This window comes from Miscanthus floridulus, chromosome 2, assembly GCF_019320115.1.
Source record: "Miscanthus floridulus cultivar M001 chromosome 2, ASM1932011v1, whole genome shotgun sequence".
NCBI lineage: Eukaryota > Viridiplantae > Streptophyta > Magnoliopsida > Poales > Poaceae > Miscanthus > Miscanthus floridulus.
Window position 1 is genome coordinate 173,447,147 of NC_089581.1, and position 71,272 is coordinate 173,518,418.

At 47.3% G+C, this 71,272-nt stretch overlaps 4 protein-coding genes and 3 pseudogenes across 6 annotated transcripts in view; 4 read left to right on the top strand and 3 right to left on the bottom strand.

The window, feature by feature from the left end:
* Window positions 1-15,977: 15,977 nt before the first annotated feature.
* On the top strand, window positions 15,978-18,123 carry LOC136540720 (DNA topoisomerase 2-like; annotated as a pseudogene).
* Window positions 18,124-18,176: 53 nt separating this feature from the next.
* On the top strand, window positions 18,177-18,816 carry LOC136537468 (DNA topoisomerase 2-like). The gene is made up of 3 exons (XM_066529431.1): window positions 18,177-18,379; window positions 18,475-18,541; window positions 18,649-18,816. The coding sequence occupies exons 1-3, from the start codon at window positions 18,177-18,179 to the stop codon at window positions 18,814-18,816; spliced, it is 438 nt and encodes a 145-aa protein (XP_066385528.1).
* A 3,058-nt stretch (window positions 18,817-21,874) lies between these two features.
* LOC136535741 (pentatricopeptide repeat-containing protein At3g62890-like) lies at window positions 21,875-23,781 on the bottom strand (annotated as a pseudogene).
* Window positions 23,782-23,880: 99 nt separating this feature from the next.
* Window positions 23,881-29,860, top strand: LOC136535743 (uncharacterized). 3 transcript variants are annotated; one of them, XM_066528120.1, is made up of 5 exons: window positions 23,881-24,283; window positions 25,472-26,142; window positions 26,231-26,431; window positions 26,534-26,604; window positions 29,697-29,860. In XM_066528120.1, exons 1-4 carry the CDS (start codon window positions 23,881-23,883, stop codon window positions 26,576-26,578), a joined length of 1,320 nt encoding a protein of 439 aa, XP_066384217.1. In that variant the 3' UTR covers window positions 26,579-26,604; window positions 29,697-29,860. The 3 variants fall into 3 exon arrangements, with proteins under 3 accessions (XP_066384217.1, XP_066384215.1, XP_066384218.1); XM_066528118.1 differs by lacking the exon at window positions 29,697-29,860 and having other exon boundaries at window positions 26,534-26,739; XM_066528121.1 differs by lacking the exon at window positions 29,697-29,860 and having other exon boundaries at window positions 25,493-26,142; window positions 26,534-26,739.
* On the bottom strand, window positions 27,593-32,409 carry LOC136535742 (calcium-dependent protein kinase 7). The gene is made up of 8 exons (XM_066528117.1): window positions 31,755-32,409; window positions 30,770-31,643; window positions 30,174-30,317; window positions 29,936-30,088; window positions 29,662-29,777; window positions 28,984-29,151; window positions 28,524-28,748; window positions 27,593-27,985 (listed from the first exon to the last, which is right to left on the bottom strand). The coding sequence occupies exons 2-8, from the start codon at window positions 31,467-31,469 to the stop codon at window positions 27,857-27,859; spliced, it is 1,635 nt and encodes a 544-aa protein (XP_066384214.1). The 5' UTR covers window positions 31,470-31,643; window positions 31,755-32,409; the 3' UTR covers window positions 27,593-27,856.
* A 1,391-nt stretch (window positions 32,410-33,800) lies between these two features.
* Window positions 33,801-35,371, top strand: LOC136537470 (zinc-finger homeodomain protein 9-like; annotated as a pseudogene).
* Window positions 35,372-70,180: 34,809 nt separating this feature from the next.
* LOC136537471 (uncharacterized) overlaps window positions 70,181-71,272 on the bottom strand; it is a 6,465-nt gene continuing 5,373 nt past the window's right edge. Inside the window, exons 8-9 of the mRNA XM_066529432.1 lie at window positions 71,047-71,272; window positions 70,181-70,961 (exon numbers count right to left, since the gene is read on the bottom strand). The exon at window positions 71,047-71,272 is cut by the window's right edge and continues 6 nt beyond it. Coding sequence (XP_066385529.1) covers window positions 71,235-71,272 — 38 coding nt within the window. The 3' untranslated portion in view covers window positions 70,181-70,961; window positions 71,047-71,234. The remainder of the gene's footprint in view (window positions 70,962-71,046) is intronic.

The following is a 71,272-nucleotide window of genomic DNA, read 5'->3' on the forward strand; positions in this document are numbered from 1 at the left end:
CCCCCTCTTCGGCATCTTGATCCTTTCAATTGGTATCAAAGCCTCGTGCTCACGTTTTTAAGTTTAATCGCTTAGAGCAAGATGTCTCACGGGGATGGTCCTCCTCCTATCTTTGAGGGAGATGATTTTTCATATTGGAAAATCCGCATGGAGGCTTACTTAGAAGCTCTAGATGTTGGAATTCTTAGAGCCGCCTCTCAAGGGTTCCCAGCACCTAGGAATGCCACACAACTTCAAGGCAATGAAGTGAATTATGAAAAATGGAATGCAAAGGCTCGCAACACCATCTTTAGAGGCCTTTGCAAAGATATGTTTAATCGTGTAAGAAACCACAAAGACGCCCATGCACTATGGTCGGACATTTGTGCACTCCATGAGGGAACCAAGAGTGAGCGTGAGGAACGCTATCATCTTGTGATTAAAAAGCTAAATTCCTTTGAGATGTTTCCCAAAGAAAGTGCTAATGAGATGTATTCTCGATTAAATGTTCTTGTAGAGGAAGTCAATGGGCTTGGACTCACTCAAATGTCACCATCCGACGTTGTGAGAAAAATCTTGAGTGTCCTCCCCATTGACAAATATGGGCACATTGTGACCGTGCTACATCAAGGTGATCTTTCCGCCGCTACACCGACACAAATCTTGGGAAAGATCAATGCTCATGAGATGTACATGCACATCACACCACAAGATGGCTCATCCTCTACAAAGAAGAAAGAGAAATACTTAGCATTCAAAGCTAGCCAAGACAAGGGCAAAGCAAGACTTGAGTATGAGAGCTCAAGTGATGAAGAAAGCCTTGCCCTCATGGTGAAAAAGACCACCAAGATGCTAAAAAGGCTAAACAAGAGTGGCATCAAATTTGATGGCAAAAAGAAGAAGTTCTTCACTAGCTCAAGAAGAAAGCCAATCTCCGAGATGGATTGCTACAATTGTGGCGAACTTGGTCATCTAGCTCATCAATGCACAAAGCCCAAGAAAGACAAGTTCAAGAACAAGGGCAAGAAGATGATTCAAGTGATGAAGATGAAAAGAAGAAGAACAAGCCATACAAGAAGAGAGATGGCAAAAAGAGGGAGTTCTACAAGAAGAAGAAGAGTGGCAATGCCTATATTGTCGGTGATTGGCTCACGGACATTGATTCATCAAGTGGATCATCCGATGATGATAGTGACGATGAAAAGGTGGCCGCCATTGCTATTGATCTTGCATCTTCACCACCACCATCGCCATCATCCTCTACACACCTATGCCTTATGGCCAAAGGTGAACGCAAGGTAACTAAGAGTGATGATAGTAGTGATGATGAACATGCTAGTGATGATAGTGATAGCGATGATGATGACTCACCTACTTATGATGATCTTGTCAAAATACTTAGAAAATATACTAAGATCATTAGAAAGAGTAGAGCTACAAATGAAAAGCTTGATGCTAAAAATGATTCACTCTTAGCTAAGTGTGATACATTAGAAAAGGCTAATGATGAGCTCAAGGAAACAAATGATTCTATATCATCCAAACTCAAGGAGCTCAAATCTTTTAAGAAAGAGCTTAAAGATAAAAATGATAAACTTGAGTGGGTACACAATGAGCTTATCACTAGTCACAATAAGCTAAAAGATGAATATGCAACTCTAAAGATCAATTATGATACCCTTATTATTGCACAAGAATTCTTACCAAATGAGCCACATGATGCTACTAACCATGTTGTTAAGATTGATATAGCTATCTCATGTGATGATTTAATTGATGAAAGCATTGAGCATGGATCTAGTAGCAAGGGCAAGCAAGTGGTTGAATGCAATGACTATAATGAGTATGTCAAGCTCAAGAGTAACAATGAGAAGCTCATGAAAGATCTTGAAAAGATGAAAAGTCACAACACCATTGTGCTAGAAACTCTTGATCATGACAAAGAGGTGATCCTTGAGAATGAGAAGTTAAAAGAAGAAATCAAGAAACTCAAGGAGGAGAAGAACAATGATATTCTCAAGGAAGAGAACAAGAAGCTCAAGATAGAGAAAGAGCATCTCAAGGTGGGATTGAGCAAGTTTGCTAGAGGCAAGCATCTCCAAAGTGAGCTACTCATGAATACCATCATGAAGATGGATAGAAGTGGCATTGGATATATGGCAAGTGTAGAGAAGAAGAAGGCTCAAGCTCAACACCAACAATCAAAGCCAAAGCCAAAGCCAAAGAGATATTTTAAATATGGACAAGAAGGCCATTTTGCTCATGAGTGTCAAACTCCACCACCACAACCCTTGCCCAAGCATGCTAGACCCTTTGCTTTCAATGCTCACTACATGCTTAGAAAAGATTCGAGTGGAAAGATGAAAGTCATGTTCTTAGGTCCCCCCAACAAGAGTAGGCCTAAGAAAATTTGGGTGGCTAAGTCACTTGTTGAGAAGGTGAAGGACCCTCAACAAGCTTGGATCCCTAAAGCTTGAATCTCTTGTGTGTAGGTGAACTACAAGACCGGTGGAAGTCATTGGGTTATTGATAGTGGTTGCACTCAACATATGACCGGTGATCCTCGTATGTTCACCTCACTAGATGAAGAGGTAGATGGACAAGAGAAAATAACATTTGGAGATAATTCAAAGAGCAAGGTCAAAGGATTGGGCAAAGTGGCAATATCAAATGATCATTCAATCTCAAATGTGCTCTATGTTGCTTCATTGAGTTTCAACTTGCTATCCGTTGGTCAATTATGTGATCTTGGCTTCCAATGCTTGTTTACCGAGAAGGAGGTGGTTGTATCTAAGGTAGATGACAATCAAGTGATATTCAATGGATTTAGATACAACAACTTATATCTAGTTGACTTCACCTCCGAAGATGCAAACTTGAAGACTTGCCTATTCACCAAAACAACACTTGGGTGGCTATGGCATAGAAGGCTTGCTCATGTTGGCATGAGCTCACTCAAGAAGCTTATGAAGAATGATTTGGTGAGAGGGTTGAAGGATGTGAAGTTTGAGAAGGACAAGCTTTGTAGTGCATGTCAAGCCGGCAAGCAAGTTGCAAACACTCATCCAACCAAAGCTTTCATGTCAACCACAAGAGTGCTAGAACTCCTACACATGGATTTATTTGGACCAACAACATACAAGAGTTTGGGAGGAAATCTCTACTGTCTTGTGATTGTGGATGACTATTTAAGATATACATGGGTGTTCTTCCTTCATGACAAATCCGAAGTTGCATCTTGTTTCAAGAAGTTTGCCAAGAGAGCACAAAATGAATTTGAAGTGAAGCTCAAGAAGATAAGAAGTGACAATGGCAAAGAGTTTGACAACACAAACATAGAAGCTTATTGTGATGAAGTTGGAATCAAACATGAAGTCTCCGCAACCTATACTCCTCAACAAAATGGTGTAGTTAAGAGGAAGAACCAGACTTTGATCACTCTTGCAAGGACAATGCTAGATGAGTACAACACCCCCGAAGCTCTATGGGCGGAAGCAATCAACACCGCATGTTATGCATCCAACCGCCTATTTCTTCAAAAGTTCCTTGTCAAGACACCATATGAGTTGCTCAATGGGAAGAAGCCGGACGTCTCCTTCTTTAGAGTGTTTGGTTGCAAGTGCTACATCTACAAGAAGCGGCAACACCTAGGGAAGTTTCAAAGGCGTTGTGATATAGGTTTTCTTGTTGGTTACTCATTGAAGTCCAAAGCATATAGAGTATTTAATCATGCCACCGGCTTGGTTGAAGAAACATATGATGTGGAATTTGATGAATCTAACGGCTCCCAAGGAGCACATGAGAATCTTGATGATGTAGGAGATGAACCATTGAGGGAGGCTATGAAGAATATTCCGGTGGGAGACATCAAGCCAAAAGATGATGAAGATGATGTACAAGTCATTAACCAACCCTCTTCATCAAATGTACCACAAGATGGTGATAAAGTTGGGAGAGTAGAAAATGAAGATACTCATATCTCCCATGAGCAAATGGTGGTACAAGCACAAGATGTTAATGCTCCACAACCTCCTCCTCAAGTGGTCAATAGAAGAAATACACCTCTCCTACAAGATCATCCACAAGATCTCATCATAGGGAGTCCAACAAAGGGGGTGATGACTAGATCTCAAAAACTTACCTCATTTATTGCTCATCACTCTTTTATCTTTGCTATGAGCCTACCAAGGTAGAAGAAGCTCTAAAAGATCCGGATTGGATCAATGCCATGCATGAAGAGTTGAACAACTTCACTCGCAATGAAGTATGGAATCTTGAAGAGCGACCAAAAGGTGCAAGAGTGATTGGAACAAAGTGGGTGTTCCGCAACAAGCAAGATGATCAAGGTGTTGTTGTGAGGAACAAGGCAAGACTAGTGGCAAAGGGGTTCTCTCAAGTTGAAGGTTTAGATTTTGGAGAAACCTTTGCACCGGTTGCAAGATTAGAAGCCATCCGTATCCTTCTTGCATATGCATCACATCATGAAATGAAACTATATCAAATGGATGTGAAAAGTGCATTCTTAAATGGTTTTATTAATGAACTAGTCTATGTTGATCAACCTCCCGGGTTTGAAGACCCTAGATATCCTAATCATGTTTATAGGTTGTCCAAGGCACTATATGGGCTTAAGCAAGCCCCAAGAGCTTGGTATGAGCGCCTTCGGGATTTCTTTATTGAGAAGGGCTTCACCATTGGGAAGGTTGACACCACACTATTCACCAAGAAGCTTGATGGGCATATCTTCATTTGTTAAGTATATGTTGATGATATTATCTTTGGATCATCAAATAAAGACTCATGCAAAAAATTTGGTGAATTGATGTCTAAGGAGTTCGAGATGTTAATGATTGGTGAGCTTACATTCTTTCTTGGTTTTTAAGTCAAGCAAATGAAAGAAGGCATCTTCATCTCTCAAGAGAAATACACAAAAGACCTTCTCAAGAGATTCAAGATGGATGAATGTAAGCCAATCAAGACCCCAATGCCTACCAATGGACATCTCGACCTAGATGAGGGAGGTAACTCGGTTGATCAAACTCTCTACCGTTCTATGATTGGTAGCTTGTTATATTTAACCGCATCTAGGCCCGACATCATGTTTAGTGTGTGTATGTGTGCTAGGTTTCAAGCTAGTCCTAAGGAAACACATTTAATTGCCGTAAAAAGAATCCTTAGGTATCTTAAGCACACTCCAAGCATTGGCCTTTGGTATCCCAAAGGAGCTTTATTTGAATTAATTGGCTATTCCGATTCGGATTACGCCGGATGCAAAGTTGATAGAAAGAGCACATCCGGAGGGTGCCATTTGCTTGGTAGATCACTTGTGTCTTGGTCCTCCAAGAAACAAAATAGTGTGGCTTTGTCCACCGCCGAAGCGGAATATATTACCGCGGGTGCTTGTTGTGCACAAATATTATATATGAAACAAACTTTACTAGACTATGGAGTAGTTCTAGAGAAAGTACCTCTTTTGTGTGACAATGAAAGTGCGGTAAAACTTGCAAATAATCCTGTTCAACACTCTCGCACCAAGCATATAGATATCCGCCATCACTTTCTAAGAGATCATGTAGCTAAAAATGATATATCACTAGAAGGTGTAAGATCCAAAGATCAATTAGCGGATATCTTCACTAAACCGCTAGATGAAGCTACATTTTGTAGATTGCGGAACGAGCTCAATGTACTTGATTTTAGTAACTTCACAAAAAATTGAGCTTGTGTTGTCCCTTGCATTCATTGTAATATACAACATGTTTAATTTGTGGAAATGCATATAGGGCTTGTCTAACATGGTTAAGATAACCGCCGAAAAGCGTGTGAAGAAGCTTAACCTTGGATCAAACTTGACAAGCAACTAGATTTACTTACAAGCATTACATATGCATGAATGTTGTTTTGTCGTTTTGTTCCATTTGCCCTCTTGTTGCCTATTTTCTTAAAAAGAATTATAGCCTAAGGCAAAATACTTTGAAAAATATGAGGGTTTGAGAGAGGTCACTCACATCAGTCCCAATTGGTGTTTATTTGGATCTTATTTAAGTTGGGACTTGATTGGGAACAGGCAGCGCGAAGGAAGGTTGAAGGTTTGCTTGAAAAGGTGCACCGGACGCTGCACCGGACGCTGCTGTTCAGCGTCCGGTCAGTTCACAGGAGGTGAACTGCTGTTGAAGGAGTGACCGGACGCTGCGTCTGTGCGTCCGGTCAGAAAGAGTTCAGCGTCCGGTCGATTGGAGGAAGATCAAATTGTACTGACCGGACCCTGCCTGCGTCTGGTCATGGACCACCAGACGCATCCGGTCCTGATTCCAGAGGATTTGGACCTCTCTGGAATCGACCGGACGCTGGGTGGTAGCGTCCGGTCGCTACCACCGGAGCGTCCGGTCAGTAGATCTCGCACGTCTTAAGGACTCTTTTCCCGTTTCTTTTTCTGTCGTGTTTTGGGGGTTATTTATCCGAATCTTTTCTTCTTCCTTGACCTAAGCCCGAGCCGCCGCCGTGCCCTAGCCCAAGCCACCAAGCCGCGCCGCCGCTGCCTCGCCGAGTCGCCGCCGTCCTTTGCGCCACCGCGCTCGGCCCCCTTGCCAGCCATGCGCCGCCGCAGCCTAGCCGCGCGCCACCTGCTCTGGTCAGCTTGCGCCCATGCCTCCGTGCGCCTGCCTAGCCGTGCCGTCGTGCCTTCACCTCGCCGTGCCTCCGCGCTCGGCCCCCGCTCGCCAGTTGCGCTCCAGCCGAGCCTGCAGCCGAGCCACCGCGCCAGCTCGCCTCTGCAGCACCGCGCCGGCCACCTCGCGCCGAAGCTCGCCGCTCCACCATTGCCAGGCTGTCCGTCTTCACGTCAAGTGCTCTTGCCCTACCCTCCCATTGATTGGTAAGGCAAGTCTTGTGTTTCACTCTTGATCTCCACAGTTGTGACCTAGATCAAATTCTAAATGCATTGATTCCCCATTGCATTCAGGGCGTTTGACCTAACCCTAGCCCGGTTCCGAGGATCCCCCGCGTGACATCTTATCTCTTCTCGGTTCGCTGATTGTCAGGTAGAAAGCCATTCGATTCAATTTCGCATCTACATTGCTTTCTCTGCTAGGGTTTCGTATCTATTAGACATATGGTATTTATTTGTATATCCATCTATTCTTTTGTGCAGCGAGTCGGTTCCGTTGTGTTTCGTCCGGCAGTTGGCAGTTAACTCGGAGCCAAGCTCGCGAGTAAGGATCGAGGCCAAGCCTCATAAGTGGCAGTTTGACAGTTGATCTTCATCAGCGGCAGTTCACCATCTTGTCAGATGGCTCGCATCAAGAATGTTGGTGGTGGCCCAGGTGATGATGATAGGAGGCCCCCGCCTCGCCAGCCAGCCGGATCTAAAGGTAAGTCAACCAAGCAGGTAACATCCAAGAAGCGAAAGTACCCCGATGCAGAGACAGCTAGAGCAGCAGCTGTTGCAGAGGCCGCAGAGCGTGCCGAGAGAGGTGGCACCCGCAGCGGAGTTGTCATTGCAGATCAGCCAGTTTCACCTACAGTCAGAGCTGCGATTGAGGAGGTTGAGCATCGTCATGGTAGTCCAGCTGGGACTGCCACGCTTGCAGGACGACGAGTTGCCATTGAGGAGGGTCCGTCAGCACAGCAGCAGCCTCCACCAGCAGAGCCTCAGCCAGCCCAGGAGACTCAGGAGAGTTAGGAGACCGAGCCGGCACCTCAGCTACGCCGCTCGAGTCATACCAGTGTTGCAGTTCCACCAAGGCCAGCTACACAGCGCAGGGGTTCACGCCCTCCGCCCAGACCACAGGGTCTGCCTCCAGTGGTTCACCTCGACTTGAGGGCCGCTACAGCCAGGCAGGTTCAGTAGCTGCGGTTTGTTGAGTTTGAGGTTTGGTTTCCTCCGAGGAGGGATGAGAGAGTAGCTGAGGGGTTCTACACGCCACTGCAGGAGGATTTCTACAATGCATATCTCAACAGTGGGGTAGTGTTCAGATCACAGAGGGTCTGTCAGATAGAGTCCATTGTGGCAGCAGCCGGAGAGGGGATTCGGTAATATTTGTCATATTTGCCAGGACTGTCAGATCTAATTGGACGGACAGGGATATATGTACCTTCTTGGGTTCGTCAGTTTTATGCCTCGCTCTACATCGATCCTCATCATAGATTCATTCACTTTGCCTTCAACAGCAAAGACTATAGAGTGACGAGTAGCAGGGCCAGAGAGATACTAAGACTACAGGAGCAGCCTGTAAGGATGCATGAGGTTTGCTATGGACATCAGGAGCCTCCCAGGTGTCCTCATGGAGGGCAGGTGCCCCCTACAGATTTAGTGCGGCATTGCTTCAAGGAGCCTTTTGGTGAGGGGTCGAGCAGGAACCCCAGTGACTTGACTCCTACAGCGAGGATACTAGAGGCCATCATCAGGAGGACACTGCTTCCTAGGTTGGGATACAGGGAGGGCCTGACTCGCTTACAGCTCTGGCTTCTCAATGCCATCATGCAGATGACAGTGTTTGACATCTGGGACCTCCTTCTTTCAGAGATGGAGGATACTATAGCTGAGGGATTCAAGGGTCGCAGGCAGCTTCCCTATGCTCACTGGATCACATTCCTCATCCGTAGAGTTGTGATTGATAAGCCCCCTAGCATGATGGATGAGTATATAGGTGCCACTATAGAGTTTCCAGCTTACAACCTGTCACAGAGGATCAGACACGCCACTCCTCTGGCACCCAGACAGCCTAGCCATTGTCTCAACGTGCCAGAGTCCGCAGCTCAGCAGGACGAGATCATTAGAGGGATTGCAGCCACTGAGGAGGAGGAGCTAGAGGCACAGCAGGAGGTGAGTGAGTACAGTGACAGCTCCGACGACGACTACCAGCCTATACCTCAGATGCCTCCACGCAGACACGATGCAGAGGTAGGTAGCTCCAGTTCTACTCCACCTGCTCCACAGACAGACCCCGCTCTCATTGCTATTCTTGAGCGGATGCAGCAGGATCAGACACGACAGGCACAGGAGACAGCTACAAACTTCGCACAGTTTTAGGCTCGTCAGGACGAGTTTCAGCGGCAGCAGCAGCTCCTTCAGCACCAGCAGTTACTCATGCAGCAGCAGCTCATGGGATTCATGCAGCATGTAGTGACAGCCATTGGGATCCCACTGCCATAGACTTCGCCCCAGCTTGCACAGCCTCCTATCACTTCGATGACTCCAGCAGTACAGCCTATCGGGTTTCAGAGTCAGGGACAGCCTCCAGCTCAGTTTCCGTCACCTCCTGTATAGGTGTCCCAGTGGTTAGCTTCACCTGGTGTAGCCCCGCAGTTCACTCCTTATCACACGGGTTTCTCACCAGAGCAGACGTCCTCACTATTCGTGCCTGAGTCGTTAGTCTCCAGGAGTCTTGGAGCATCATTCAGTGAGTTGACCGGCATGCCTACTCTGCCTCATATGCATATTGCCGGTCCGTCTACAGCAGCTCTAGCTATCATGACTACTCAGAGGCTCCCCTCGTCTGTCACCTTGTCAGATCCTATGACAGACATACTTGCAGCTTCACAGGCAGCACCAGCTCAGACCCAGACTGCTTCAGCGACACTTCCTGCTTTAGAGGGTTAGTCAGTTCAGAGCTCAGGGTCAGATGATGATGGCACCCAGTTCCACCTTGCTCCACGTACTTCAGCGCCCGACTCGTCCGCTGCAGCCCCACCGTCTGACCCCTAGGTTTTGGTGTTTGACGCCAAAGGGGGAGAGGGTTTGAGTATGTAGACTTAGGGGGAGCGAGTTTCAGGGGGAGCTAGTTATCTAGTATTAGTTTATTATATACTTTTGGAGTTTTATTTGTGTGATACACTATTACTTATGCATTCGTGTGTTTACTTTCATGCATACTCTTATTTATATGTGATAGTGCTATCTACGTGGTTGTGATATTTGACATGTGTGACTTCTACTTTGCTTTATCTATATGTCATATCACCTGTGTAATGCTCATTTGTTTTTGCTTCCGCATTTACACTTCGAAGCAAATGAGCTTTGTTATTTGTACTCATGCTTAATTCATATTCTTTGAGTATATTGTGTTGGCTTGGGTCATATAAGCGTGACTAACTCTTTTGTTCTTATTGACAAAAGCTTATATAAACCAAGCCCGTCAAAAACCTCACTCCATAACATACTCGAGGTGGTATTGTCATCAATCACCAAAAAGGGGGAGATTGAAAGCATCTAGGCCCCTAGTTGGATTTCAGTGATTAATGTCAATACAAGATTACTATGACTAACGTGTGTTTTGCAGAGACAATTAAGTTAGGTCATGGTAATAGAGATCGATTGGGCAATCGAGGTTGTCATGCCCCTACGATGGAAATCGTTTCGGTTTTCAAAGGTTGGACGACAAGGTTAAGGATAACTAGTTCTAAGTGTCAACTGGAGTTGGAGAGACACTTAGAGTAGTTTAGGACTTTGTCTTTTCCTTTGGCCGTACTATGAAGGGGGGTATGAACGGGTAGCTTGACCTAGTTAAGTCTAGTGAGTTAGGTGTGGTGCACACTTGTTAAAACTAGCTCTAGGTAGCTCTTATGAATGCCTAAGATCTTTTGGAGCAAACTTCATTCACATATGTTCGGAAGTTAGAAGTGAATGGAGGGTCAAACACTGACCGGACGCTGGCTCCGGTGCGACCGGACGCTGGCCGCAGGGTCCGGTCAGTTCATTTGACCGTGAAGATCAAGTCTGGTGTAACCGGACGCTGGAAGGTCATGTGACTGGACGCTGAGGGCCAGCATCCGGTCGACTCCAGTAAGGGTCCAGACTTGGAAAAGAGTGACCGGACGCGTCCGGTCAGTGTGACCGGACCCTGTGTATCCAGCGTCCGGTCGTTTACAGTAAGCATCCAAGAGCGACCGGACGCGTCCGGTCGGTACTGACCGGACCCTAACAGCGTCCGGTCATCACTTGAAAACTGGTTCGCGGGTTGAACTGACCGGAGCGTCCGATCATCACGACCGGAGCGTCCGGTCATCCCACAGAAGCTCATAATGGTTCGTTTTTCAGGCTGGCTTATAAATAGAAGCTCCACTCATGAGTGGAGCATCTTTTGCTCATTCCAACAGCTGAGAAACACGTTTGTGAGTGCCAAGAAGAGCAAGGTCCTAGTGAGGTGTTTGTGATTTAAGAATCCAAGAGAGTAGCCTCACTAGCAAATCAAGAGTAGCAAAGTGTGCATCCATCTTCTCATTAGGCTTCGCATGGTCAAGTGAGAGTTTGTGCTTGTTACTCTTGGTGATCGCCATCACCTAGACGGTTTGGTGGTGATTGGGAGTTTGGTGTTCACCCGGCGGAGCTTGTGGGTGACCCAACTCAAGTTGTGAGCGGTTTTGGGTGATTCGCCGCGACGGAGTGTCGAAGAATCAACTCGTAGAGAGCACTTGATCCTTGCACGGATCAAGGGGGAGCTACACCCTTGCGCGGGTGCTCCAACGAGGACTAGTGGGGAGTGGCGACTCTCCGATACCTCGGCAAAATATCGCCACGTTCCTTTCTCTCTCTATTTACTTTGAGCACTTACTTTGAGCATTTACTTTGAGCAATTCAATACTTGTTTTTATTTCCATAAGAATTGCTTGCTAGAGTAAGTTTGGAACTTAGGTTGAGTGGTTGTTGTGCATTAGTTTGATATAAACACTTTTCTAGGCACAAGGGGTTAATTGGGCTATCCGTAGGATTCGATTATTGCAAGAAAATTTAGAATTAGCCCAATTCACCCCCCCTCTTGGGCATCTTGATCCTTTCAGTTCAGAAGTAAGTGAATAAACAACAACTGGTCTCAAATAAAGTAGCCAACAGAGGCTACAAATAGTGGCTTACAACAACATGTTCTGCCCAACAGTTCAGGGCTCAAATGCCTACCATGGTGCCCTCTAGCACATATAGTTAGCCACCCTCCTAGTAAATAAATTAAAAGGATAGGTGTGAGTCAGCCAAGTAAGTTGCACAAAATACCTACAGCAAAGTGTGCTCAACTGTAGTTAAAAAAGAGAGTGGGTGAGGGTGGTGGAGGAACTATACATCTCAACAGTCAACCCCCTCATTTGCCATGCAGCCCAACAGGTAGTGGAACTACATGTAGTAGTTCTTGGCTAGGTAGTTCCTAAGCCAAATGTTCCTATGGCTGTCACTCATGCCAACAAAGCCCCTGCCTTGGGCCTTGTTGTCTAGCAGGTAGGTGTAGACCACTATGAGGGCCTCTTTAGAAAAAACAAGTCTCCATAACAACAAGGTAGAGATTAGTATCAACATGGGTTGGACCAGTTTCCCTAAGAGTATTAGCAACATTGTTCACTACATCTGACATGTTGGTGAGCAAGAGCATTTCATCCTTAATGAATGTGCCTCTCTTCCTCTTCCCACCCACCCTAGAAGTGGCCAACACCTCTATGGCCTTGCTGCCCTCACCAACTTCAGTGTTGGTTTTCTCCTCATAGCAATTGTCGAAGGCAGTCCCCTCAACCTTAGTAGCTACACTATCAGCCTGGTTGACCCCAAGGGCCTCACTAGAATGTAGTGCAAACATACCAGTGGCCATTGCATGACCAAAGATGGCCTCCATCTCTAGATAGAACCTAATAGGACAGCTAAGGAACTCAGCATCCTTAGGATGGTCCTGTAGGAGGGGATACAGTTTAGGTAACTAACAGAAAGATAAAGAAAAGGCAAAGATGAGGAAAGCATATTAGTTAATCTACCTTGCAGTCCCCAAGGTAGTGCTCCCTCTCTAGCATGATTGCATTCACATCACTGTCCCACAAGGCCCCACTAAGATCTTTCAGCTTACATATCCTAGCCCACTTTTGCCTCCACTTCCTTAAGTGGTTGTGCACCTGAGTTGGGCTAAGAGCCTCCCTGGTGTACTCCTTAAGGTACTTGGACACTAAGTTCACATCCTTGTCCTTGAAAACCTTGTCAGGCCTACTACCACCACTCACTAGCTAGGCTATCCTCCTAAGCACAAACCAGAGGTGTTCTTGTTCCACCTCATGGGCCCTGGAGCTGCTGGTGGTGCAGCAGCACCAGCAATAGCAGCATCAACATCTGCTGTAGCCCCACCAACCTCATTTAAGAGGCCAGCAGTAGGCACAAACCCTCCCTCAGCACCAACCAGATCTACAAGAGCTGAAGCCATGCTATTTTATTAACCAATGAAAGAATAACAGAATTACATGACCATGAATGTATAAGGTAACAGATGACCATGGGACACACCCATAAAGTGGCAGCAGCATGTCAGTAGCATGCAACTAACACATTATGGATGTGTCTCATGGTCATGTAGCATGAAATAGAGCATAGCCATGAATACAGTAAGCATAAAACATGATAGGAAGAACAACATTAAGATTTGGTGTGTAGTTGGTCTTAGCCTTGTCCAATAGTTATTACATAAGTAGTACACATCCAAATGTTCTATACCACTATACCAGGGTGAACAAATTGAGTTACACAAGAAAAAACATGCATGAATTAGGTTCTAGAGGCACCCCTACCCTCCTACATTGCAGTACAGATGGCATCCCTCCTATTGGACATGCCATGGGAATCTTGAGACAACAGCTCATGTACTGGTTGAGTATCATGGTGGCTAGGTGGCAACTAGTCCTCTGTGGGCACTACTTCATCAATGCCAAAGCCTAGAATCTAGTTGTGAAGAATGCAATAGGCTAACACAAGCTTGACCTGTGTCTTGTAAGGGTGGAATGGCTTGTTGTCTAAGATGCTAAATATATTCTTCAATGCCCCAAAGGCCCTTTCAACTGTGACCCTAAGTGAGGAGTGCCTTAGGTTGAATAATTCCTTTACATTGGTTGGGAGGTTTCTGCTGCCATACTAAGATGGTACCTGACCCCCCTATAGGGAGGGAGGAATCCACTGCGCCATGCATATCCTGCATCTACAAGGTAGAATTTACCTAAAAGTGCACCAAAGAGTGTCTAATGTGAATGTCTATGCCATGGTTAGGACATAAGTGTAGTGGATAGGCTAGTGAGTTACCTTGAGGCACAATGAACCCATCATTTCTCTCAATGGCATCAGCAAGAATGAGGGCATCATGTGCTGAGCCCTCCCAGCTAGCTAGTACATATGTGAACTTGAGGTCAAACTCCACATCAACCATCACATTTTGTGTGGGGTTGTGTTTCCTACCCCTGAAAGCCTGTTGTATGTATCTAGGCACCCTTGCAAACACATGGGTGCCATCAATGGCACCAACACAGTCCAAGAAAAAACTGTATAAGTGGGATAAAAATAGTGGTTGACATCTAAATTGAGTTATGGCTTAACAGTTTAATTGATAGTTACTTGCATGTAAGGGTTCCATCTATGGCTTCCAAGGATCTTTGGATGTATGCCAGGTGTAGGTGGTTTAATCATTTCACTTCTAAGCTCACCAACAGCATACAGAACCTGGTGAAAGTGCCTATGAATAGTCTCAATTGATCTCCTAAAAGACTGGTGAACTACCCTAAACCTTTGGTTGTGTCCAACTATATGGAGGAACATTGCAACCCGCTCCTCAACTGTGCACCCAGTAGTTTCAGGTACAAGGGCCTAGTTCTAAATAGGTTACACAAAGAAAAGAAATGAGTTCTTCTCATCCTTAACATGGAAATGCATTAAGCATCTGTGGAGTTGTAGATGTCCTGCAAGGTTTACTGCCTATGTTGTTCAGCATCAGTCTCTAGTTCATACAACAGTGGGTCAGGTTCAAGCCTTAACCTTTTAATCCTAGACACAACAACATACACCATGACAACTACCATGCCAGCTGCTTGTCTGGCCATCATCTCACGGTTTTCAGATGGATCCATCTACATGCATGTACATTCAAAGATATACTCAGTTTACACACTGGCTGGCCTCAACATGGTTGTGCAAGCATACAAAAAAATATTGTGGCACGGCTGCATGTATGAACATGCCTCCTAGTGCACTGGACATCATCATTGACCATCGTAACAAATAAAGAAAGAACATTGAACTACTAGCACATGAACAGCAGAAGCCAAACCCTAAATCCAACATCATTTAACCAAAACAAATCAAAGGAATAACCACAAAAGGCAGAAATAAAGCAGCATGTACGAGTAAACTAAAACCCTAGCATCATTGAAATCAAAAGCATACTGGCATTTGGGGGTCGATTTCACCTTAGGGTGGTCATCGGAGGAAAAGACAACCGCAAAATGGAGAAGAAGAAGAGGCAACGAAGAAGCAGCAGATCTAGATGGAGAGGAAGCAGATCCAGTCCGCACCACCATCTAGCACACCACCGGAACCGAGGAAGACGAAGGAAGAAGACGGCCTCCTCCCAGAGTCCTAGCGAAGAAGAAGGTGCAGCGCCGTGTCGCAACAGATCCGCGGCAGGGAAACTGAGAGGAAGCCCGTCGGGGAAGAACGCCGCCTCACCGGGCACCACCACACCACCTACGCCGGTATCTCACAGGTTTGCAGCAGTGGAGAGGGAATGGAGGAGAAGAAGGCCACGTCACGAGGAGGGGTGGCTTTATAGGCAAAGGATTCGGCGGACGAGGGAGTGCGCGTGGAGCTTTCACCGTTCCCGCGTGAGCCACCTGCCGCATCCCCATATCGCCCGCCATGAGCCACGCTCAGCCAAGCCCTAGAAAAACAGCGGATTCGAGCGTACCCAAGGAGCCAGGCAGAGGGGGTGGATTTGGTTGCGGGGAGACGGGCTGCGGGATGGGCCAAGATCACCAAACACGTGAACTGCACCTCGAGAGCGCAGCCAGGCCCACGGGCCACCCTTGCAAACACGCCATCTCAAAATATTTGTATCAATATCTATTCGGTAGATTTTTTTTCTGTCAGGAACCAGATTTGAACCGGTGACATGAGGATTTTCGGTCCTCTACTCGCTATCCTGACCTAAATGCCCACTCGGCCACTTGGCGGGCGTCCCATACCAACCAAACCCTAGCACCCGCCGTGCCGCGCCGCCATGAAGACCGAGCCTCAATCGAGGCCCTCCGGCGACAGTTCAACCTCAAGTGGAGGCGACATGCTCAGCCCATTGTTGAGCGGAGGCGGCAAGGCTCCGTGGGAGGAGATCCCCTTATGCAACCGGAAGTCTACATTGGCTCCGTTGAGAAGCGTACGCAGAAGCTCTGGGTCTACGAGGGCGCCTGGATGAAGCACCGCGAGGTCACTTACGTACCAGGCCTCTACAAGATCTTCGATGAGGTCCTCGTCTACGCTGCCGACAACAAGCAGCACGACCCCACCATGGAGCACCTCATCGTTGAGATCGACGCCGCTCAGTGCCGCATCTCCGTCTTCTACAACGGAGACGGGGACGGGATCCCGATTGAGGTCCACAGCCAGGAGGGCGTCTACGTGCCGGAGACGGTCTGCGACCCCAACGTGCAAGAGGCCTCCAGCTCCGGCGGGAGGAGCAGCTACGGCATCAAGCCTGCCAACATATTCTCGACGGAGTTCGTCGTCGAGATCGCTGACAGACGCCGTGAGAGGAAGTACAAGCAGGTGAGATGATTCAGCAGTAGTCTCCTCGTATGTTTTCGCCCTTTCGTAAAAAGCTAACTGACATCCGGGTATTCAGAGGAGCTCCAATACTCTCTCTTTTGCCATCCGACGAACGCATACTTATGCTGCAGGGACCTAGGAATGTGGGCGGGATCGGGGAATCATGTTGTGCTTGAGCTAGCTAGCTGACACTGCGAAGTGCTTGAGCCTCACACAGCAGCAATGGAGGAAGTTAGAGGATGGAACTACTAGTTGTATTCAAGGAAAAAATAGCGGGCTATAGCGGCGCTATTGCGGCCGGAGAGACTCAACGCTAAGGTATTTCTATTTATGCCGCTATGCTAATTTTAACCGCTATTGTGTGCTATAGCCCCGCTAATTGCATAGCTTTAGCTTTCAAATAGTAGCGCTATTTCAGATTTTTTTTCCAACACTAATAGATTTTGACAATTTAATTAGTTATTTCCTACTTATCATTTGCTTCTAATTTGGTATTTTAGATAATTAAACACTGAACTTTAATGAACCATGTTGTAATGTCATATTGGTAATGTTACCTAGACTTGTGGAACCTTAGAAACATATTTATGTTCATCGAAATTTATATTTGCCATGTTTTTTTCATCAATTATTGGTGTTTTTCATGTTTTCTTTATAAAAATGCTATATGTGGCCTCATAGCATTCGGAAAAAAGTTGCCGTTATTTTTAATAGCCCGCTATTTAAAACTATGGTTGTATTTCAATCCTTCTGTTTAAAAATTGAGAACTCAAGGTGGATGAAACACCTGATTGCACGTGGAAAGCTACATTGCCTTTGAGTTGGTGTTTCTGAGGAGTATAGGATGGATATATCACTGGTCCAGCATTCGTCATATAGGTATATATTAGCATCAAGGGGATGGGGCGATGAGCTAGTGAGATCTATCATCTGGAGTATGTATTGGAAAAGATCTGTTTACCCACGGCTGCACTGCACCCACCAGCACATGTATTTTACAGGCCGGGCTACTTTGGAAATGGAGAATTCTCATCTGCCGACTGCCAGGTAGCCCAGTGGCCACAAAACCAGGCTCTTGGCAAGCTGACCTCGCTCGAGATGAGTTTTTTTTGTGCACTAACAGGGGACCTAGCTGAGACCAAGACACGAAGTCAGACACTCAGACGCATCAGTGTGAGCACTAAGCACGTGCACTGCATAAGGGACATTGCTGATGCCAACATCCCTGATTCATCAGCACATCAACTCCTCCCCGCCCTCCCCTGAAGTGCACCAAATCTAGCTCGATGCACGGCATTGCTTGTGGAGAGCAATGGCATAGCAGCTATAGTTTAGGTGTCAAACTTATGTTATAGTTTGGGGTGTAGTAATTGATTCTGCCAAAGTAGCTTCCGCCCAAAGTTAAGGGTGCTGTATATAGATTTTTCCCATCTGAAAGTATGGTATGATATTATCTTGTAGTATGAATTAAGAAAAATTTTATGTACCTGTTAAGATTCGCTTATTGTTCAGATACAGAGCATGATGTTTGAACCCAATATTATTGCATGTTTTCTCTGAAAATATGGGGATGAAGTCCGAGCCCCAGGCTGCAATTTCCTTGAAGGGGGCGAATTGGACCAAGGTCACCTTCAAGCCCGACATTGCCAAGTTCAACATGACTCATCTTGATGATGATGTCATTGCCCTCATGAGGAGAAGAGTTGTTGATATTGTGGGTATTCTAGCACCAACGACCCTGCAGGTTTCGTTTAATGGCAAGAGGTTGCCAAAGTTCCTGGGCTTCCCAACCTATGTCAATATGTATCTTGATGCTGCGTTGTTGTCCCCTACCTGGAAGTCAACAGAACTAATCCCAAGGTTTTATGATAGTTTTAGACAAACCATCAATTCGAGTGTGTTGTCTAGCAATTTCGAGTTGTGTTTCTATCAATTCAAGCTTGCCTTTCTTATAGGATCATTGAGAAGTTCGATGATCAGGTGGAGGTGGTTGTGAGTCTAACAGAAGGGGAGTTTGACCAGGTAAGCGGACGTTTCTGTGCAACTAACTTCTTAGCTACGCTATGTGTTTTTTGAAGGAAAGCTACGCTACGTTTTCTGTGGCATCTTACACGTTTTTCGTGTTGCAGGTTAGCTTTGTGAACAAAGCTGCGACTTTTGCTGGTGGACCCCATGTTGATTATGTGTCAAACCAGATTACTGAATATGTTGCTAGTTTCCTGAACAAGAAAGGATGGAGGGCTAACACGGAAGAGCATGAAGTCAAGAAGCACCTACTCCCTCCATATAGGAAATAAAAGTCGTTTAGGACATGATTGTGCTTACCAAGGTGTCATTAATTAAGTGGTATTTTTCCATGTTTACCCTTATTAAATACGTCTGTGGGTGACTCCTAGACGAGAACGATTCGTAGCTGGACTGGTCAGGTGGGTGGGACTTGAGGCTTGCGGGCAGGGTTCGACTCCCTTGGTCGGCGTTTTTTTTGTTTTAACAAGATTTTGCATGGGTCTGTGGAAAAATTGCATGGCACTGTGAACGTGCGGGTGGGATGGTTTGGCGCGTCGGTAGGCTGGTTTGGGCGCGTTATCTTCGATTTTGGCCGCTGTCGCTCTCGTTTTCTTTGTTTGCTGCTATTTTTTTCGCGTTTGCTTCGTTGGCGCTCACGGCATTTCAATTCTGGCGCGCACGAGTACAACGCTTGGAGTCCTGCTTATTCTATTTAAGACGCTTCGACGCTTGGAGTCCGACGCTTGCATCTACTACTTGCACGCCTAGCTTCTTCCTTGCACGCCTAGCTAGCTTGCCTGCTTCTTAGCTTGTTGCTATCCTATACGACATGGCTTAGCTCTTGTTCATCTACTTCTTCCACTCTACAGCACAATGGCTAATTTCCTTCCTGCGTTTGATCTCAACGTTCGATTAGAAGATGATGACGACGGCGACGTTGCATTTGATCTCAACGACCCTCCGTTGGAACATGACAACGGTATTACTTGTTCGTCTCTTGTCCATTTTCTACCGTGCTATCTCTTCCTCTCAATCGTTTCTCATATCAAAAGGACTATTGTTACAGGATTTGATTTAAACTTGCCGCTAGATGAATTTGGTGCAGTCGATTTCAATTATCTACAAAATCTCGATGGTACATTATTTTTTCCATATTATTTACAATATGCACATGCCGTGGCTATTACTATTATGCACATGCCGTGACAAATAGATGAATGTGCTTGTTTTTCTCACTATAAATAGAACATGTTGCCGAACAATAGTGCTTGTTTTTTCACTATAAATAGAACATGCCGTGACTAGTAGAAGAATGTGTTTGTTTTTTTCACTATAAATAGAACATGTTGCCGACCAAGAGTTCTTGTTTTTTTTCACTATAAACAGAACATGTTGCCGACAACTAATGCTTGTTTTCTTTTAACAGAACCTGCTGGGGACAACCCCATCGTGCAAGAACAAGAGCAAGAACCCAACCGGAGGAAAGATATGACTGAAAAGCTCCGACAACAAGTTTACCAAGCTTTGTTGACTAGAAGCAATAATGCTCGATGAAAAGGTCGCAGTCCACCTCGACGCGGCCGGCAATGGCGTCACTCATGTAGTCCGCGTGGACGAGACCGCAGCGACGGCATGGCCTGAACCGCGAGTGTGCACGATTCCATGCTTCGCGGTCCTCATGGACAAGACCGCAGCGACCGCAAAGAAAAGCGCCCGGCGGCAAGGAATCCGGCACGATGGAGTCCGTCGCGATGGAGTCGGGCGCCATCTGCAAGTTCGGCATGGAGTCCGTCGTGATGGACTCGGCCTCCTTGGCCTCCGCCACCGTCGCGATGGAGTTCAGCGTGATGGAGTCGGGCGCCATCTGCAACTCCGGCGTGATGGAGTCCGGCACCGCCTCCATCTGCGAGTCCGGCGTGACGACCTCCTCCGGTTCCTGCGACTCCGGCGGGATGACCTCCAGCGACTCCGGCGTGATGACCTCCGCAGCGACTCTAGCGCGATCTCCTGCGACTCCTCCGCACCCGTGCCGCCAGACTCCACGACGAGCACCACCTGCGCCGCTGAACTCCATGGCAAACCTAAACACTAAGCCGCGGACGAGCGTGAGAAAGCGAGGGCGAAGGCGAGCAGCACCTGCGCGAGGGCGGCGCGTGTTTACTGCCTTGACGCGAGCGACGAAGCGGGCGGCGAGCGTGCTGGGAGTACTCCGTATTAACGAAGCGGGCGGCGAGCGTGCTGGGCATCGAACGAGAACCAGCGGGCGCGCGGAACAAAGCGTCGCCAGGGGCAAACGCGTCCAAAACCAGCCCCTCAAGCCAGAACCACTTCCTTTTGCATGGATGTAGTGTCGCCCAGAACGACTTTAAATTTGTATACGGAGGGAGTATGGATTTTCATTAATACGCTCGTGGAGAACCCAACCTTCAGTTCGCCAACCAAGGAGGCTTGGGTTGGACCTCTTGGAAGTTTGGAGTCGTTCAAGCTTTCTGATCTCTTTATGGATCAGGGTATGTGATGTTTTTAGCGTGGTAGCCTTAATCTTATTCAATTTGGCAGTAGTTGTACCAGCTGGTGTTCACTTCTTACTATTGCAGTTCTCTAATGTCTCTTATTAAGGCTAATACCCCCATGGAGGGCGCCAGAGAGACAGGACAAGCCGAAGCCGAAGCGTGGCTTAAAGAAAGATGAGCAGAAGCGTGGCTTAAAGAGAGCAGCTTAAAGAGAGATAAGCAAGCGTGGCTTAAAGGAGTTCCTCATGTCATGTGACCCAATGAATTGGGGAAAATGCTAAGAACTTGCTTTCCGTGTTTAAGATGAATGCTGTTCATATCTGTAGTCTATAACATCACGTGGATTATGGAATTAAGTGTCTGGGAACTATTTCAGTGCAAGGGTGATGACTTTTTAATATGCACTAATCTGACCTCAATCGTGTCGGCATTGCATTCGTCCTTTACTCCCTTCTGTCTGAATCTCTGAAACCTAACGCACGACTGCACGAGCCAATTGAGAGCTTGTTTGATACCCGTGGATTCACCTTAATCCATGTGTGTTGAAGTGGTTTAAATTTCACACCAAACCACTCTAAACATACATGGATTAGGGTGGATATATTGGTATCCTAATGAGGCGTAGTCCTTCGGAGGTGCTCATAGGGATAGGTTTGCGTACGTGTGTTCATATGGATGAATGTACGTGCGTGTTGTGGGCGTCTACGTTGTACTCTGTAATCCTCAAAAAAAAACATGACGAATCGGCTGATAGAGGCTTTTCGCTGTCTGATTATGCATGATTCCTTTTGTTAGTTTCGTATAAATCTTGTTACCATTCGCCCATGGTCACGTACCTAAAATTTTTATTTCCTAGTATTTTTCGGAACTAATGGATTTGAGTATAACGTTATAATGATTAATGGATTTTACCAATAATCTTTACACGAGCACAGCCCATCCTTGAAATGGTGGAACCGGTTCCTGTCCCTGACCACAATCTCGCGATCAAAGACGCGACACACGAACTTCGTTGCCTCATGGCAATCTCTACAGACTCTCAAATTCTTGGTGATCCGTATCGTGTCGCCGGACCTGGTGTGCAGGAGCCCAAAGGCGATGGCCAGCTTCTCACTGTGGTAGAGCAATGGCGTCTCCTTCTCCTCCTCTGCAATGGCGTGCAGCACGTCCCGGGTATCGGGCACATAGCCCTCTGCCCTGATCTTCCTCATCATGTCCCTGGCCATAGCGTACACCTCCTCCGCCTGGGGGTGGCAGAGGCCACCGCACTGGAACTCGCAGACCTCACCTTGGACCTCGATCACTGACCGTCCGGCTTCCTTACTCACATTCCGCTCATCCATCAGCCGCCGGACCCTAGCCACGTCCTCCCACCGGCCGGCCGTGGCGAGGAGGTTCGCCAGCAGCACATAGCGCCCGCTATTGTTGGGATCCAGCTCAATGACGCGCCACCCAATCGCCTCGCCCAGATCGACGTCGCCGTGTAACTTTGACGCGCCGAAGAGCGCACCGAGGACGCCGACGTCTGGCTCCATCGGCATGTCTTGGATAACCTTCTTGGCTTCCTCCAGCTGCCCTGCTCTTCCGTACAGGTCAACCATGCAGCCGTAGTGCTCCATCTTGGGCTCAATGCCGTATCTCTGAGAAATGTGGTTGAAGTAGTGGCGACCCTCGCTGACCATCCCGGCGTGCGCGCAGGCAGTAAGCACGTTCACCAGCGTGACGTCGTCCGGCGCCACGCCCTCCCTCTCCATCCGTCCGAACAGCTTCAGAGCGTCCTCGCCCCGCCCGTGCACCGCGAACCCACCGATCATGCAGTTCCACGACGTGAGCCCCCTGGCCGGGAGGGCCTCGAACACACGCCACGCCTCCTCGACGCAGCCGCACTTGCAGTACATGTCGACCACCGCGGTGGCCAGCTTGTCGTCCATCTGGATCCCGCTCCGCTCCACCCACCGGTGCACCTCCCTCCCGCGCGCCAGCGCACCGGCGCCCGTGCACGCCACCACCGCAGTAGCCGCGACGAAGGCGTTCCCGTCCACCCCGCTCGCCCGCATCTCGTCGAACACCTCCAGCGCGTCCAGGAACCTCCCGGCCTTGACGTACCCGGATATCATCGCGTTCCACGACACGAGGTTCCGCTCCGGCATCCCGTCGAACAGCTCCCTCGCGTCGTCGACCAGCCCCAGCTTGACGAGCCCGCCGACCATGGTGGTCCACGACACGACGTCGAGAGCGCCGGCGCCGCCGCGGAAGATGCGGGAGGCGAGGTCGGGTCTCTTGTTGGCATGGTAGGCGGCGAGCAGCGCGTTGAGCGACTGCGTGTGGGCGTGGAAGCCGAGCTTGAGGAGCAGCGCGTGGAGCTGGGCGACCAGGTGGAGCGGCTGGGCGCCCGGGAGGATGCGCGGGAAGGTGAAGTGGTCCGGGTGCAGGGGCAGCGAGAGCATGAGGGCCAGCAGCCGCGCGGCGTGGCGCGTCGGGAGCGCGGAGAAGAGCGGGTTGAAGAGCGCCGGGTGCGGGGCCGGGTGGCGCGCCAGGAGGCGGCTCGCGTACGGGAAGTGGGAGTCGGGGGTCGCGGGCGAGGAAGGAGAGGAGGCGGCGCGCGTGGGCGGGGTGGGAGGCGACGCCGAGACGGATGAGCTGCGAGTGGTGTTGCCGCAGCACGGCGATGGAGGTCAGCGGGATGGGGGTCGGGGCCGGAGCGGACATGGACATGGACATGAGCAGAGCACCTTGGGGCATCTGGAGCGATCAGCGGCGATAAGCTCAGTGGCCTCCGAGCGCATCAAAGCGAGTCCCAATTCGCGGTGACCACTAGCTCGGTGCCAACCACGCCCACACATGTTTTATCTCTATCCGCCTTCACATACAGCGACACAGCTACCTGAGTTTGGATTGTGTAATTCGTACGCGCCACGCCGCCACCAGAAGAGGAACAGAAAGGAATCGAAGCCAAGAGACCCCAAGACCGTAGAAAAGCCAAAGGCCATCGATCGATCCCGCTCTCCAATAATGCCGCTTCTCTCTGCGCAACCCCGTCTCCTCCCGCTGCCCCTCCCCGACGCCCACCACCACCACCGCGCCGTCCTCCCGCCGTCGGCCGCAGCGTCCTTATTGCCATCGCCGTCTTGCTCCGGGATTCGATCACGGAGGCGGCCGGCGAGAATGCGACTGCGAGTCGTCTCTCCCGAGACCTCCAGCACCGTTGCCACCGACGCTGCGCAGACCGCCGGCGCGCCGCCAGGTTACACGCTCTTTCCTGTTATGAACTACTGGCTCTTTGCTAATAGAAGTGTGGATTGTGGGACGCACAAGCTGGGAGCATGTTCGTCGAATGTTCTGTCCGCATGCTTTTTTTCTTCGAATTATTCGTAGATGATGCTAGTCCACACGCAAGAACACATTGCACCTAAAGAAAAGCAGAGTAAGACTGTCTCCAACAGAGACGACCCAAAGTTCACCGTTTGGGTCACGGCACAGTAAATGAGTGAGCTACCCAGATTCTTCCGTTTCCAACAGCGAACGCAAAATATCTTCGCTCCTCTCTCTCCCACGCGGCCGTGCAGGACATGGCGACGGCGACGACGTGGGGCGACGGCGCGCTCTGGCGCTGGCGCGGCGCCCGGATCCGGCCCCCCCTCCCTCTCCTTCTTCTTCCCCGACCCTCCCTCTCCCGGACCCGCGCCCCCGGCGGAGCTCGCGTCCCCGGCGGATCCTGCGCCCCCCGGCGGATCCCGCGCCCGCGCCCCCGGCGGATCTCGCGCCCGCTTCCCCGGCGGAGCTCGCGTCCCCGGCGGATCCCGCGCCCCCGGCGGAGCTCGCGTCCCCGGCGGATCCGCGCCCCCGACGGATCTCGCGTCCCCGGCGGATCCCGCGCCCGCGCCCCCGGCGGAGCTCGCGTCCCCGGCGGATCCCGCGCCCACGCCCCCGGCGGAGCTCGCGTCCCCGGCGGACCCGCGCCCCCGACGGATCTCGCGCCCGCGCCCCCGGCGGATCTCGCGTCCCCGGCGGATCCCGCGCCCCCGGCGGATCTCGTGTCCGGCGGAGCTCGCGTCCGTCGGCGGGGGAGCAAGCACGGACGCCAGACGAGCGCGGAGGAGCGGGGCCGGCGGCGCGCCCGGTGCGGGAGCGGGCCACCTCGGACGCGAGCGAGCGCCGACGATTTGCGTAGCGAGGAGAGAGGATATGCTTTTTTGCGTATCGTATGCTTCGGTAGGCAAAATGGGTCACTGGTTTGGGTCAGCGAGGTAGTTTTCGGATAGGCAAAGTACTGTTGGGGACGTATTTTAGGTATGCGTCTCGGTGTTGGAGAGAGTCTAAGCATCACTCCCATAACCCATAACGGCACACCCTCCAATGCAAAAGATAGATTCTGCCGGATATACATACACATTATATACTCCTACGTAACGAACTTGATGCATGGATGAAGAACCCACGCGCGGGCGCGCAGATAACAGCAAGTGGGCAGAGTTCGCGGCGCGGGTGTCCGGCGAGTGGGACGGCTTCGGCGCGGACTTCACGGCGTCCGGCGACCCCGTGGAGCTGCCGGAGAACGTGGTCCCGGAGGCGTACCGGGAGTGGGGCGTGCAGGTGGTGGACTGGCAGACGCAGTGCCCCACGCTGGCGGACCCGGCCGCGCCGTGCGCGCTGCACTACCGCCTGGTCCGCCTGCTCCCCACGGTGGGGTGCGAGGCCGACGCCGCCACCGTGCACACCTCCCACCAGCGCCACGCCGCCTCCGCCGCCGCCTTCGCCTACGCCACCGCGGGGTCCTACGTCGCCGCGTGGCTCAGGGGCCCCGCGCCCGTGCTCGAGGTGGAGCACTGCGTCGTGCGCCCGGACGCGCCCGCCGAGGAGGCCGGCAGGGTCCGAGTGGTGCAGACCGTGGCGCTGGGCAGGGAGGCGCGGCTCCTAGGGGTCAAGGTCTTCGCCGAGCAGTGGTACGGCCCGTTCCGCGACGGCGGGCAGCTCGGCGGCTGCGCCGTCGGGGAGACCGCGTTCGCGGCGGGGGAGAAGCTCGACGTCGCCGAGGTGATCGGGCAGTGGGAGACCACGGATGCCGCCGCCACGAGGTTCTCCGGCGAGCTGGACCCCGAGACGGTGAGCAGAGTAGAGCTCTCGCCGATGATTGATCAGCGCGTTGGTGAGCTAGAATTTCACTGACGAGTGGATCATGAGTGGTGCGCAGGGAAAGTTCGCGGAGCTGTCGCCTGACGAGCCGAGGAAGCTGCTGAGGGACGCGGAGGGCGTCGTGACGCTGCCGAAGCAGCTGTGGAGCGCCTTCAGAGAGCTCGGCGACGGCGAGTTCCTGTGCGAGGTCGGCTGGGCTCTGGGCGGCGGCACCGCCGTCACGTCACGGTGTGTTCTGTGCACGGACGGAGACGTCAAGGCAAGGATTCCAGCGATCGATCGATCGACACACAGAGTGGTTCAGTTCAGCTCCAGAGTGAGTTCAGAGACTAACCCTGCACAGCTTGCTCTCGTCTCGCAGGAGATCGCTGCCGCCCACGAGCGCCGGGTGTCGGAGACCACTTGACTTCGGGGCCAATTGACTTCACCCAGGTTCTGCCAGATTCTATGTAGAGTACGTAGATAAATAGAAAGGGCCACTTGGCCATAACCCATACACTGTCATCATACAACAAGAACAAAACGCGCTGCTTGACGAGCCAAATGAAATTGGTATCTTCGAAGGCACACTGCCTGCTTGGCTGTCTAATCTCAACACTCTTCGTCTTAACAATCATTTAGACGATTACACCAGTTTATTTGGCCGTTTATTCTGTTTAAATGGACATTTTGTCTGTCTTAACAATCGTTTAAATGCTTACACCATTTCTATTTATTTGGCTGTTTATTATCCCGTTTAAATGGAGGTTTAGTTCAAACAGTGATTAAACAGTAAATTGTTTAGCGTTTAGCAAAACATTGACTCTGAATTTCCAGAACCGCACAGTAAATTGTTCAGGCTTCAGACTAAAACGTGCCTTTGGAGCAGCGGGGGCGCCTGCGCAGCCTAGCAGCGTCCGCTGTTTACCACCTCACCCACGGTTTCGTTCAAAATTTGGCTTACGCCGGTGTTTATGCTGAAATGTTGTGAGAGAAAAATACTATTTCATAGCTGAAAACATTGTTCTATGGCTGAAAAGTAGTTCTAAAAAGCAACCATAGAACAGTGTTTTTATCTCACAACATTTCAGCATAAGCACCAGCATAAGCCAAATTTCAGCATCAGCGAACGGGGTTTCATCCGCTGGTAGGCCGAAGTATCTCGTGCATCCGGCTCTGCCGACTGCCCTTCGCTATTCTGGCTGCTTAGCAACTGGTTACCCGCAGCGTGCCTAGCAACTGCCAAGCGAACAGGGCAAGAAGTTGGCAGAACATGCGCCTGCAGGCGTAGCGCGTAAGCACAAAATGATCACTTATACGGCATTGACCGGTAAAACAGAATGATAAATCTGTCGCAGAGTTGCGTTAGCACATTTCGAAGCAGCATAACATCAGAAAACAGAATTTCCTTAATCTTCATGCAACCTGTAACAAAACGAACAAACTGAATGCACTTCTTTTAGTATTTTGATTAAATCGCTTGACAGGATCACCAGCTACATAAACCAATATATACCACTACTATATATCTACTAGTGTCTCTCATGACAAACTATATTCTTGCCAGCCCACACTTATTTGAGATAAATACTACTAAATGAACTGATTGATTTGCTCCCTTCTCGTACATATCACTACAACCCGAATTCGGGTCATGGAGAAACGATGAATAAGAGAAGAGAACAAAATCTGTACATGGAGTGCATCAGTGACAGTGTACTTGAGGTGCATCTCTCAAGGTTACATTCAAAGTGGTTTCCATTGGTTGCCACCCAAGTCCAACTTTGTTGCCTTGCATCATGGCTACGAATTCGGCGTAGTCAATCTGACCGTCCTGAAAAGCAGATACAAGGAACATCAGTACATGCATTAGTTAAACAGTACAATAAAACTCAGCAGAGGTATTGTTGGTATTTGGTAGTCCTAACACTGTAGCGTGGTTTTCACCATATATTATCCAGCCATCCAGGTCTTATAATTCTGTAATATACTGCCTATTTCTCAGGTCAATTGCTAAAAAATAGCCAACCATAGGAAACTTATCGGGTAGTAGAATTCAAGATCAAAAGGTGAATGCTGTCACTGGATTGGCAATGACTGCTGTCACCAAGTATATTTACTTTTTTTTTCTATCCTTTATGGTGGCTGAAATCGACAGCTGTGAGTTAGGTGTGACGTTTGATGCCCAACCACCAAAGGTGTTTATATATTCTATAAGTAAAATATTATTCAGGATAAGGAACCATTGCAATGTTTTCCTACAACGCGACCCCACATGACTCAAAGGTCTAGAATGAGGTCGACATGTTTAGGTACCCCCAAGTGATGGACATTAGTGCTAAAAATCTTTTGGCATTAGACAACCAGCTTACATTGTTTTGGTCAACTTCTAAAATTATCTCTTCAAGGAATGTGTCCTCCATGTTATGTTCTCCACAAGCTCGTTGAAGCTTGTCAACTGTGATATAACCACTTCCATCTTTGTCGAAGTAAGTAAAAGCTGCCATCAAGTGCTCCTCACGTTCTATTTTGTTAAGAGGCACAGTTGCAGCGATAAATTCTTCATAATTGATGGTCACATTATTGTCTTTATCAGCCTGTGAAAGATTCAAGAATTTTAGCTGAAGCACTTAATGGAGCAGATATTATCTAAAAACAGATGCATGGCATACAAGAATAGAGGAGAGTTGCTATTATGTAATAAATGCATTGTTTAGATACTTTTCCTTAGGTGCTGAAAAATGCATTGTGACGGGCTAACAGCAGGTCCTGTAACACAAATGCATGATTTGGTTACTGAAATTTAAATGAAAGGCAGCTAATTACACTTACCGCTTCCATTATATCACTAATTTCTCTATCCTCCAATTCAGTACCATAACTTCTTAAACCTTGTCTAAGTTCACCAAAAGTAATTACACCTCTATTTTGAACATCCACTGCCTTGAACATTTGTCTTAACCCAGCAATCTCTTCCTCAGAAAGCCGTTCAGCTATCACCTGGAGGTACATAAAGAGTCAGAAAAACTAACATCTAGTGTTGACATAACTGAAAATTGCAGAATGCATTATCAAAGGCAAAACAAAATTGATTATAATGCATATTCCAGTATTTTGAACTGAATCCCAAACCCTAGAATAATTAGTGCATTGTATCCCCACGTAGAGTGAAAAGAATCAGGGTGGTCAGCCTGGAAATGCTGTAGTTCATATGGAGGCAACTAACTGCATCCATGACCACTTATTAGCATGTATGAGTTATTGTGTTAATTGGAATATGTATGTAGCTTTGAATCTAATATTGTAAGGTACAGTCCAAATGAGATTAAGGCAATTGTCTAACAGAAGATGCCAAATACATATGCAGCCAAAAGTTTAAAACATTTCCAGATCCAAAAGGGACAAATGATAAGGCACAACAACAAAAAAACTCTTACAAAGTTCAATCAAACATGCACGATCATGATTGGAATATAAAGATGAAAGTAGTGAAGTAAATATAATACTCACTCTCAGAGCCAACTTCTTTAACTTGTTCATTGCAGAGAATTGTTTGAGCCGAGAGAGAACACTAGGATCAAGAGCCTGATCAGTGGCCACTCCATTTTCACAGATCCAAGGATGGCCTGGCAAGCATATATTTCAGTTTCACCAGTAAAGAAGTACGAATTTGGTGATTCCTAAAACAATGCGAGGAGCATAACCTATGCTGCAACAGAGATAACAGCTAGACAGCAGCAACTGAATTGACTGAAGATGCAGGCAAGATTTAAGATATACTTACGTAGTACTTCATGGGCTTTCAGACGCTCTGAAGGACAAGGGCAGAGCATCTTTCTTATGAGATTCTTTGCACTTTCAGATATCTTAGGCCATGGGTCTGAGTCAAAATCAATGTGCCCCTTCAGGACAGCGTCAAATATACCTTGCTGTGTCTCTGGTAAAACAAATCATGTTGATTAGCAATTCACAAATATAGTTGTCCTGAATGGCTGAATATAACACCTGAGAATAGAAGTAACCTGCCCAAAAAGGTGGCACCCCACTAAGCAAAACATAGAGTATCACTCCAGCTGACCACACATCCGCTTCTGGTCCGTACCGTTTGTGTAGTACCTCAGGAGCAACATAGTATGGGCTTCCAACCAGCTCAGTGAAAACCTGACCTGCAGTTTTGAATATAAAAAATAAATCAAGGTTTAATCCATAAACCCATCAGAACTCACACAGAGAACGCAAAACTGATCGATATGAACTGAGTCTGATAAACAACAATAAGCCTTGATGAACAGGGAAATAGGTGCATAGCACGCCGTAACTTATTAGTCTATCATATTCCGTATAACAAGCAGAAACACTACCAGAGTAAATAATTGTATGAATTTCGGATCAGTGAGACTGTACAATGCATAGGTCATGGCTTAGTGTTGTAGAGTAGTTTGTTGCTCATAGAGTCAGGTTCAAGGATGCTTGCAGACGATAACATTAGGCATCACTACTATCTCGCTACAATATCTTGTAAGCAAGGTAGACATGTAAACACTATGGCATTACACTGTAGCTTTAAAATAGCAATAAATAAAGAATGCCTTGCTACACATCAAATTTGATGTCCTACCTGGTTTGAAGAACACGGATAGACCAAAATCAATTGCTTTTATTGACAGATCATCTTCTTTATCCAAAAGGAGGAAGTTCTCTGGTTTTAGATCACGGTGCATAACCCCAAGTGAGTGGCACATGGCCACAATGCTAATAATGATTCTTATAAGCTCTGCAGCCCTCTGTTCGCTGTAATGCCCCTTCTCCTGAATTCGGTCAAAGAGCTCCCCACCGGCGCAGAGCTCCATCACAATATGCACCGCCTGCCCGTCCTCATATACATCCTTGATGGCAACAACATTCTTGTGACCTGACAAATGGTGCATTATCTGGATCTCACGGCGCACATCCTCAACATCCTCCTTGGTGATGAGCTTGCGCTTTGGGATGGTCTTGCATGCATACTCACACCCTGTACTGATCTCGGTGCAGAGGTATGTTGTGCCAAACTGGCCTTGACCAAGCCTCCGACCAATGATATAATGTTCCCTTAGGTCCTCCGTCTTCCTTTCAAGGACAGTGATAGATGTTGGATCCAATCCCCTCTTCAAAATACCAGCAGCAGTGGGCTTAAATGAGTTCACCTCAGGCCATGGCTTGTCAGACTTCTTCAAGTCAGAGTAGCGATCGTCCTCGAGGCATCCATCAACGAACCTAGACGCAGGGCGGTTGTAGTAGTCACTCCCAAGGGTCCCGTTTGGGCATTGGTTCCCCATTCCCAGAACACCTTATCCAAATTAAATCCGGTGTTCCCAGTCTCACAGAAATGTGATTATCTTGGGATGCAGATGGAGATTAAATAGCCACGGCCCACAAATTTAAAAGAACTGGAAGAGCTCCTCTAGAAGAAAGCCCTTACTTGGCTTCTTGCTAGGGAGGAAATCGGCAGCCTGACATTTCACAACAAAGACTCAATCAGCAACCAAACTACTCGGTGCAACTGTGCAAGGCAAGACAACTAGCAAGGAAAATCTAGCTTTGCCAAAGGAGGAAGTGCAAACCTCTAGGATGGCAGGAAATTCCTTCCAAAGCCGGTGTCCTCCTTCGGCGTCGTGAGGGAGGAAATCTCCAGCCTGAGGGCTTCCACCACCAGACTTGACACCCAGACTTTGCTCAGCACTACACGAAATCTACCCAAAACCCCACGCAATAAACAAGCCTGCCAGACTACTCCTCAAGCTAATCGCTCTCCACCGCGCACGGTGAAACCTTCAGAGACTGGGAGAGTTGCTCCTGCTTCCAAAGGCAGCTAGCTCCCTTGAAAAGCTTCCTCCGGCAGGAAATCCCCAATCTGAGGGCTCCTAACGCTAGACCCGCGCCGGAGATCCAGGCTACGCGGCACGAACCCACCGAATCCGGCACCAAATCGGCGAAACCGAAGCCGAAACGCACGAGAAACACCCAGAAGGGCGCCCAGAAGCCAAATCTGAACCAAAAAAGACGAGATTTGTGCGGGAAGAAAAGGAACCGAGCCGAGAACCACACCCGCCGAACGACAGTCCTCGCAGCGGTCCCCCACGGGGCGGCTCGCTCGATCGGAGCAGAGCACGAACGGAACCGGGCCGGCGGACCGGACGCGAAATCGGAGCTTCCTGAGGGGCTAAAATGCAAAATCGATGGGAGGAAAAAAATGGAGACGGGGAGAAGAGAGGAGCGGGAAGGGGCGAGCCGGCTTTTATAGGCGGACGAGGAGGGGGTTAGGTGCGACGCAGCTGTGTGGGGACGTTTTTGCGGTGGGGACCCCGGAGTCCCGGAGTATTAGCACGCCGACAGAAACCGGCAGCGGTCTGAGGACTCGGCTGACGGCGAACTAGCTCCGACGACGGCGTGGAGTCAAAAACGATTTGCTCTGGTGCTGGCTGTTTTCGTGTTCAGCGACAGGTACGGTTAGTCTTGTAAAAAAAATTTATCTAGAACAAATCGAAGTTAAAGTGTCTCTCCTTGGAATTGATTTTGACAACCTTTAATCTAGAAAGTCAAACTTCAGCTTGAGCTTCTTCTTTTTTTGGAAAATAGAAAAATGTCGGCCTCTGTTACTGCACACAGACAAAACTTCAGCTCAGTGTATTTGTATTTGCCTGTGTATATATATAGGTATAACTTGTGCAACTTTCTGAGAATTTATATGATATATAAGTATGGGATATCTCGTGCAACTTTTTGAGAATCCTATTGTATTTGAAGTGCCTAAAGAATCCTGTTGCAAGGTTTACACTGAAGATTTTTTATTATTATCCGCAGTCACAAAAAAGCACTCTTCTTTTCTTAAGCAAGCAAGTTTGCTTTCAGGCATTGGAATTACATCGGTGGACCGCGAGCAGCGAGTAAGCTCTCCACTGCGTCGAGGGTCAAGTTGTATTTACGGCTTTAACCAGGGTGCAGAAATGAAGAGCGCAGACTCAGAGCTTTGCTTTGCTCGGTACTCGGGCCTTGTTTAGATGGCCTCAAAGTTTCAAGTTTTTTCATTTTTTTTTCATCATATCAATTTTTAGACGTATGTATAGAGTATTAAATGTAGGTAAAAAAATAATTAATTATACAGTTTAGTTGTAAATCACGAGACGAATTTTTTAAGCTTAGTTAATCTATGATTAAATAAAATTTATCAAATACAAACGAAACATGCTACAGTGTCTGGATTGAAAAAAAAAAATTACGATCGCCTCGGTTGCTCGCTCCTGCCGTCGCAGTACCAGCGTCGTCGTCCACGCCAGACGCCACCAAACAAAAAAGGAAACGAGCCCAACCTGAGACGCAGCACAGGCCACAGACAGTGGTGCCCCACCCGTGCGGGGCCCCCATGTGTCATCGTCGGTTAGCAGAGCTTGTGAGGGCGCACGCTGCAGCGTCTCGCTGAATGAAACAATGCGCACGGTCGGTGCCGTTCTGACTCGCGTGTTTTTTTGTTCAGAAAACGTGGAGTGTGTTGTTCGGATAAACCGCATGATCACATGATTTTTTTTATGAAATTACATGATCACATGATTGCGAAAAAGAAGAATGACCCCTGTCTCCGACAGCTTACTCATATGGCATACAAACTTAAAATGGGTATTGATAATACTCGGTATGTTCGCTTGCTCGTATATGATCATGGATTATAAGCTGGAATGATATTTTTCTCTCACACTAAATCAGCCAGCAGTAAATAATCTATGATCGTTTACGGCCTGCCGAACAGACTGGCTGTTTCAGTCTTCAACAGAGTACCTATATGCGAGATTCATTTTGGGTTGCAGCAGAGTCACAACTTAAATATGAGTATTCTCACTTCTGGAGATTCATTTGCAGAAAGGGTTCTCTTTTAGGTCTTATTATTGGTGAAGACCAAAAATAGGTATCGAACCTTTTAACTATAATACTATCCAAACGTAGAATGAGTCTTGTATTTTGGATAATGTTTGGGATTATTCGGCCGGCCGCCTGGCACCGTGACCCTAGTGCGTCGAACGGGGGACAAGGGGTGATGAGCTAGAGGCACATAGATTCACGCACACAAGGGCGGTCCTCCAGGCCCACATGATTTTTTTAGAAATTGTTATAACAAGAAGGAAAAATTGGTTCTATAGCATTGAAAGACGGTAAGAATCGGAAAATACCATCAAAAGAGTTCTGTTACGTAAAATACCATTGAAAGATGAAAACGTTACCTGAGAATAGCATTTCGTCACGTTGTCATGTTTAGAAGTAACGGCGTCCACTTCCCAGTGCGGCGAGTTCATGCCCTCGCCGGGGGCCAACCCGGCCGACCCGACGTCACTCAAGTGCACCGCGTGCGGGTGCCACCGCAATTTCCACCGCCGGACGGTGGAGGGTTCCCCGCCGCCGCCGCCGAGCGTGCTGCACGGCCAGCCGCACCGCGGCGGGGAGGAGACGCCCGAGGACCGCCACCACCACCCGGGGGTCGTCGACGCCGACGACTCCGATTCCGATTCGGAGGGCTCGGAGTACGACGAGGAGCGGTCGGTGTCCCCGCCCCCGCCGTCGCACCACCACGTGCCGACACCGGTGGCGCAGCAGCCCCCACCGTCGTACTTCGCGACGGCGCCGCACATGCTGCTCTCGCTTGGCTCCGGCGGCGCGCCCGGGGCTACGGTGGCAACCGCGGTGCAGAGGCTACAGGCCCCAGCCGCCCAGCAGCTGATGCCATCGAGCACGCCGCCCACCGGGGGCGCGATGCCGATGCCCAGGAAGCGGTTCCGCACCAAGTTCACCGCCGAGCAGAAGCAGCGGATGCAGGAGCTGTCGGAGCGGCTCGGGGTGGCGGCTGCAGAAGCGCGACGAGGCCATCGTCGACGAGTGGTGCCGCGACATCGGCGTCGGCAAGGGCGTCTTCAAGGTCTGGATGCACAACAACAAGCACAACTTCTTGGGCAGCCACAGCGCCCGCCGCAGCGCCTCCGCCTCCGCAGGCGCCGCGCCGCTACAAAACCCAAGCGGCGCTGCTGCACCGTCATCATTCAACCCGTCCAGGATCACCCCTCCCCCTCCCGTCCTCACCTCGTTCCCGACCAGTGCCACCGGCTTCAACATCAACGGCGCCGCCTCCTCGGCGCCCACCGTCACCGCTGACCACACGGACAACGCCGAAGGAGCTTCATCGCCGCAGTCCGCTTAACTAGAGAAGAGAGAAGAGAGGGAATGGAGAAGGGAAGTGGACGCCGTTACCTCCAAACGTAACAACGTGACGAAATGCTATTCTCAGGTAACGTTTTCATCTTTCAATAGTATTTTACGTAACAGAACTCTTTTGATGATATTTTCCGATTCTTACCATCTTTCAATGTTATAGAACCAATTTTCCCTAACAAGAAGCAGCGTGTGTCCGTCTACGGTCGGGCAGGTGTCATGGCTTTGTCGCTCTGAAAACCTGTCGGCTCCGTTTGTATGATGAAGTGCTCGTAGCTAACTAGCTATATGTAATAATGTGTTTACGTTCATCGGAGTGGGGTTGTGTGCTTTAACCATTTGTATCTGCATCACGTTCCGAAAGAGGGGAGGAAAAAAGAAATAACGCGTTCATCTCTAAGACGACGTCAATGCGTAGTATCCCAGTTCCATGATGCAGCGTTGAACGAGTGGCAGATTATTACTAGCACAGAATTACCACGTAAACTGATGGAATGGTGTGTCCCACCTGAATGTTGTAACGGATCTTTTGTTGTCTTTGCAATGCTAAGACAGAGGCGAATGCCCTATAACTCTATAAAAAAAAATTGCCACGTGTTCATCAGAGGTAGCTTCTTTTTTTTCCGAAAAGCCTCGTACAGAAGCTTCGGTGGGCATGTATTAATGGAGAGAGAAAAGAAACAACTTGCAATACCTCCACGCACTAAGAAAAACGACCACCCTCAAACGGAAACAACAATATAAACTACCCATCACAACAAAGGTCTATTCGACTGGTATTAAAACCGGCTAAAACTGTTTTGTTGTGAGAGAAAAATACTATAGATTCTAACAGATAAATTCAAGTGAACAGGAAAAAAAACATGGCCGACACTACAAAGCCACCAAAGCACCGACGTCCTTTAATTTGTGCGCTCACGACCAACTTGGGTCGTCTGCATCCATCACCGTTTGAACCATGGCACGCTGACGGGGAGTGACGGGTAACGGCAACGTAACTCGACTGTGACGCTGTTGCTACTATCCAAGCCGTAATAGGTTATACGCATATATACACAGAATACAGATGCAGTAGATGAGCAGACAGACACACTCCGGCGCAATATATAGTGCGGGATTAGCGAGTGAATTCGTTCAGCTAAACAACATATTCGTTTGTTGGTTTTAGTCATAACTTATTCATAATAAATTAGCATTAATTGGACTTATCAGTCCAGAAACCCACCGGCGCTGAAAATCGTAAGGGTAAGAACAGAGTAAATACTACTGTCGTATACTCGCTCAAAGTTAAAGCGGCCAGCAGGAGGAACTAATCGACCTGCAGAGGATGGCGTGCGTCGTCGCTATCCCCTCTTGCACGCTCGGCAGGCTCAGTTCTGAACTGTACGTCGATGGCAGCAGTGAAGTAGACAAGCATGCAGTAGAGTTATGGCGCGTGAATCATACAGGCCGGCCGGACCGCCGTCGCTTTCACGGCGCGATCGATCAGATCAGCAGTTGAGGCGTTGCCCATCGACCACGACGTCTCGAAAGCAAAAGGAAGGTGTAGCGGCAATCGAGAGGTCGCCCCCGAGATTTTTTATTTATTTTTAACATTTTATTAAAATTAATTTTAAATCTAACACTATTTTATTTTATTTTTTAAACTAATCCTTTCGCCGCGTCTATTTCCCTAGCGCAGCGAAACGTCTGTGCCGCGCTATGTATGGAGGCGCGGCGAGAGATGACGTGACGACAACCAGGGCGCTGACTGATGACGTGGCAGGGTCTACCGCGCCAACGATCTTGGCGCGACACATACAAGTCCTGATCGGTGGCGCGGCAGAGCCGGCTAAAACCCCGCGGCCCAGTCCTGCCGCGCCACGCCCTGCCCACAGCACGCACGGCCGCCTGCACGCACGCGGCCGCCGCGCCCACCCGCGCCTGCCTACCGCGCCTGCACGCCGCGCCACGCACACCGGCGCGACACGGTCGTCGGTCGCCCGCTGCACCCGTCGCGCCCTCACGCTGGCGCACCACCCCCTCTGGCCGCCCGCCGCGCCCTCCGACCACTCACGGCGGTTGTCCGCCTCGCCACGGACGTCCGCCGCGCCCGCCACTGCCCTCACTGCCGCGCCGCTGCCTTCACTGCAGTTCAACCCTCGCTGAGATAAATTTGGTGCATATTCTTCATAATCAAAACCCACGTACCTTCTTAGTTGGTTGAGTTTTTATGATTTAAATTGTTATATGCTTGTTTTGTTACATGAAAACATTAATTCAAATGATCATTTTACTCAAGCATATATTGAAAGTACTAGAACCTTTAAAATCATGCACAACATTGTCGATATCATACTGCTATCAGCATACACAAATCGTAAAACTTAGTGACCAAGGAGGTAAAATTATGACTGTCCAAGCTATCTTATATTTCTCACAGTAGTCTCAACAACATTCTAGTCTTGTGCTTAAAGCTGAGTCTATCATAGCATTGTGCGAAAAAGTAGACAGCTTGTATTTTTAGACATATTAGTATAGAGTATATGACTAAGTATGACACACATGATAGTTCTCAATCAATTCATCTTATATTGGGCTACTTATCCCTAGGTTAAAATTATAATGAGTTGCTCTAGCAGATTCAGACAAACTATTGTAATAATTTAATAAGAAACACTGGTGGACAACAAGTCCATACATAGAGGTTGCTTATTTTTTCAGTGAAGTTGTTTTAATATGTATGTTAATGTTACTTTGAATATATACATGTGCTTTCATATTGTGTTTGTATTGCATAACAAGTAGTTTAAATTTTGCAATGCTACATAATATTAATTTGAATATTGTTAATTTGAATACTCTAACCCTTTGTTTATCAATTTGTAATATGATGGTCCCTCCCACGCAGCACTAGTTGTACTCATTCTTGAGGTGGAGTACGACGACGATCCTCCGGGCTTCCGTATACAGCACCACTAGTGGGACCCTTGGCAGCAGGACGAGATCGACATGTCTCAGCTAGGTGGTACCCCGCTTGGTACTGAAGGAGTCTCACAGGTAGTAACAAATGTAGTTTCTTTAAATACATAGGCTCCATGTACTAACGATCATAAAGATTATAAGTAATCGTGCATATCATATACTTGCAGGGTACAAGCCGTAAGCACCGACAATACGACCACACCGACGTTGGCTACACTCCCAATGTGTTGCCTACAAATCCGAAGAGACAGAGGCGTCCGAGGGATCCTTACACTCTTGGGACTTAGTTGGTTATGTCGAACTTATATCGAACGAATATTGTCGTCCGAGACTTACAGACTCATGAACCAATGAAAATGTTATGTGACAACTTGTCAACTTACGCATAGACTCTATTTATTTGCTTCATATTCGTTTCAATACGTCACGCAAACTTGTAGTTGTTTACAGCACCGACAACAGCTCCCGTTCAATTACAATTGAGGCTGGTCGGCCTGCATCCAGGTCCTGTCGTGCCATGGGCCTTGGCGCATCAGTGCCGCGCTGTGGGCTATGGCGCGGCAGAACCTGGGCTTAGGGTTATGTGCTAAACGTGACTCATGAAAAAGAACGCTGGAGTAAAGTGATAACATTATTGTTATTTTACATTGATCTGGTGCTAATAACATAAATTACGCACTACTATTTTAAAATACATGGGAAACATATAAGATATATATGCCAGCCAACCGTATTCGAAATAATTTCACTCGATTGTGTTCGTTTTAAAAATTCTCAACGCATTCGCTATTATTAAAAAAAACTTGGATGCATCGGAGAGCGACAAACGGATGGGCCGGAGTGTGACAAACGGATGGGATTACTTAAGATCAACCATGGGTAATCCGAATACATGATATATACGTACAATACATCAGTAGTTCAAATGAAAAACAAGACAGCACAATGAAAGTTCTAGTACATAGCTACATTAATCATTAATAAAGCATGGAACTAACAGACGGCGTAATAAAAAATCCTCAGTCAGAAAACATACTGAGTAAGCAACTCGTCGTCCCATATTTACCTAGCTCTGCTGCACCACCAATCAGGGCGCGTCACTGCCGCGCACCTAGCTCTGCTGCACCACCGATCAGGGCGCATCACTGCCGTGCCAAGATCGGTGATGCGGCAAACCCTGCCACGTCACCGGTTAGCGCTCCGGTCGTCGCCGCGTCATCCTCTCGCCGCGCCACCATGCATGACGCGGCAAAGGCGTTTCATCGCGCCAGGGAAATAGCGTGTGGACAAAAGTGTTAGTTTGGGAGATAAAACAATGTTAAATTTAAAATTAGTTTACAAAAAGTGTTAAAAATAAAGATCATGTTCGCTTCGTTGAAAAAACAAACTGAAACATTGTTCCGGCTGATTTATTGTGAGAGAAAAACATCGTTCCGGCTGAAAAAACAAGATACGTTGTGTTCGGCTGGGGCTGGTGTAACAGAACCGACCAATTATACGAAATTAAGTAAGAAAATCATCCGCTAGAGCAGACGATTTAGCAAACTTAAGCCCGTTATAACCCGATAGTCCGTGAAATCATGAAAGATTTCAAACCAACTTCCATTTCAGCCAAGATCGTAATAAGTTTAGCGGTCACCATCATATATTACATAAAAGTTCATAATCTCAGATACATCAGAGTTTCAACATAGTTATTACAAAATAAGTTCGAATAAAAGTAGCAGAAGCCATTTGTTCAAACCACACACACACTCACGCGGAGTTCAAATATAGTGCCAGTGAATGATCATCTTCAACAAAAACATCAGACGAGACGTAAGGAATGATCATGCCCATGGTCCTAAGCATCACCCATCGCAGGATAAAGGCAGTTGATACAGTAGCCGTAATACATCTGCCCATCTACAACAAGTGGGAATAAAACCCTGAGTACGAGAAGGTACTCAGCTAGACTTACTCGACATAACCGAAAATAAGTGACACCAAGGATTATGAAGGGCTTTATAGTAGGGTAGCTGACTCATTTGCAAAAAGAAGCATTTTTAGCATTTCAAAACTCTTTTTAAAGTATTATTATCAAGTTAATTGTTATTAACCTATCAACTAGATTTGCACCTATACTAGAGCAAACATGTGATTAAGCAGATAATGATAACCAATGATCATTAAACAACTTCCATACTATCATATTTACTATAACTGTCCAAGTGTTCTATAAACATTTACTACAATGAAGTCACTCAAGTCAAGTGCTCACTATCCAGGAGCGATGGCGATTCGAATCGATTCCTAACCAGCTGGTGATTTATTCCTTACACAAACCTGATTCACCCGCTAAAGTGAGATATTGATTACCGAGTCAACTTTCCAGGTATCTCGAGTTTGCCAGGAACCACATGTACCCAGGGGCCGACCGACTGCACTTTGGTCTTATCATCTCGCCCCCGTGTCCTACCACACCTGCTCCGGCATAGTGTGCTGCGGGCAATCTACTCAGCCCGAAAAATCTCACAGCTTCGCGGTCGGAAAGTACTTTATCCGGCCAGCTAAATGTAAGGCATGTGTTCAAAATGACTCGAGGCCCAACAACGGTCGGTCCTTAATCGACACAGACGGAAACACTACAGTCCAAAACTCTGCAAGTCTCCGTCCGGTCTCAACTTCATTTAACACTTAGTTATACCATGACTTCATAGTCATCCAAGCAGATCCAGGTAACCACCTATAGCTCATAGGTGACAGGAAATCACCCGACTTCTACCGGTCTAAGCCAGCTAAGCATTGACTCGACTGCGGATACCCGGGTAACAAGGATATAGTATAACAAAGGTAGACAAGGTATAATGCAGCAACAGTTACAAACAACTCCTGAACGTAATGCATCAATTAAAGTAAAGTATTTAATTAATAATTGCAAACCGGGAGAAAATGCTCCGGGGCTTGCCTCTCTCGAAGGAGCTCGGGCGGTGATCGAGGTACTCCGAAAGTTCCTCAACGTCCTCCTCATCGGCTTCGGGCACTTCCTGCGGCTGCACTTCGAACTGCTCCTCGGGCTCCTCGGGTATGACGACTGGGTTCTCTATTTGCGATCCTGTATGATGCAATGTGCGTAAGTGCTTATGCAATCGGTGCATCGGATGAGATGAATACAATGAATATGTTTGAATGCAAGGTAGTCAACATCATCCAAGAAAATATACTACAAGCACATGTCATCTACTGCATTCTCTTCTACTACTAATATGTTAATTCAACACTTTTTATTAAATGCTTCAAAGATACACCAAAGCTTTACTAATTTCTTAAATCCCACAAAAAGCAACACTTAATTAAAACCTAATTAATAATAGGTTTGAATAGCAACTTCTATTTTTCTTGCTTAGAAAAATCTTAGAAAATTACTACAGCATAGTACTACCCTAAGTAGTTTACTAACAGATTTTCATGATATTTGAATGAGTGGATTAGCCTACATAAAAATAACAAGCTATGGCATGATTTTGTACATAAAAATACTTTGTACTGTGAAAAGTGTCAAACAATAGAGTTAATATTTTTCCTAGGTTCTTCATAGCATACAATGACTATACAAAATTTATCACATGCATGTTTTATACAAAGTTTGCTCTCTAGCTAAAATAACAAAAATCAGCCATTAAAGGTACTTGAACTACACCTCAAAATTTTCCCACAGCACATGCATGAAATATATTTTTCCTAGGAAGTATATTACATAAGAAGATTAACAAACTTAGAATCATAATTTTTCTGAAGTCTATAGATTTTTCTACACATTTTTCAAGTTATCAGTAATATTCATGATTAAATAAAGTTCTACAGAAAAGTATTTCAAAAATGACATGCAATAATTTTCCCAAGTAGATCTGATGATAAGGAACCTAGACAAATTTATTTCAATAGATTTGGAGCAACTTTGAGTATCCAAACATTTTTCAAACCATTTCTATTTTCAAATAATAAAGAAAAATGGAAAACAAATCATTCAATCGCTACTGGGCCAGCCCGAACGGATTAGGCGGCCCACGACTGCTTTTGGCCTGCGCGGCCTGAGCGCAAGGAAGGGGAGACGGCCCGGTAGGCGTCGGCCCATGGCCTGGCTCGGCCTGGCTTGGCTGAGGCAGGGGCTACGCCGGCGCTTGCGCTGGCGCGGCGGCGCGGCTCGGCCACGAGGCCGGCGGCCATTCCCGGCCGAGACAAGGTGAGCTAGCAGGCGCATGCGATGTGCGAGAAGATGGCGAATATGGTAGGGTAGCTAGGCGGGGCTAGAGAAGGGAAGGAAGGTGACTTCCATGGTGGCCGAGCACGACGGCGCCATGGCCGTCGGTGGCGGGGCTTGAGGCAGCGCTACCTGGGCTCGGCAGTCGGCACAAATGCGAGCATGACTTAAAGGAGAGCGAGGCGGAGCTGCAGGCGTGTGCTTGCTGGCCGAGGTGGAGGAGCCACGGCGGATTTCGCCGACGGGTGCGTGGGCGCGGCGAGAGGCACAGTTGGGGCGCTCGGCTCTGGCGGAGAGGAGAGGCAGCGCGGGAATGAGCCAGCGAGCGCACTGGCTCTAGCAGGTGTAGGCGGGCGCATGGGCATGGGCACAGGCCGGCTGCGACGCGCGGCGGCGTCGACGGCGCATGGCCGCCACGCGGCGGGCAAGCTCTACCGCGTTCGGGCGCACGGCGCGGCGCGGCGCGTCAGCGGGCAGGCGCGCGGAGGCAGGCCAGGCGCAACGTGGCACTGGGCTGGGCTGGGCCGAGCGAGGCGAGGCACGCGCGGGAGGCTGGTTGGGCCAACTTCGACCGTGGGCCAGAAGTGAGGCGGCGGCCCGCGAAGGAGAAAAAGTCATTTTCCAAATATATTTTCAAGGAATTTTTACATGTTATCTTTCAAATATTATTTTGAGCAAGAAAATGACATCTTTTGAAAATGTACCAAAAATGAAAGTTGATTAGAATTTAATTTTCTACAACTTTGCTTTTATGACCATAGCCAAATTCTTTCTAGATTTTGAATTGTAAGATCAAAGTCCACGTTTAACTCAAAACCCTAATTTTTGGGAATTTATTTTTGAAGCCAAATTTTGAATTAATTTGAATACAAACCTTGCTGCAAAAATTAAACTAAACATTGCTAGATGATTTACAATAGTAGCCAAACATGTTTTACTAACCTAGCAAGCAAAATCAGGGCAAAATAACTCTTAAACAGGTGTATGCAACATTCAGGTTTCACACATGTTTCAAATGTTTTGAAGCAGTGTTTCAATTGTTATTTACATGATTAGGCATGTGTGATTAGAATGCTTGATGATGTATGATATGTATGATTTGCAATGCCTAATGCAGGCATAACACCGGGGTGTTATAGCCCTCCCCCCTTATAAAAATCTCGTCCCAAGATTTGGGTTACGAATCATTTGTTATAAAAATCTTCATAAGCTTTTTGTAGATACTCTTCTGTTTCCCAAGTTGCATCTCCCTCATTATGATGATCCCACTGTATCTTGTATGTTTTCACCACACTATTCTGAGTAGCACGTTCCTTAGTGTCTAACACTCGAACTGGTTGCTCATGATACACCAAATCTGATTTGAGTTGGATACCTCGAGGTTCTATTCTTTCCTCTGGAACACGCAAACATTTCTTGAGATGTGATACATAGAAAACTGGGAAAATGGTACTCATTGTTTTAGGTAACTCTAACTTGTAGGCTACTGAACCTCTTTGTTCCAAGATCTTGTATGGTCCTACGAATCTCGCGGCAAGCTTTCTTCAAACTCCGAACCTTTTCTTCTTCATTGGCGTGACTTTCAGATAAACATAGTCATCAACTTTAAACACAAGGGGTCTCCTTCTGTCTGCATAACTTTTCTGATGTGATTGGGTAGCTTTCATATTCTGCTGAATAATATGAACTTTCTTCTTAGCTTCTTCTACAAAGTCAACGCCATAATACCTTCTATCTCTAGGCTCGACCCAATTCAATGGTGTTCTACATTTTCTACCATATAAAGCTTCGAATGGGGCCATCTTGATGCTTTCTTGATAACTATTATTATAAGAAAACTCAGCTAACGGTAACCATGACTCCCATGATCCCTTAGAAGACAATACACAGGCTCTTAACATATCCTCCAAAATAGCATTCACTCGTTCAGTCTGACCATCTATCTGAGGATGATAAGCGGTACTGCGAATCAAACTAGTTCCTAAGCCTTTGTGTAAATGTTCCCAAAAGTGAGCTGTGAACTGTGAGCCTCTATCAGATACTATGGTCTTAGGTATGCCATGTAACCTCACAATTTCTGTGATATACTTCTCGGCATATTGAGGTGGTCGATAAGTTATCTTGACAGGTAGGAAATGAGCGGTCTTAGTAAGACGATCCACAATTACCCAAATCGAATCATGTCCTTTTAGAGTAGTGGGCAAACCCGTGATAAAATCCATACTGATATCATCCCACTTCCAACTAGGGACTGATAAGGGTTGCAACATACCGGCAGGTTTCATGTGAATGGCTTTCACTCGATAACATGTGTCACATCTAACAACATATGCTGTAATTTCTTTCTTCATTTTGGTCCACCAATAACGAGATCTTAGTTCTTGATACATCTTACTACTTCTGGGATGAATAGATAGCTTAGAAAGGTGAGCTTCATCCATGAGTTTATTCCTAAGCTCTCGATCCTTGGGAACCACAAGACGGTCGTCAAACCACAACACGCCCTGTTCATCCACTTTAAAGTGTTGAGATGGCTTTTCTTTTATTTTCTCTTTGATGTGGAATATCCCCTTGTCGGTTTTCTAGCCTTCTATTATCTTACTCTCTAAGGAGCAACTAATCTGAATACTATGTAACACAGCAGGATGCATTAGATCGAACCCATCTTCAAGTAATGGTTGCACATTCAAGTAATGTGACTTTCTGCTCAAAGCATCTGCCACTACATTGGCTTTTCCAGGATGATATTGTACATTTAAGTTGTAATCCTTGATCGATTCCAACCATCTACGCTGTCTCATGTTCAGCTCTGGTTGGGTAAAGATGTACTTAAGACTCTTGTGATCTATGAAAATGTTGCACACATTACCAAGTAGATAATGTCTCCAAATTTTTAGGGCGTGCACAACTGCAGCAAGTTCAAGATCATGTGTTAGATAGTTGACCTCGTGCTTTCTCAATTGACGTGATGCATAAGCAATGACTCTCCTTTCTTGCATAAGAACACAGCCCAATCCAGTCTTCGATGCATCGCAAAATACATCAAATGGTTTCTCAATATCTAGTTGTGCTAGAACAGGAGCAGTGGTCAACAGTTTCCGCAAAGTGTGGAAAGCTGCTTCACACTCCTCTATCCACACAAACTTGTGATCCTTTTGTAGGAGACTCATCATCGGTTTGGCAATCTTCGAGAAATCTGGTATAAAGCGACGGTAATAACCGGCTAGTCCTAAGAAACTCCTAATCTCAGGAACTGTGGTTGGTGCTTTCCAATTCATAACTTCTTGCACCTTACTTGGATCGACTGAAACTCCATTCTCTGACAGAATGTGACCAAGGAAAGGAACTTCCTTCAACTAGAATTCACATTTGCTAAACTTAGCATACAGTTGATGATCCCTAAGTCTGGTCAAGATAGTTCTCAGATGCTCTTCATGATCTTTCTCATTCTCGGAGTACACCAGAATGTCATCGATGAACACTACCACAAACTTATCCAATTCTGGCATGAAAACTGTATTCATCAAAAACATAAAGTATGCAGGAGCATTTGTCAAGCTAAAGGACATGACAAGATACTCATACAACCCGTATCTGGTGGAAAATGCAATTTTCGGTATATCCTATGGCCTAATCTTGATTTGATGATAACCGGATCTCAAATCTATTTTTGAGAACACCTTGGCCTTGGATAATTGGTCAAATAGAACATCAATATGAGGCAAGGGATATTTATTCTTTATGGTTACAACGTTGAGTGGCCTGTAATCTACGCATATTCTCAAAGTGCCCTCTTTCTTCTTCTTCACAAACAAGGCGGGACATCCCCATTCAGACTTGCTTGGCCATATAAATCCCTTTTTTGATAAATCTTCTAATTGCTTCTTTAGCTCAGCTAGTTCATCTGGAGGCATCCGATAGAGTCTCCTTGAAATCGGAGCTGTTCCGGGGACTAACTCAATTCCAAACTCAATCTCCCTATCCGGCGGAAGACCAGGTAGCTCATCCGGGAATACATCCGGAAATTCACATACTACCAGAATCTGATGAATAGGAATAACTGCCATAGCACATATAACACTTATAAGGTCTGTTCTCCGAGGCAATGGTACTTGGAAAGTACCCTCACCTAGTGGATCCTTAAGGGTAAGTACTCGACTTCTAGTATCTATGACTGCTCCCCAATCCTTCATCCAATTCATCCCTATAATGACATCCAAAACTAATCCAGGCATAACTATTAAGTTCACTCGGAACTTCCTGCAACCTAACTCAAGGGTTGCCCCTCAAACCATCCGGTTGGTCAAAACATCAGCTCCTGCTGCACTTATGCGGTAACCATAACCCAATTCTATGCATAGTTGTTCATGTTTCTGTGTAAATGCTTGACTCATAAAAGAATGCGATGATCTAGAATCAAATAGAACAACTGCAGGGTTTTTGTTGACAAGAAACTTGCCAGCAGTGATGGGCTCTCCCTTAGGAATTTCATCCACTGTCGTACTATGCACTCTAGCATTATAAGTCTGCTGCTTCTTCTTGGGCGGATACAGACAAAACCTCAAAAAATGGCTGGGTTGATCACAGTTATAGCAGGGTCCCCTCACTGTCCCGGTAGATCCCACAGCTCCCTTAGAACTGCCTTGTACCGCAGTTGCGGCTACTTTATTGGGTTGTACTGCCATCTTGTACGGCTTCTGGGGTCCACAGAAATTCTGACTTCGTTGCTGAGGTGGCCAGAATCTAGCGCCAGGTGCCGATGGGCGATAAGGAGGACGACCTCCCATAGGTGCTCTAGCTTGGGACGGACCACCTTCAAAGGCTCTCTTGCGTGTCTTAGCTGTAGTGCTGGCGTTGTTATTCTTCTCCTGCTTCAGACAGTTGCTGATGAAGTCATTGAATCTGACATGGTTGTTGGTACCAACATGCTTCATCATTTTTGGATTGAGTCCCCTCTTGAAACTGGCTATCCTTTTAGCATCTGTGTCAACCATGTCGGGAGCATAGCGACACAAGTTGTTGAAGGCATGTAGGTATTGCGTCATGGTCTTGGTGCCATGACTTAACGCCAAGAATTCTCCCAATTTCATCTCGGTCAGCCCAGGTGGAATATAGACTCCACGGAAGGCCTCAGCAAACTCTCTCCAAGAAATCTGATAATTTGGAGGGAAGGTGGTGCGATGGTGCTTCCACCACATTCCCGCCGGTCCCTGCAATTGAAGTGCAGCATATTCTATTTTCAACACCTCAGTCATTCTCAACACATGGAATTTATCTTCCATCGTGTTGATCCATTTCTCAGCATCGAGTGGCTCTATTGCTTCCTTGAATACTGGTGGCCTGGTGTCCATGAAATCTTTGAAGCTGCTATATTGGTTCACTCCCATGCCACCGCCTTGATTGTTACCACGTTGAACGTTGTTGGCGATGGTGCGCAGAAAATCCTCTATGTTCTTCTGAGATTGTTCCGCGTTGCACTGACTCCCGAGCAGCTGTGTGAGGAACATCTCGGGGGTAAACGGGGGAGGAGGTGGCAAATGCGGTTCATGGAGAGGTTCATTGTTGTTGCCGTGGTTTCCACCACCACCACCACCACCGGTCCCCGCATCGTTAGCACCGGTCTCAGTGGCCTCATACGTGGTTTGATGAGTGTTTGTCATCTGCATATTTCAGCAACAAGTAATGATTGAGTGAAGCTGTAATAATTGCGAGTGAAGGAAAAATTATGTCATACTAAATTTACTAGAGAGAATAAATTCATACAATAAAACAGAGGCATAACAATCGCATCCCAATTAAAACAACAGTACTTAATCAAATTACTTCAATGGCAAACATCGCGTCCATACAATCAAATTGCCAGCATACATACACTGGACTTTTTATGTGTTCAGATATTGCATTCGAAATCAAGTTCCAACCACATGCCAAGTCTCATACGTTCGAAGCAACATACAATAGGTTACATGCCAACAAAAGAAAGGTCATCGCGACAGGACCTAGATACTAGCGCAAGGCAACTAGCCTACTTCTCAGGGCCATCGTCGGGATCGGAGATGTCACCATCGCCCGCAGGTGAAACTACAGGCTTGTCCTCATTGTCGTCGTCGATATCCATGCCAGCGGCGTCTGGTGGAGCATATGAACCAACCCCATTGTAGAGCGTGTGAAACTCCTCATGCAGGTTGCCGTTGTATTCCTCTAGCTCATCGACCCTCTATCGCAGAAGGTTTCTTGCGTTCCAGGCTTCATTCCTTTCCTAAACCAACTGTCTATGGTAGAACCACCTAATGTAATGCCTCACCGGAGTCCTTATATTTGATTTTTAATAATAGCCGCATTGGTTCATTAACTAACCATTCTATGTAAGCACCTGTGCTACTTTCAAGCAAGTGGTAAGCAATCAGATTTCCTTTTCCATCTTCCATCTTTCATCTTCAGTTCTTACTACGATGCTAAACCGTAGACAAGCCATACCAGATAGCCCGGCGATTCGCGAATCAATGCCCCCAGCTGGGTACCCTGAAAACACATGCCCCGCTTGTACCTCGAGCACAAGTAGGACCAACCCATCACTCTCCTATCTCGGGTGTCCAGGTCCCCGTCCAAACTGGGACTCCAAGCCCCCGCCCCTGAGTCTCGGACTCAGTGCGGTGCAAGGACCTCCTCCACCAAAATAAAACCCAAACAGTCGGTCTGGAAAGAGCCGGATCCACGACAAGAGAGCAACAAGTTTTCAAAGCACCCATACACAAGTATGTGCTCGGGATAATAAGTCTGTGACCTGCCCAGAGTCATATGCAATGATCGGTCCTTAACCGACCAGACAGGAAAAAATGATGTAACCAAGCTATGACCCGCCTCCGCGGCGACACAACTTCTTGCACCCACTAATACCCAAACCACATCCCTGCCTGGTCACCATTTTTCCTTTCCACCATTTATATTTTCCAAGGGATAATCATTCAGTAATATATTTCCTATCTCTCGTGAGTGATAGGAAATCACTCGACTTCTATCGGAGTCCTGTAGCATAGCATTCTACACGATCCTGTCATACTAGTAAGACTCATAGGATAAAGATATATATATATATATATATATATATATATATATATATATATATATATATGCAAGTGGGTTTCATTCAACTCCTTAAAACTTAATGCACAATTATAATTTAAACTGTAGAAAGTAGGGGTTGTGCACCGGGGCTTGCCTGGGTAAGATATATATTAAAAGTTAGTATCTGCATCTTCCGATCATCCACCATCAACTCGATAGAAAGCCCGTTGCATCATCTTCGGATTCCCAATCATCCTTTGATCGACCCATTGATCCACCATCGTACCTATATGATATGCATGCGATGCAATGCAAAGATGTAATTAATCAACTACAATCGTGACTCGTAAAATACAACGTACGCCTCTCGAGTTAACGGGTTAGTTCTACAACGACCGTACTTAGGCTACATGTACACGTTGTTAGATAAGGCGTTACTTCCCAACAATAATTTTAGTGATATAAACCAAAGTTGTTTCTTTATTTTATTCTATCGATTTAATCCTTATTCGAAAAAGGGCCTCATTATCCATCTAGCAACCAATTATTCTGGAACTACAAAAACTACGGTGAGTACCTAATATTGCTAGGAACCTACTGTAAAAATTTCAGATCCAATACTATTAACAATTTATCACAACAATCCCTATAAGCTTATATTTTACAATATTAAGTATCCCATTTTAATTATATAGATCCTAAAAATATCATCAAACTATGTGAACGAATTACACTAATAAGTAGGTTATGATTTTAGGGACTCAACAGAACTAGTTTCACTATTTTTAGACTCCTATACCATTTTATATCGATTTTACAAGTTTACCTTTTTAAACTAACTCAGAACTTACTCTACAAGTCGAAATGGGCTGGCGCCAATCACTTGGCCCCAACGGCGCGCGCAGTCAGCCGCAGCCTAGACGGACGGCGCATGACGGCCCTGGCGGGCGTGGTGGCCCAGCAGTAGGCGGCCCACGACGGCGTGGCCCATGCGCGGAAACGGCGCAGGCGGGGATGTCCGCGCACGCCCTGGCGTTTAAGCAAAAACGCCCCCACGAACAACAGAATCAACCCGTAGTCCTATGTACTATTCCTACAGACCGCGGCTTCGCAAGAACACCCTTCTAAACCTTCGTCCTCGCAACGGGGAGGTCCACGATGCCTCGTCGCCCACCAGCGCGGCAGCCAGCGGCACCAGGTGACTACGCCGGCCAACTAGGACACCCTACTGCTTATCTAGGGGGTCGACTCTCACCTGCGGGTCCTCACACACGGATGGGTGGCGGTTGGGAAGCTGGAGGTGCACAGGAACGGCTCCCCCGCGATGACGGCGATCTGCAACGGTGGCGGCGGTGTTCCGGTGAGCCGAGGCATCAAAGGAGTGGTAGGGGTGGTTGGTGAGCTCCAGAGACTCACCACGAACCTGGCTAGGGTGACGGCTCGGTCGGAGACTCCCCGAATGACGCTGACCACGTGCGCCCGGATGGCGCGGCGGCGCACCGCGACAGCACGGCCACGTCAGCGGAAGCTAGGAGGCGGTAGAGGTTCAAGGGAGGTACACAGGGTGGAGCGGAGGTAGAGGCGAGGCTAGCGGTGCAACGAATTTGACTCGAGGTGAACACTTGAGCTATTGCGATGATCGCGGCCGAGCCCAGCCTTAATGGCGCGGTGGGGCGAAAACCTCCAAATTGGGGTACGGTGGTGGTCGGTTGAGGGAATGGAGGGGTCAGCCAGTCGACCTACATCAAGACGAAGTCAGAGCCACTATGAATTTGGCGCTGGTGGTCCCGAGCAGCCAGCCTACGGTGGCGGCCCCATCGGCCGTGGTAGGCAGAGGAGGGGAAATGAAAATGCTAAGTCCGCGCTCAGGTCACGTCCGCAACAGGATGGGGCGACGTGATTGGCACAGTAGGAGTGGCTCGCGCGTAGGGCTAGACCACGACGTGCGCCCACAGACGACTGAGCTATGTGGCATGAGCGGATAGCCGACCAGCCAGCAGTGCAGCCGAGCAGGGAACGGGTGCGATGCGCGCGCTGAAGAGATAGTGGGGCATGACACCTGGAAGGGCGGTGCTCACGCGCAGTCGCGTGGGGTGGACCGGTGACGAGCGGGCGAGAGGAAAATGTGGAGCCACACATGGCTCAGGCGCTCCTGCACGGGCGGTGCCAGCAACGGCGATTGCGGCCTCCAGAGCTGAGGCGTCGGTGCACCCGTGGAGGCACGGGGAGGGGAAAAGAAGCGAGCACCGGGAGAAACTGACGACAGCGGACGCAGCCAAAAACAAAACCGACGATGGAGGCTCGGGAGGACAGCCCGGGCAGTGCGGCCAGCAGCACCAAAGGAAAAAGGCGAGGCCTAAGCGAGTGCAGACAAACACGTGGTCCGGTTGGCGTGGAAAAACAATGGAAGATAGATATGACAAGAGAAACAGAGTGAGAGCAGCAGCTTTGATTTCCCGACGTGCAAAGCAGCAGTGCTTCTCTCACTCGCAGTCCATATCCAAGCAGCACATGCATATGAAAAGACAACTAAAAAGATGCCACCTACAGGGACATGTCGGCACAGCAGCCAGTAGAGGAGAAAGTTGACGGGAATGATGTATTACACAGTGAAGTTGGTTTCATATATATATATAAATATATATGAACAAATACATGAACTGATCATGAGACGATCGATTAGAGAGCTCAGCATGTATGCACGTATGTCCGGAGCGAAGCAAGGTAGCTAGATCAACAAACGAGGCTAGAGAGGGAGAGACAACAGGAACACAGCGCAAACCGAGGGGACTCAACTTGGCGGGACACGAAGGCAGACAACGAAGCTACGACAAAGACAATAACATGACGAGACAACGGAGGCAGACTACGATATAGCTCCGTGGGTGATATCAACCAAGCCCGCATACACGGCGATGGATTATTTAGAACCAGAGAGACACACCACTGTTCTCAAATGTTCAGAACGACAGTGCGGCAAGGACAATAGTGCTTTTAAACATATTTTTAGACTTCTGTTGTGGACGTAAGAAATTGGTTTTTAAATTTTAAAATTCGAGAAAAATCATTTCTAAAATTTGACTTAAGCCTAAACCATGGTGCTAAACGAGATCGTAACACCAGGGTGTTACAACCAACCCCCCTAAAAAGGAATCTCGTCCCGAGATTTGAAACTGGAAGCAGAAAAGGGGAAACACGATTACATTCCGTAGATCAGGGATTATACGAAAGATTACACAACTTCGAATACTAAACCATACAGGGATCTAGGGATACATGGTTAAGAGCAACTTGGTACAATCGAGATCTAATCCAGAAGTTGAGATAGACGAGGACAATGGAGAAACAACAAGATAATGATTATCCAAATCATGGCGTAGCACCAACAAATCCAGAAATAGTCGACTGAGAAGTAAAACATCGTGAATCCTAAGGCCAACTAACCAAGGGAACTTGAACTTCTTCAGAACCCAAATCCTTTCTTCTCCTCAGATTACACCATCACCTCAGACTGATGAACCTAGCTTCACCATGTCGACTGGATCTCGTAGCTATGCTCCGAATACGGGGGAATGGGGATGAAGAAGAAGAGCAAGGACCAAGGGTATTTATAGAGGCGAACGGAAATGGGAAGCCACACACCAGAGGTGGATGCGGCGGGGATGGAATACACAAACGGTTCATGCTATGGAGATAAGGTCGAAAACATGGCATGCTTCCTGCGCGAGCGGCGGAGGATGAAATAAAAGAGAGTAGAGGAGTTCGCTCGACGAGGCAGGCGTGCAGGCGGTCATGTCACCAAAAGAAGAAAAGAGAGGGAAGTGGGGGGGGGGGGTCTGGTACGGTGAACGACGGTGCGGGGTAGAGAGCCGATCGGATGCTGGGAAAAGAGAAGTGCACAGTGCACAAAGATGGCGAGCACTGCACGATGCCGCGGCCACACAAAAAATGGGATGTTACCGATCCCGACATAGACGGCGTTCGCAGGGCACGCAGCAAAATAACCCGACATGCATAGCACGATCAACTAAGCACAGGGCTTGGGACAAAACGTCCACTCTGACTTTTGCAACTACTCCCGACTATCCACTGCTGACCTTCCTCGACCACATCCGTCTTTTCTGTAAACCCAGATCATGTCATACTTCCTTTCTCCAAACCATCACCTTTTTACCTTGAAAGACACTTTTGCATCCCCATTATGGATTTCCCGTTTGAACACCCGAACATTTTCAAGGAGAAAACTTAAAACAAAATGGTACGGTGGTGTAACTTGGTAAAGGTACTTGGTTAACAACCTCGATACTAGCGCGTGCCGAGCAGCATCACATGTGGCAGCTATTCCACATGGAGCCCTCGGTTTCATCGTGGCACCATAAGCTTTTAACCAGGCAACTATCACCAGAGTAAGGGGAGCATTGCAAGGCAAAAAAATTCAAACAACAAAAGTTCCCTTCATATCAAGGGACAAGGAATTCAAATCCAACGACAGATTTGTTTAAAAAAAATTCAAGTGTTCTGTTGTGACATCCATAATTAGTCGATATAGTGTCCAATAACATCCAATCAGGGCTGATCTGCTTGGCATCTGAATGGCAACTTCTCTTGTAACCCACTTGATATCACCCATGAAACTCTTAAGCACACCTAACGAAGGTAGATGAACGCAATAAACACAGCGAATAAATAAAATTCATGTTCCAACGGGCTTATACGGGTACAACGTACAAGCATTCAGGCTCACATTCACGACGTAGCATTCACCTACGGTCGGACGATCTCAACAACTACGGACGAACAACAACGGCAAGAATACATTACCGAGGGACAGCGACGAACTGCACTACTACTACGGATACAGCATCCCAAGGCAACTAATCTACATCTTGGTGGGGCAACGGCTAAGTGAGAGGAATCAAGGGTTCTTCTTCTAACACTTCCGAGGGTGGAGGTGCGGGTGGTGCTATAACACCAGTTCTTCTTCTTTCTGGCGGGGGGATAGGGATCCCTTCCAAGATTGGGGCATCCTGCCTTTTAGTAGCCAGCGTCCTCCGCTCGGCCCTGGTGACAAGATAGGCCACCCGTAGCTGATGAACATGCCGATCTTCGGCCTCCTTCAGAGCTTCCGACATGGCAGTCTCCTAGCTCTCCGCAGCTGCGGCGCTGGCATGCGCTTCGGCGAGCTGCACCTGGAGCATCCGATTGAAGATCTTGGCTTCCTCAGCGCGCCGAAGGCATGCCCTCAGCTCCAAGGCTTGACGGTCGTACTGCTCATCCAGAGCGAGCAGGTACGTGGTTAAGTGCACCATGGTGAGACTGTCCTCTTGCACATCTCGCCCTTGCAAAGCCTCCATGCGGGCCCTCCATGCCCGCCAATTCTTGTCCAAAGGAGGAAAGAACCGCATGGGGGTACGGGCAATGGGTTCTTCATAGATCTGGTAGAGGTACCACAAGGCTTTGTGGGCCACAACCTGGTAGGTGTCGATGAAGTGAAACCCGGTTGCGGTCACACTCCAGGCTTCGGTGAGGTCGGGGAACTCTTCACTCTTCCTGATGTAGATGGTAACCTCACACCGCTCAGTGCCATGTTCCTCATACTCACGGCCCTCATACTCGGGGCGATCATTGACTCCGAGCTTTTGCAGGGTGGCATGCAGGATTCTAGGAAAACCCTCAACGTTCAGGCAGTAGGTACTAACCCAGGCTCCTGCCACCTTTGGTGGTGGTTGCAAGGAAGGCTGAGCGAAAAGCTGGCTCAAAGGAAAAGCTAAGCGAGCTAAAGTGCGTCGAGTGGTGGTACCAATGGCTAAGTCAAGCTCTACTTATAAAGTCGGAGCGTTCAGTGGTCCTAGCGCAGTTCACCAGGGTTCCCACGCGATATCACTACGGCGGATCGACCAAATTCCACGAGTTCGAGGTGAGCGACGTGCGATGCCATTACTGACTAGTACGACTGCAGGGCAAGGGTCCGACAAGAGCGCAGAAAGGGGGTACAGAGAGACGTGGGTCACGACCGGCGCGAACCATGGGCGAACACGAAACACGAAGCCATAGTGCAGACCTAACTCTCGAACAGGAACGAGTCAGATGTGCACAATACGACACATGTGACACTTATGGATGGCGTATCTACCAGCTATACGACACTACAATGCACAAACAGGATATGTATGAATGCACGTCCTATATGTCCTTTCACTGTTGCCACATATAGGGCAACCGTTCTCTGAGTTTTGGCACCTCGTTCTCTCCCTGTAACTAGCCGATACTATCGGACTATGCTCGAGTCAGTGTACCTGTAGAACTTGATTAAGTCTACCTAAGTCAGCAGAGTGCCATCTATCCTAGATACTTAACCATAGTAATAGGGCTACTTATATAACTTCACATGCAAACATCCTAACTTTTTGCAACAATAGGTTGTCAAATTTTAGTTTAGAAAAGGTTTTCGAAGCTTTATTTCCTCATTTATGCTCTGATACCACCTGTGGCAGAACTGCCTAATGTAATGCCTCACCGGAGTGCTTGTCTTCCATTAGACACTAAGTACTCAAGGGAAAACACTAAATTACTCGGTTCCGTCGGACACACCCTAGGGGAGAACCCGAAAATCCACGTTTTTGCCATCAGGGTCACAAATGAGAGAATAAAGCTTACATCACTCGTAACCATTTCTTACATCACTTTTAATACAACATCAGAGTATAATTTTTATTAATTTAACAGCAGAATAAAATCATGTTATCAGAGTTATAAACAAGTTAATATACAGTGGAATATAAATATGTGATCAGAATTACAGCGGAAATAAATATCTCATCATGGCATGATGAAGTGTGGATAATAAACTACAACAGGTTATGAACTTTTATTTATAAAAACATTTGGTGAGAGTTATAAATAAAAACTACATCACAGCGTAAAGGAAATCCTCTCTGAGCCCACCAGGAGGAATCCACACACAAAGGTCAGCTCACGTGTCCACCTGTCACCTGCAACAGGGGGGAATAAAACCCTGAGTACTCAATTGTACTTAGCAAGACTTACCCAATAGGAGAAAAGAAAAGACTCCAAGGATATGCAAGGCTATCTGGTTTGTGGGTTGCATTTGCAGAAAGCATTACTAAGCGTGCGTCCTTATATTTGATTTTTAATAATAGCTGCATTGGTTCATTAACTAACCATTCTATGTAAGCACCTGTGCTACTTTCAAGCAAGTGGTAAGCAATCAGATTTCCTTTTTCATCTTCCATCTTTCATCTTCAGTTCTTACTACGATGCTAAACCGTAGACAAACCGTACCGGATAGCCTGACGATTTGCGAATCAATGCCCCCAGCTGGGTACCCTGAAAACACACGCCCCGCTTGTACCTCAGGCACAAGCAGGACCAACCCATCACTCTCCTATCCTGGGTGTCCAGGTCCCCATCCAAACTAGGACTCCAAGCCCCCGCCCCTGAGTCCCGGACTCAGTGCGGTGCAAGGACCTCCTCCACCAAAATAAAACCCTAGCAGTCGGTCCGGAAAGAGCCGGATCCACGACAAGAGAGCAACAAGTTTTCCAAGCACCCATACACAAGTATGTGCTCGGGATAATAAGTCTGTGACCTGCCCAGAGTCATATGCAACGATCGGTCCTTAACCAACCAGACAGGAAAAAACGGTGTAACCAAGCTATGACCCGCCTCCGCGGTGACACAACTTCTTACACCCACCAATACCCAAACCACATCCCTACCTGGTCACCATTTTTCCTTTCCACCATTTATATTTTCCAAGGGATAATCATTCAGTAATATATTTCCTATCTCTCGCGAGTGACAGGAAATCACTCGACTTCTATCGGAGTCCTATAGCATAGCATTCTACATGATCCTGTCATACTAGTAAGACTTATAGGATAAAGATATATATATATGCAAGTGGGTTTCATTCAACTCCTTAAAACTTAATGCACAATTATAATTTAAACTGCAGAAAGTAGGGGTTGTGCACCGGGGCTTGCCTGGGTAAGATATATATTAAAAGTTAGTATTTGCATCTTCCGATCATCCACCATCAACTAGATAGAAAGCCCGTTGCATCATCTTCGGATTCCCAATCATCCTTCGATCGACCCGTTGATCCACCATCGTACCTATATGATATGCATGCGATGCAATGCAAAGATGTAATTAATCAACTGCAATCGTGACTCGTAAAATACAACGTACACCTCTTGAGTTAACGGGTTAGTTCTACGACGACCGTACTTAGGCTACATGTACACGTTGTCAGATAAGGCGTTACTTCCCAATAATAATTTTAGTGATATAAACCAAAGTTGTTTCTTTATTTTATTCTATCGATTTAATCCTTATTCGGAAAAGGGCCTCATTATCCATCTAGCAACCAATTATTCTGGAACAACAAAAACTACGGTAAGTACCTAATATTGCTAGGAACCTACTGTAAAAATTTCAGATCCAATACTTTAACAATTTATCACAACAATCCCTATAAGCTTATATTTTACAATATTAAGTATCCCATTTTAATTATATAGATCCTAAAAATATCATCAAACTATGTGAACGAATTACACTAATAAGTAGGTTATGATTTTAGGGACTCAACAAAACTAGTTTCACTATTTTTAGACTCCTATACCATTTTATATCGATTTTACAAGTTTACCTTTTTAAACTAACTCAGAACTTACTCTACAAGTCGAAATGGGCTGGCGCCAATCACTTGGCCCAACGGCACGCGCAGTCAGCCGCAGCCCAGACGGACAGCGCATGACGGCCCCGGCGGGCGCGGTGGCCCAGCAGCAGGCGGCCCACGACGGCGCGGCCCACGCGCGGAAACGGCATAGGCGGGGATGTCCGCGCACGCCCCGGCGTTTAAGCAAAAACGCCCCCACGAACAACAGAATCAACCCGCAGTCCTATGTACTATTCCTACAGACCGCGGCTTCGCAAGAACACCCTTCTAAACCTTCGTCCTCGCAACGGGGAGGTCCATGATGCCTCATCGCCCACCGGCGCGGCAGCCAGCGGAACTAGGTGACTACGCTGGCCAACTAGGACACCCTACTGCTTATCTAGGGGGTCGACTCTCACCTACGGGTCCTTGCGCACGGATGGGTGGCGGTTGGGAAGCCAGAGGTGCATAGGAACGGCTCCCCCGCGATGACGGCGATCTGCAACGGTGGCGGCGGTGTTCCGATGAGCCGAGGCATCAAAGGAGTGGTAGGGGTGGCTGGTGAGCTCCAGAGACTCACCACGAACCTGGCTGGGGTGACGGCTCGATCGGAGACTCCCCGAATGACGCTGACCACGTGCGCCCGGATGGCGCGGCGGTGCACCACGACAGCACAGCCACGTCAGCGGAAGCTAGGAGGTGGTAGAGGTTCAAGGGAGGTACGCAGGGTGGAGCAGAGGTAGAGGCGAGGCTAGCGGTGCAACGAATTTGACTCGAGGTGAACACTTGAGCTATTGCGGTGATCGCGGCCGAGCCCGGCCTTAATGGCGCGGTGGGGCGAAAACCTCCAAATTGGGGTAAGGTGGTGGTCAGTTGAGGGAATGGAGGGGTTGGCCAATTGACCTACATCAAGACGAAGTCGAAGCCGCTGTGAATTTGGCGCTGGTGGTCCCGAGCAGCCAGCCTACGGTGGCGGCCTCGTCGGCCGTGGCAGGCAGAGGAGGGGAAATGAAAATGCTAAGTCCGTGCTCCGGTCACGTCCGCAACAGGATGGGGTGACGTGATTGGCACAGTAGGAGTGGCTCGCGTGTAGGGCCAGACCACAATGTGCGCCCACAGACGACCGAGCTGCGTGGCGTGAGCGGACAGCCGACCAGCCAGCAGCGCAGCCGAGCAGGGAACGGGTGCGACGCGCATGCTGAAGAGATAGCGAGGCACGGCACCTGGAAGGGCGGTGCTCACGCGTAGTCACGTGGGGTGGACCGGTGACGAGCGGGCGAGAGGAAAATGTGGATCCACACACGGCTCAGGCGCTCCTGCACGGGCGGTGCCAGCAACGGCGATTGCGGCCTCCAGAGCTGAGGCGTCGGTGCACCCATGGAGGCGCGGGGAGGGGAAAAGAAGCGAGCGCCGGGAGAAACTAACGACAGCGGACGTAGCCAAAAACAAAACCGACGATGGAGGCTCGGGAGGACAGCCCGGGCAGTGCGGCCAGCAGCGCCAAAGGAAAAAGGCGAGGCCTGAGCGAGTGCAGACGAACACGTGGTCCAGTTGGCGTGGAAAAACAATGGAAGACAGATATGACAAGAGAAACAGAGTGAGAGCAGCAGCTTTGATTTCCCGACGTGCAAAGCAGCAGTGCTTCTCTCACTCGCAGTCCATATCCAAGCAGCACATGCATATGAAAAGACAACTGAAAAGATGCCACCTGCAGGGACATGTCGGCACAGCAGCCAGTAGAGGAGAAAGTTGACGGGAATGATGTATTACATAGTGAAGTTGGTTTCATATATATATATAAATATATATGAACAAATACATGAACTGATCATGAGACGATCGATTAGAGAGCTCAGCATGTATGCACGTATGTCCGGAGCGAAGCAAGGTAGCTAGATCAACAAACGAGGCTAGAGAGGGAGAGACAACAGGAACATAGCGCAAACCGAGGGGACTCAACTTGGCGGGACATGAAGGCAGACAACGACACTACGACAAAGACAATAACATGACGAGACAACAGAGGCAGACTGCGATACAGCTCCGTGGGCGATATCAACCAAGCCCGCATACACGGCGACGGATTATTTAGAACCAGAGAGACACACCACTGTTCTCAAATGTTCAGAACGACAGTGCGGCAAGGACAACAGTGCTTTTAAACATATTTTCAGACTTCTATCGTGGACATAAGAAATTGGTTTTTAAATTTTAAAATTCAAGAAAAATCATTTCTAAAATTTGACTTAAGCCTAAACCACGGTGCTAAACGAGATCATAACACCAGGGTGTTACACTGTCCTATCATGCGGTCTGCATTGTTGTTGGCTTGAGTCAACGTATGCACTCGCTGCATAGCTCTATCACCTCTCTCAACCGCCTGATCTCATTGTAAGTTCATATCAGCCAACTGCTCCTAAAAACTAGCTATAGCACATGCCTGTCTCTTCTTCTGTTTTCTCCCCTTGAGCTTATCCTCACCACGCAAGCCAGTCAAAGTCCAGTAGGTACTCTCGAGACCCTCATATGCTCTGATGGCGGTGAACATAGCACTCATTGCCTGGTTGTCGCTAGCCTGTCCTTCAGCTGGACCTCTGACCAATGCGCTTCCCTGAGGCTGAACTCAAATGGCATCACGAGGATCATCCCTAGGAAAAGTGCCAGCTAGAGCTGCTGCAAGCTCACTGGGAAATCTGCTCATAATATCTCTGATGACACGGAAGGCTACTCCCTCTACACCCTCGACTGGAGTGCAACCCTCAAACTCCAAATGCCAACCATCCCAATCTGGAGCATTACCGAGAGCAGGGAACCATGATTTCTACCATTGCAAGTCCATCCTCTGCTAACTGGCTCTCATTCCAAGAGTACACTGGCTCTTGACCCTTTGGGTACCCCACATCATGGAGCACTCTCCAAAGCAAGGTTGGCATGCCAAACTCGCTCAAGAAGGTGTCCGTGGTGCGGTGCTCCCTCAGGGCCAACGGACATCGGGGTGCTCTTCCTTCGGTGGACTTACGGGCGGTCTACTTCATGCGGGCCATTTGTAGCAAAAGTTCTTTTATTACCTCGGGGAAACATATTTTAGGTGATACAACTTTTATCAAAAGGAGATAACCAATTTATAAGGGGAGGAATGCATGACATGAATGAAATGCACAAGTAACATGATGTATGTACGTGCCGTACGTTCTCACAAACTTAGGAAATAAATAATTTCTAACGACGAATTCGGTGGCATACAAACGATCTCAATTACGTAGCTAATACGTTCTACACGATAGCGTTGTTATGTACTTGCAGAAGATTCATTTCAGCCCAATTCCCAATGAATGCATAAAAGCAGTAAAATTTTATCTACACGCTCTACACGAATCCCCAGATACGTGTATAACGGTAGTAACTACCCGAACCATCGTCCTATTGACGGCATCGCCTTAACAGACGGAAGACCCATACATGAGATACCTTTGTAAAACATGCGTATAACATGTAATTACTCTAGCATCATATAAGCATTCACCCTAGATCGGCGGTGTATCCGATCATGCTCTCACAACTCACACTTACCAAGGCGTAGAGGCAAATGATCTATACATTACCACTCAAACAAGTGGCACTCATACAATAGCATGCCGTATGAGCGACGAAAGAGAAATATGATGAAAGAACCCCAGTCAGTACTTAATTAAGCCACCTAAAGTCCTTAACTAGGCATAAAGGATATGACCACCGGCACACTTTATAGTTTGGAAATCACGTTTTTCAAATGCCTTTTTGTTTTAAATACACTTGTGAACAGTAACATGCTAAACCATGCTCTGATGCCAGCTGTAACAGAACCAACCAATTATATGAAATTAAGTAAGAAAATCATCCGCCAGAGCAGACGATTTAGCAAACTTAAGCCCGTTATAACCCGGTAGTCCGTGAAATCACGAAGGATTTCAAACCAACTTCCATTCCAGCCAAGATCATAAGAAGTTTAGCGGTCACCATCACATATTACATAAAAGTTCGTAATCTCAGACACATCAAAGTTTCAAACATAATTATTACAAACAAGTTCGAATAAAAGTAGCGGAAGCCATTTGTTCAAACCACACACACACTCACGCGGAGTTCAAATATAGTGCCAGCAAATGATCATCTCCAACAAAAGCATCAGACGAGACGTAAGGAATGACCATGCCCATGGTCCTAAGCATCACCCATCGCAGGATAAAGGCCGTTGATACAAGTAGCCGTAATACATCTGCCCATCTGCAACAAGTGGGAATAAAACCCTGAGTACGAGAAGGTACTCAGCTAGACTTACCCGACATAACAAAATAAGTGACACCAAGGATTATGAAGGGCTTTATAGTAGGGTAGCTGACTCATTTGCAAAAAGAAGCATTTTTAGCATTTCAAGACCCTTTTTAAAGCATTATTGTTAAGTTAATTGTTATTAACATGTCGACTAGATTTGCAACTATACTAGAGCAACATGTGATTAAGTAGATAATGATAACCAATGATCATTAAACAACTTCCATACTGTCATATTTTACTATAACTGTCCAAGTGTTCCATAAACATTTACTACGATGAAGTCACTCAAGTCAAGTGCTCACTATCCAGGAGCGATGACGATTCGAATCGTTCCTAACCAGCTGGTGATTTATTCCTTACACAAACCTCACTCACCCGCTAAAGTGAGATATTGATCATCGAGTTAACTTTCCAGGTATCTCAAGTTTGCCAGGAACCACATGTACCTGGGGGGACCAACTGACTTTGGTCTTATCATCTCGCCCCGTGTCCTACCACACCTGCTCCGGCACAGTGCGCGGGGTAATCTACTCGGCCCAAAAAAATCTCCAGCTCGCGGTCGGAAGGTTACTTTATCGGCCAGCTAAATGTAAGGCATACGTTCAACATGACTCGAGGCCCAACAACGGTCGGTTAATCGACACAGACGGAAACACTACAGTCCAAAACTCTGCAGTCTCCGTCCGGTCTCAACTTCATTTAACACTTAGTTATACCATAACTTCATAGTCATCCAAGCAGATCCAGGGTAACCACCTATAGCTCGAGGTGACAGGAAATCACCGACTTCTACCGGTCTAAGCCAGCTAAGCATTGACTCGACTGCGGATACCCGAGTAACAAGGATATGTATAACAAAGGTAGACAAGGTATAATACAGCAATAGTTGCAAACAACTCCGGAATGTAATGCATCAATTAAAGTAAAGCATTAATTAATAATTGCAAACCGGAGAGAGAAAATGCCGGGGCTTGCTCTCTCGAAGGAGCTCGGGTCGTGTTGATCGGGGCCACCGAAAGTTTCTCAACGTCCTCCTCGTTGGGCTTTGGGCACTTCTGCGGCTACACTTCGAATGCTCCTCGGGCTCCTCGGGTATGATGACGGGTTCTCAGTTTGCGACCTGTATGATGCAATGTGCGTAAGTGTTATGCAATCGGGTGGCCATCGGATGAGATGAATACAATGGATATGTTTGAATGCAAGGTAGTCAACATCATCCAGAAAAATATACTACAAGCAATGTCATCTACTGCATTCTTTTCTAATACTAATATGTTAATTCAACACTTTTTATTAAATGCTTCAAAGATACACCAAAGCTTTACTAATTTCTAAATCCCACAAAAGCAACACTTAATTAAAACCTATTAATCATAGGTTGAATAGCAACCTCTATTTTTCTTGCTTAGAAAAATCTTAGAAATTACTACAGCATAGTACTACCCTAAGTAGTTTAATAATAGATTTTCATGATATTTGAATGAGTGGATTAGCCTACATAAAAATAACAAGCTATGGCATGATTTTGTACATGAAAATACTTTGTACTGTGAAAAGTGTCAAACAATAGAGTTAGTATTTTTTCCTAGGTTCTTCATAGCATACAATGATATACAAAATTTATCACATGCATGTTTATACAAAGTTGCTCTCTAGCTAAAATAACAAAAATCAGCCATTAAAGGTACTTGAACTACACCTCAAAAATTTTCCCACAGCACATGCATGAAAATATTTGTCCTAGGAAGTACATTACATAAGAAGATTAACAAACTTAGAATCATAATTTTTCTGAAGTCTATAGATTTTTTACATATTTTCAAGTTATCAGCAATATTCATGATTAAATAAAGTTCTACAGAAAAGTATTTCAAAAATGACATGCAATAATTTTCCAAGTAGATCTGAGATAGGAACCTAGACAAATTTATTTCAACAGATTTGGAGCAACTTGAGTATCCAAATTTTTCAAACTATTCATTTTCAAATAATAAGAAAAATAGAAACAAATCATTCAATCGCTACTGGGCCAGCCCGAACGGATTAGGCGGCCCACGGATGCTTTTGCGCAGCGGGACGCGAGCGCAAGGAAGGGGAGATGGCCCGGCAGGCGTCGGCCCACGGCCTGGCTCGGCCTGGCTTGGCTGAGGCAGGGGCTACGCCGGCGCTTGCGCTGGCGCGGCTCGGCCACGAGGCCGGCGGCCATTCCCGGCCGAGACAAGGCGAGCTAGCAGGCGCATGCGATGTGCGAGAAGATGGCGAATGCGGTAGGGTAGCTAGGCGGGGTTGGAGAAGGGAAGGAAGGTGACTTCCATGGCGGCCGAGCACGGCGGCGCCATGGCCGTCGGTGGCGGGGCTTGAGGCAGCGCTACCTGGGCTCGGCAGTCGTCGCAAACACGAGCACGACTTGAAGGAGAGCGAGGCGGAGCTGCGGGCGTGTGCTTGCTAGCCGAGGTGGAGGAGCCGCGGCGGATTTCGCCGGCGGGTGCGTGGGCGCGGCGAGAGGCAGAGTTGGGGCGCTCGGCTTTAGCGGAGAGGAGAGGCAGCGCGGGAATGAGCCAGCGAGCGCACTGGCTCCAGCAGGTGTAGGCGGGCGCGTGGGCACGGGCGCAGGCCGGCTACGACGCGCGGCGGCGTCGACGGCGCATGGCCGCCACGCGGCGGGCAAGCTCTGCCGCGGTCGGGCGCACGGCGCGGCGCGGCGCGTCAGCGGGCAGGTGCGCGGAGGCAGGCCAGGCGCGGCGCGGCGCTGGGCTGGGCTGGGCCGAGCGAGGCGAGGCACGCGCGGGAGGCTGACTGGGCCGACTTCGACCGTGGGCCAGAAGTGAGGCGGCGGCCCGCGAAGGAGAAAAAGTCATTTTCCAAATATATTTTCAAGGAATTTTTACATGCCATCTTTCAAATATTATTTTGAGTAAGAAAATGACATCTTTTGAAAATGTACCAAAAATGAAAGTTGATTAGAATTTAATTTTCTACAACTTTGCTTTTATGACCACAGCCAAATTCTTTCTAGATTTTGAATTGTAAGATCAAAGTCCACGTTTAACTCAAAACCCTAATTTTTTGGAATATATTTTTGAAGCCAAATTTTGAATTAATTTGAATACAAACCTTGCTCCAAAAATTAAACTAAACATTGCTAGATGATTTACAATAGTAGCCAAACATGTTTTACTAACCTAGCAAGCAAAATCAGGGCAAAACAACTCTTAAACAGGTGTATGCAACATTCAGGTTTCACACATGTTTCAAATGTTTCGAAGCAGTGTTTCAATTGTTATTTACATGATTAGGCATGTGTGATTAGAATGCTTGATGATGTATGATATATATGATTTGCAGTGCCTAATGCAGGCATAACACCAGGGTGTTATAGCTGGCTGGCTGGCTGGGCTGGCCAGCCCCTTCACATGGACATTGTTCCAACGAACCAGCCAACAATACTTCTCTCTCACATAAACGAACCAACAACAATACGAACCAGCCAACCAAACATGCTAATAAAAAAGACGAATCCTAAGAGAAGGAAACACGAAAAAAGATCGCCCCCGACAAAGTAACTGACTGCACGGCAGTATGTGCAGGGACGACCCGCTTGCTACCCCTTTCTTTTCTTTTCTTTTTTCTTCTGATGAGAATGATACGCTTATCCGGATATCAACGGTGCACGATACGCTGAGACGAAGGAAGGAACAGACGTTGTAGTCGTAGCAGATGCTTATGCTTCATTCCCACTACGCATGTCTGGGTATTGTTGTTTATCCGCGCCTTAAATTCGGGAGCACGATTACTTATCCGAATAACAAGTTCCCCACCGTCCACCGACCGTTCGTTCCAGAACAGATACTCTAAAAACCCCCATCTCATTTCTCTCTCTCTCTCTCAAAAAAAAAAAAAAAGACGGAATCCGGAGTTCTCTAGTGCATGCACCATGCTACACGCCACTCCATCGTCTCCATATATGACCATCATATATGTGCCGCTAACACCGAAACGATGCTCTCCTTTTCTTCCTGACGACAGAGTTTATGCCCGATCCACAGCACTCCAAGTCCTGGGCTCCCGACCACGCGATTTCGTGGCGTCGCGGGTCGCTTTCGAGCTTACAGGCATACAGCCAGATCGATCTGAATGAAGGGCTCCGTACGGCTCCCGGGCTAAAGACTCGGGGTCCGCCGACTGTGTAGTACTTCCATGTCATGCCATCTTGAGGATCCGAGCATGTGCGTACAGTCCTGTCTCTCCCTACCCGTGTGAGGGCGTGAGGCGCTGACCCGGCGTGCTGATGCTGCGGCCTGGGCTTCGCGCTGTGGAAGTGGAACGGACCGGCCGGACGTCGGTAACCGGCAACCGCCCACCGACATGCAGCTTCCTCCAGCCTGTTCAATTGGCTGGTTTATATCGTTGCTGATTTATAAAAAAATACTGTTGGTTGATTTATGCGAAAAAAATACTGTTTCGACTAAAATTTTATGATCATTTACGATAAACCACGGCCAAAGAACGACACAGAGCAGGTCCAGGACAGGGGCAGAAAACCGCGGCCAAGCCCCAGCGTACGTCCGTGCACTGTCAGCTGGTTTTGCCTGTGAAGCCATATACCGGCTGAGAGGGAAAAAGCGCCACGACCACTTCCTCCGATTTGTCAACCGGACACATTACACATCCATCTCCTGGCGCTGCCCTTATCCATCCACGTAAGCGCCAGCACCGCGAAAAGCATAATCAGCATATGCTTTTTCTATGCTATGCTTCCCAGCCCAGCTACTACGCTTTTTCATATGTGCATATGTGCAACTCCCTCTACTGTTAATAAATGTAGCAGATATTCTAAGATCAATACTATGTAACTACTAGCAACTAACTTTATTGTCATATATGCAACTACTTACAACCAACTTTACAGTGGTGGCAACAACACCTAGCTATCTCAATGCAACATCAACGTTATCACAATTAAAACACTACGTGTGGTATTAGGCACCTATACTCGCAACCACCTTTTCCACCATGGCATTAGCATCTACCTCTTACAACAGAGTTTATGACTAACGCAACACACAATTTTGGTGGCTACAAGGCCCATATATTGCTACCAATTATGACTTTTATTGCCATAGAACCAAATATTGTAACCAAATGTGTGGTGTTATGAAAACAAGTGGTGCTATAAGGGTCAAATCCTTGTAGTGATAGTATCAGCGATGTGGATGCGAATTTGGCGGATAGAGGAGGGGTACGTGTACGGTTAAGCACAATAACAATTTTTTTACTAGAATGATAATGACAAAACTTTTACTTGAATGATAAGATGTTTTTGGGAGGTAGTACTATAATGTTTCTATGCTTTTTCTATGCTATGCTTCCTAGCCCAGCAACTATGCTTTTTCATATGTGCATATGTGCAACTCCCACTGCTGTTAATAAATGTAGCAGATATTCTAGGATCATTACTCTATAACTACTTGCAACCAATTTTATTGTCATATGTGTAACTACTTGCAACCAACTTTACGGTGGTGGTAACAACACCTAGCTATCTCAACGCAACATCAATGTTATCACAACTCAACACTACGTGTGGTATTAGGCACCCATACTCGCAACTACCTTTTCCACCATGGCATTAGCGTCTACCTCTTGCAACAGAGTTTATGACTAACGCAACACACAATTTTGATGGCCATAAGGCCCATATATTGCTACCAATTATGACTTTTGTTGCCATAGAACTAAATATTACAACCAAATATGTGGTGGTGTGAAAATAAATGGTGCTATAAGGGTTAAATCCTCGTAGTAATAGTATCAGCGACGTGGATACGAATTAGGCCGATAGAGAAGGGGTACGTGTACGGTTAAGCACACTAACAATTTTTTTAACTAGAATGACAATGACAATTTTTTTAATTGAATGACAAGATGTTTTTGGGAGGTAGTACTATAATGTTTCTATGCTTTTTCTATGCCAAATAGACCATAGCGTTCGTTCTGTTCGTACACGTGCTGACATGCACAAGCAGCGGCAGCCACGCAGGCAGGCCAACCAAACACTATTGCCTGTTTGCCTCTTGAGCACGAGTAATTTTAGCAGCGCGCTTTACGTCATGGCCCACGCACGATACGGTCTGCCTCCCACTGCTGCGAGCTGCATTGCGGCAGCACGCGAGCGAGACGGGCGATCGCCGAGGCCCGAGAGGATCGAATCGCAGTTGCGTTCTTTGCTGGCTCACGCCTGAGACGCCTGTTCTTTCTCGTCGTGCCGGAGCCCGAAGCGCGCCCATTGGACATTGGGCGTAGCGGTCTGTAAGGTGCGCGACGTGACAGCAACCGCCGCAGCCCGATTTGTTCACCCGTCGTGCTCGCCCGCCGAAATGCCTGCGGTGAGCGGTGAGCCGTGAGCGGCGAGCCAATTCCCGTCAATGCGTCGTACATAAAACTCGAAGATTTATAGAGTGGTCGTGTCATCTGCTTCGATATGTATTAGAATCAAACTCTGTACCAACGTTGGACGCACGAGTACATGTAGATTTAATTCGTAAAAGCGCATGTTGTGAGCCAAGATCACAGATGAAACAGAGAGAGGCGGCGGTAGACATTATTATGTAAATAAAGTAAAAAAAAAACGGAAGAATCGTCTGATTGGTTCACATGTATACTAAAAACACCAAGCACCCTTCGAACACCTTGCCGTGAGATACTCTACCACAATCTTCAAATGCAGTAGGTTCATCAAGAAGCATGTATTGGTAGAGAGAACAGGCGTGTCGTGGTGCCAGTTCGGGCGGTAGTTCGTGAACAGGCGCGTCTCTGGGGAAAATCCCCTTGTGAAAAAAGAAAACTACTGGTTATCAACTTGATCACCATGTTTTGTGCTAAAGCAAAAGCAAAAGGCAATGTCGCGTTGGGTCTCAGCGTCTGAGGGGAGACAAATTACACGTTGCCATGGTAATATTACCGCTGGATGGTTGTAGGTCATGTAGATTATTAGATACGAATTTTGGATTCATGAGACTTGGCACCAAAATCAACATTGGTGTTAGCAACACATGTTATGATTATGGGCTAACGGATCCGCTAGTGGAGGTAAAGGCTAGCGATATAGCAAACAGAGATTATGGATCATCACTTCGGTTCAATGAAATGAAAGGAGAGCATGCACCAAATCATGGGAAATGCAGATGCAACCGAATGCACCAAATCATGTGAAATTCGCATTGCCATTAGTGATAAGGAACTACAGAAATAAGTATGCGTTATTAATAACTGTGTGGCCTTAAGAATAATACAATAATATTCTTGATATCCATACGAGGCAAGTCTTGTCACACGGAATTTGCTTTTGGTCGATCAACTGCCAACACTTAAAAGACTTTTTTTTGAAGCAAACACTTAGAAGAGTTGGTGAGGTTTCTAAGACCAAATCCTCTCTGCTCCCAGTTAAGCATTTCGAAACAGGGTGCCAAGCAGTCCAGGTATAGAAACACTGTTTCTGTGAGGTAGGAGTAAAGTTTCAAAACACGATAGAGTAAATAAGACACTGGTCAATATTATTACATAATAGAAGTTCCCAGTGCAGTAACCGAAACACAAACACAAGACAAGATGTCTAACAGTTGGGTTCATGGTGGTTTCACGCAACCATACCACCCAAGATCAAATGCAAACCAACCAGTTACCCATTCACAGTAGCAAAGGGCGTACCCATTCACAGTAGCAACATGAGACTTATTTGGACTGAGCCTAAACCACCAATATTTTTGTGGCCACAGTCCAAAAGCTTCACAGATAGCTGCTTCTTTATAACCCTTCTTTTTAGCTTGCAATGCTCTTTTGGCTTCAAATGTTCTTTTGGCATCCATAACGAACAACACCATTAATTTTTGGGCCCGAGCCCTAAAATCACGGACCATCATCATTCTTTTGTGGACTCCCAACCAAGTGCCCTTAGACTGTCTCCAATGGATGTCTCATATGGACACCCATACCCAAAATGGATCTCGAATGGTACTGAATCAGTCTCCAAAAGAGCACCTATATGCGAGACCCATTTTGGGTTACAGCAAAGGCACAAACCAAATATGAGTGTCCTCTCTCCTGGAGACTCATTTGCATAAAGGGTTCTCTTTTGGGTCCTGTTGTTGGAGAAGACCAAAAATAGATACGGAATCCTTTACCTGTAGTGCTACCCAAACGTGAAATGGATCTTGTATTTTAGGTAATGTTGTTGGAGATAGCCATAGCAAGCTTATTTTTATATTTATGCACATCCATCAACAGCATTGATAGTTCATCTCCTGTAAACAACTGAAAGAAAACATGCTTTGGTCCCTCACATGAATGATAAATTTCCACAAATAAAGATCTACAAAATTTATTGTGTATTGTGTACCTCTTTTTCAGCCAAAGTTGTTCCTGGAGGGTGACATATGATCTTCAGAGCCGTCGCAAGTTTCATCAAATCCCAACCCTTACAGTTAACGCCAGACACCACCTGAAGGAGGTCACCACCTACGCGCAGCGGGGTAGAAAGATTCCTCTCACAAATATCAGAATCATGCAAGACACATGCCACCATAATCATTGCTTCAGAGACCTGGGTACAGGTGAGCATTGTG

Bases quoted from the DNA above. Each gene is read 5' to 3' on its own strand.
- LOC136535742 (XM_066528117.1), bottom strand. From the start codon at position 31,469: ATGGGGAACCAATGCCCAAACGGGACCCTTGGGAGTGACTACTACAAC. The intron at 30,089-30,173 runs GTTACTTCTATT...TTGTTTTACCAG, and splicing joins GGTGCCACCTTTTTGGGCAG to AGACACAGCAAGGTATATTT. The intron at 28,749-28,983 runs GTAAGTGTAATT...AATCTTTCACAG, and splicing joins TTAGTGATATAATGGAAGCG to GCTGATAAAGACAATAATGT.
- LOC136535743 (XM_066528120.1), top strand. From the start codon at position 23,881: ATGTTTTATCTCTATCCGCCTTCACATACAGCGACACAGCTACCTGAG. The intron at 24,284-25,471 runs GTTACACGCTCT...GCATGGATGAAG, and splicing joins GACCGCCGGCGCGCCGCCAG to AACCCACGCGCGGGCGCGCA. The intron at 26,143-26,230 runs GTGAGCAGAGTA...AGTGGTGCGCAG, and splicing joins GCGAGCTGGACCCCGAGACG to GGAAAGTTCGCGGAGCTGTC.
- LOC136537468 (XM_066529431.1), top strand. From the start codon at position 18,177: ATGACTCATCTTGATGATGATGTCATTGCCCTCATGAGGAGAAGAGTT. The intron at 18,380-18,474 runs GTTTTATGATAG...CCTTTCTTATAG, and splicing joins TCAACAGAACTAATCCCAAG to GATCATTGAGAAGTTCGATG. The intron at 18,542-18,648 runs GTAAGCGGACGT...TTCGTGTTGCAG, and splicing joins CAGAAGGGGAGTTTGACCAG to GTTAGCTTTGTGAACAAAGC.